The sequence below is a fragment of the Rhipicephalus microplus genome, chromosome X (genome assembly GCF_043290135.1).
Source record: "Rhipicephalus microplus isolate Deutch F79 chromosome X, USDA_Rmic, whole genome shotgun sequence".
In the NCBI taxonomy this organism is placed as follows: domain Eukaryota; kingdom Metazoa; phylum Arthropoda; class Arachnida; order Ixodida; family Ixodidae; genus Rhipicephalus; species Rhipicephalus microplus.
The window spans coordinates 308168116-308240204 of record NC_134710.1 but is presented as its reverse complement, the minus strand read 5'-3'; the positions used below and the strand labels follow the sequence as shown (position 1 = coordinate 308240204).

At 45.6% G+C, this 72089-nt stretch overlaps 1 pseudogene; it reads left to right on the top strand.

Annotated features, from left to right (window-relative positions):
• Positions 1-30851: 30851 nt before the first annotated feature.
• Positions 30852-30984, top strand: LOC142777732 (U4 spliceosomal RNA; annotated as a pseudogene).
• Positions 30985-72089: the final 41105 nt, after the last annotated feature.

Here is a 72089-nt window from a genome sequence, read left to right as displayed (position 1 = left end):
GACCATGCCGCTTTTTCGGACGTCATGTTCACGCCGTCAGAAGACTTCACTTCTCGAAAAAACGTTCTTCTGCCTTTTGCTCTTCTGACGGTTGAAGCCACTTGCGCAAACATTTATGCCACGAATCTCCTTTCTGTACCAGTCACCCTATTCCGTGGCGAATGCATCGGCCGCCTTGAGGACATCGATTGTGTTTGCACCAGTCAACTGCCCTATCAAGCAAAAAGCCTTGAGATCGCCAGTGTTACTTCCGCTCTCACATCCGCCACCTCTTCCCTCGACGTCTTCCTTCCATCGATTGACCCTGACCTTCCTGTTGACCAACGAACTCAACTCTTGACACTTCTCGACCACTTCCGCTCATCGTTCGACTTCAAACAAACCAGTCTGGGCCGAACATCTGCAATTGTCCATCGTATTGACACTGGCACCCACGCACCATTGCGTCAGCGTCCATACCGGGTCTCCCACGCCGAACGCCAAGTTATAGACGATCAAGTGTCTGATATGCTCAATCGTGGCGTTATACAGCCGTCTAACAGTCCGTGGGCCTCCCCGGTGGTACTGGTCAAAAAGAAGGACGGGGGCATCCGATTCTGTGTGGATTACAGGCGCCTTAACAAGATCACGCGCAAAGATGTTTATCCGCTCCCCAGAATTGACGACGCTCTCGACTGTTTGCAAGGTGCAGAATTCTTTTCTTCGCTGGATCTTCGATCGGGATACTGGCAGGTACCCATGGATGAAGCTGACCGCGCCAAGACTGCGTTTGTAACTCCGGACGGCTTGTACGAGTTTAACGTGATGCCGTTCGGCCTTTGTAACGCCCCAGCCACCTTCGAGCGTCTGATGGACAACATACTTCGAGGCCTTAAATGGCAGACGTGTCTTTGCTATTTGGACGACGTCGTCGTTTTTTCAAAAGACTTCGATACCCATCTTCTGCGCCTCGCAAGTGTCCTGCATTGCCTTACACATGCTGGGCTCCAACTAAATTTGAAAAAGTGCCATTTTGCCGCCCGGAAGCTCACCATCTTAGGGCATGTTGTCAGCAAGGACGGCGTTCTACCTGATCCTGGAAAACTCCGTGCTGTCGCCCAGTTTCCGAAGCCATCGACACTTAAGGAACTCCGGAGCTTTATCGGCTTATGTTCATACTTTCGCCGATTTGTCCGTAATTTTGCATCTGTCATGGCCCCTTTAACACGGCTACTTTCTGACACCGAGGGCATTTCGGCGTGGTCTTCCAATTGCGATAAGGCATTCGCGAAACTACGTCAATTGCTGACATCTCCACCGATTCTCCGTCACTTTGATCCTGATGCCCCTACAGAAATACACACCGACGCAAGTGGAGTCGGACTTGGCGCTATTCTTGCTCAACGCAAGTCTGGATACGACGAGTACGTCGTTTCTTATGCCAGTCGCACTCTTACTAGGGCTGAACAGAATTATTCAGTCACAGAAAAAGAATGTCTAGCCATCGTCTGGGCAATCACAAAATTTCGACCCTACGTCTATGGCCGTCCATTTGACGTCGTGACTGATCACCACGCCCTCTGCTGGTTATCGTCACTAAAAGACCCATCTGGCCGTCTCGCTCGTTGGGCGTTACGCCTCCAAGACTATGATATCCGTGTCGTCTACAGGTCAGGCCGCAAACATTCAGATGCCGACGCTCTCTCCCGCTCTCCACTTCCCCATGAACACGGAAATACTTCTGTATCCAGCCTCGATGCTGTGGCACTTTCGTACGCGGACATGCCCTATGAACAGCGCCAAGACGCTTGGATAGCCTCTATGATACAGTTACTGTCTCAGCCGTCCCAAGTTACGCCCAATCGTTCACTGCAGCGCACAGCTCGACACTTTACCATCCGCGATGGACTCCTGTACCGTCGCAACTACCTTTCTGACGGCCGCAAGTGGTTGCTTGTGATTCCTCGCCACCTACGTGCCGACATTTGCGACTCTTTTCACGCGGATCCTCAATGCGGCCACGCCGGTGTGATAAAAACGTATGCACGTCTCCGGCTGCGGTACTATTGGCGCGGAATGTACCGCTTTGTCCGACAGTACGTGCGTTCGTGCTCCAAATGTCAACGCCGAAAAAGCCCACCACACATAGCCAATGGACAACTGCAGCCGTTGCCTTGCCCCTCCCGCCCTTTCGACCGCATCGGAATTGACTTGTACGGTCCCCTTCCCTATACGCCTAACGGGAACCGCTGGGTGATTGTCGCCATTGATCACTTGACACGCTATGCTGAAACTGCTGCGCTGCCAGAGGCCACATCACGTGAAGTTGGCTTATTTATCCTTCACAATCTCATTCTACGCCATGGCGCGCCTCGTGAGCTACTCAGTGACCGCGGCCGTACGTTCCTCTCCGAAGCGGTACAAGCCCTTCTTCGCGAATGCAACGTTGTGCATCGGACAACCAGCGCATACCATCCGCAAACGAATGGAATGACCGAACGGTTTAACCGCTCACTGGGCGACATGCTATCCATGTACGTGTCCGCTGATCACACCAACTGGGACCGCATACTGCCCTTTGTAACTTACGCTTACAACAGCGCCACTCAGTCTACGACAGGATTCTCTCCGTTCTTCCTCCTTTACGGGCGCGAACCTTCCTCATTCATGGACACCATTCTCTTGTATCATCCAGACGCTTCGGAATCCACAACTCTATCTGAAGTCGCCACCTATGCAGAAGAATGCAGGCAACTCGCGCGTTCCTTAACCGCCCAAGATCAAGCGTACCAGAAGAACCGTCACGACGAAAACCTGTCTCCGCAGTCATACTCGCCTGGCGCCTTGGTATGGCTTCGGGTTCCCTCATCTGTTCCTGGTCTTTCCACCAAGCTACTGCCGAAGTACGAAGGCCCCTACCGAGTCCTACGTCAGGCCTCACCGGTTAACTATATTGTTGAGCCGGTTCAACCATCAACAGACCGACGGCATCGAGGCCGCGAGACTGTTCACGTAGATCGATTGAAGCCGCACTACGACCCACCCGTCGTACCCGTTCCATAGGTCGCCAGGATGGCTCCTTTTCTGAGGGGGGAGTGATTTGTAGCATTGATATTTGGCACAGGCCGGAACGCCAGCTGAAGAAGAGAAGGAAGAGTGTTGTTGCTGCTCGCGCTCGCTCCGCTTGACAGCTGGTCGGTTCTACCGCTACGTTTTCCACAAAGTAAACGTCTCTTCTGCTCACCACTAAAGGTGTACTATCAATATATATATATATATATATATATATATATATATATATATATATATATATATATATATATATATATATATATATATATGTTAACTCATCCCCTGATGAAGGGGAGGACCCCTTCCGAAGCTTTTGGGAAATAAATATATTCATCTTTGTTCTTGATGTATATATATATATATATATATATATATATATATATATATATATATATATATATATATATATATATATATATATATATATATATAAGAGAAAGACGTGTATACCTAAGGGCTCGTTTTTCCGTGTTTTGACACAATAAAGATCGAACAGACAGTAATGCCAAGCAATGGAGAGGGGAAGTTATTAGAACCAATGTAATGTAAATAAGAAAAAAGAAAAGTGGGTGAAATAACTTGCCGTGAGCATATATATATATATATATATATATATATATATATATATATATATATATATATATATATATATATATGTGTGTGTGTGTGTGTGTGTGTGTGTGTGTGTGTGTGTGTCATGTCGGTACAATAAGAGCGTGCGTCTTAGCAGCAGCTTTTGTCTTATAAGCCAGAAGCGACTATCATATATTATAGTCGACGGTCACTGCGACGGCATCCTTTCCTTAGGGGCCTCAGCGGAGTTGCCCATACGTTAGCGCAAAGGCTAGCGGACCTAATAGTGGGTGCAAAGATAAATGAAACCGGGTTAATGGAATCGCCGCATGTGATCGGTCATGTATCTTCGAGGCCTAGGCGTGCACGCGGCAAGGGCGGGAACCTTTGCCCTTCTCAAGCATGCATTTCCGCTAGCTAGCGGAGAAAAGTAAAATGAAATAAACAAAATGATCTTACATAAATGTTGGGCGTGCGCACGTTACGGACAAAAATTGATCGCTCACAAATAAAATTACTTTGTTTCAATTTGACGAGGAATCGTTGGACGAGGAATGTCACTGGCGGCAACTTATCGACAAGGGGATACGTGTCTTCGTGAGGGCGGGGCTGACGAAGACAAATGCTGTTGTCGCAACGTTTGCTCCAGCGCCATTCACTCGTTCAACAATTTTTCATCACTTCGAACCTCCGTCTTTTCTTGAACAACTTTCTTGTTTTCTTTGGAATTCTTCAGAGTTGTTATTGACCTCACTGACGAAGTTGTTCACTAAGAAACTATGTAAGGAACTACAAAAACGCAAGTAATTGTTGGTATGTCTTCATTCGCTCCTCAGAAAGAGAAAGATCATTGTCACCTGTTCTTGCTGTCGCAGCACGACGCTGCATTGTGGTTATTATCATTATTATTAATATTATTATTGTGAATTCACCTAGAAAAGGGCCTTGAGGTTGTTCGTGGGAGCATTGGATAAATTATTGATTGTTTACAATTACTGTACTCTAGTCCGTATGTATTTTATTTTTATTTGTTTTTTATACCTCTTGTGTTGTGCTACTGTACTTTTCTCTTATTGTTATGAAATTTTACTTTTTTTGCTGGTGTTCATTGTATTGCCACAACGTCTCCTTTCTTTTAATTTTTCTGTTACGGCATCACTGCACGTGTAACTGTTTCCTTGCGCCAGCACTTCCTCTATTTTTTGCAATGCCAGCCAGATGCGCCCGATCCAGACGTTCACCAACTATTCTCCTAGCCCTTTCCTGCCCTCGCTCATCGCCTAGCCTACGCGTGTGCGTCGCTGCCTTAGGGTAGAGAACCCATCTTGTAGTGCCTCATGATGGAAATAGTGTGAAGTAATTTTTTAACACGAAAGTGTTTTATGCCCGCGTCCTCCACGGCTCCACTGGCGTACTTACGCCACGGAAGTGACGTTGAAATAAAACTATTGACCATCTCCCTGAGGGGAGCCCTGACAGGATACCAAGCAGCAGCGGTGCGCACGGCGTTGACCCCGTTGAAACGGGGGTTGACGCGGGTGCTTGAAGAATGGTTTGAAGCAGAACTCGGTTTACCATTTACTCGAGTAAACGTTAGTTTGAAATGCAGAGACACGGGAGGCGGGACGTGTTCAAGACGCTTGCGCTGGGCTTCCTTGGCTCGCGTCTCGTTAGTGTTACCCGCGCGCCGTCTGTATGCTCGAAAAAAGTTGGTGTTCTTAACTCGCACTTCGTCGGTGTCGCTGGTCTTTTTTCACTGCGGACGTTTGCGTTCCGCTTCACTGGCTCGCGCGTCGTCGGTTTCGACGTTGCCATTCGTGAACGCCATCGGCTTCGCTAACCCTCGCAACGCCGGCGACAGCCGGGAGAGGTACGCGCACACTAGCGGGAAGCATGCCACGACGGCGTCCCGCCCTTCAGCGCGATCGCGCGGGAAACAGCGGCGCGCTGTCCACATTGTTGGCGCTGTGAGATTCTAGAGGCGCGCGCAGCGCTCGCACTCGCTGGCTCGCGGCTTCTTCACGCCGACAGATGAAGAGAGGTGGCGCGGGTGAGACGATGCCCACGTGAGGAGTGGGCTCGAGCGTTGCGAGTTGCGGAGAGGGTGAAGTGAGAGAGCTGACACGCGGCGAGCGCGCGGCCGGCAAGGGAGAGGTCACCGTGCACTGATAGGAGGGCGTGAGCTACTTGGCACCGCTCCAAAACCTGTGGCGAGGGGAGTGGTGTGGATGGAGGGACTCAAGCCAGTCAAAGAGCAGCTTCGCATATAATAAGCACTAAGAAATTGCAAAGAAAAAACTGACAGATCTCATGTACAGTGGCAATCGATGATATGCAAAGCACGATTGAGGAAGGTTGATGTCACATTAAAATCAGCACTACTTTACGAGGCGGACATAACTTATGCCGTACATGACTAACATGTCATTATTATTCTGTTTGGACGTGTCGTTTACTTTTGTCGTCTTTTCACGTCACGTATTGCCAAATTTGGTATATGTGAAGCTAGCGAAATGGCCGCGAGCATGCTATGAGCGTAGCATGTAGTCATGTGTGATGGATTTTTTGGAAACATAACGGTATATGAACAAGTTGCGTCAGGGACAGCAATGTTCTAAAAGAACTAGTGAGGTTGGTCTAATTTTTTTTAACCTTATGAAGACACATACAAAAGATGCACAACAAGGACGCACAACAAGAAATTACAAAACGCGTTACAACACGGAAGCAAACAACTACAGAAGCAACACACAAGCCCAAGCTGAGTCTCAACGCGAGAACGTCTCACCGGCGAGTGGTTTAAACGTTTGTGGGGCACGTATGCGTAGGCGCGATGTAGCTCTGGGATGCCGGCACCAAAGGAATTCCGCCAAGAGCAGGGCTACGCTGAACTAGATGCGCTGACGGCACAGGTCGGTGCCGAAGACCGCGGTCGACGGACCCACGCAGACTTCTCCTCGGACGCGTGGACAAGGGACCGTCGAGGCTTGAGGCCCAGCGAAGCCAGGCGCTCCGACCCTTGAGCCCTGCGTGGCACGCGGGACAAAACTACGACCGTTATCCTGGCGAGCCGTCTTGCTCGCTGCCGCCCGAACCACGCGCACCTTGCCCAGTGCGTGGCACTCCTCGGGTAGATACCATGCGCTTGCCTCGTGTCACCGCCAGTCGTCGTCTTTCTCTTCGCACCAGTCTTGCAATAGCACTTCTGCCGCATGACTTCATTCGCTATGTCCATGCCGGCGTTCTCACAACACCAAACACGACAATAGCGCGCACTACTTCCATCACACGAGTACCCATTTCAGTAGTTTTGTTCTCAGAAATAAAATTTCAGGGAAGTGCGCAATAAACTTCACTATCACACAGAGCAAAGTGATAACACGACTGAACATTACATACAATCGTGAATACTTTGACATCACTTCTGACACGTGCTCTAAAAGATAAAACAAAAGTATGAATTTTACACACTACCATCTTGGTTTTCCCTTCCTATAGGTTTTCTAGCTTAAAACATCAAAGAACACCGGTATAATGGTCTAGGTTGTGCACAATGCTCATCTCACTTTAGCCAGCGAACTCAAGAAACGTTCTTTCCGACAATTTGAGGGAACGAACAACAGGCACAAGAAGTGGCTTATCTCCAGCTTCCAACTCACACGTCAAGGGTTGCTTCTGTCCACGTCGGCCTGTTTTTCCTTTGTGCACAGTTGCCTGGCAGATGTCACAAGACCGTAGAAACTGCTTCGTGTCTACCTGTATCCCTGGCCAGTAAAATACTTCCTGCACGCGGGCCCTCACGCGCTTCATTCGTTGGTGACCACCAAAAGGTCTCTCATGGGTGATCCTTAAGACATATCTTCGCAAGCACTGGGACAGAACAACTTGTTTGAACTTCTTTCCATTGCGAAGCCAGCAGTCTCTGAAAAGTAATCCATTTTCATAACGAACACTTCGCGGGTACCCCACTTATTATAGCGTACCACATCAACTTGTTTAAAACATGAACTTAGTGATGGGTCGTCATTTCGAGCAGTATAAAGGCTTTCTGTTTTGATGGCAGAGTACCTTGTCCCTTCTCCATACCGACAATTCGATTACCTGCATCTCATGGTTGCTAGACTCGCTGAACTTAGCGTCGCGCGTTGTTCGGGTCCTTTCGGAGCGTGTCCCTCCTGATCTCCCCTATGCGACCAATCCAGGTCAGTATCGTTAAGTGGTCGTGCCCCTGATATATTTCCTATAATCACTTCATATAAAAGTCGAGGCATACATGTCACCTGTAGACGTGCCGTGAAATACAGTGAGGAGAGGTCTATCCAAGCTTAGGGAAGTTCTTGGGATGTTCCGTCTGCAAGGGTGATGTGACCTCTTCTTCATTTTAAAGCAACGTCGGGGACCAAGTTTCGCTGTACAATGACCGTGTTGCCGCTTGAGTCGCGCAGTTTTTTCACTGGTCTCCCGAAAACCCTTCGAACTGATACCGGAATAAGCCTATCATTCGCAGCTCCGTAGTCCTTAATTTTCTTGTCTCTCTTACATAAACTCACGACCTCCTTTACGGCGCAGCTCGCAACCTTTCCGGTGCCTTCCGTTTCTTTCCGTTCAGCTGAAAGCACTGCGCACGTAGCTCGTCCCTCTCCGCTGTTCTTCTAACAGTCATTGTTCATTTGATGGCCCGCTTCCTGAAAAACCTCACAGAAGGGCTGTTTGTTTCTCGCTCGGCATGAAGAAGCCTCGTGCCCGACACGGTCACACAGGTAGCGTATCTGAGAAAACTTAGAGGACTAAAATTAGTATGGCATAGCATGACTGTATGACGAGCACAAATGACTTGCCATAACATGAAAGTCATGACATATATTTCATGAATGTCGTGATTTTACTCTTCATGGCCTTGCTGCTCTTGCGGTGGTTTCGTTCATAAGGCATGTTGCAAAACTGGTACGGTATGACATATGACTGCATGACGAACGCAAGTGACAGACCCTAACGTGAAAATAATGACATGCATGTTATGTAAGTCATGACTACATGACATGCTCATGGTGCACTCGCCGTCATTTCGCTAGATTCGCATATACCAAATTTGGTATTACGTGACATGAACGAATCATAAAGGTATATGACTGGTGGAAACATAATAATTATGACATGCGTGTAATGTAAGAACATGACTACATGCCACGCCCATGATGCGCTCGTAGTCGTTTTGCTAGCTTCAGATATACTAAGTTTGGTATTACGTGACGGGATGGATGAGGAAGGCATATGACTGGTGCAAACATGATAATCATGGCATGCGTGTCATGTAAAAAATGCTTACATGCTACGCTCATAGTGCGCTCGCGGCCATGTTACTAGCTTCAATATATACCAAATTTGGTAATACGTGACGCGAACGGACGATGAAGATAAATAACACGTTCAAATATGATAATCATGACATGCGCGTGATGTAATAACATGACTACATGATACGCTCCTATAGTGCGCTCCCGGTCGTTTCGCTAGCTTCACATATACCAAATTTGGTATTACGTGACGCGAATGAATGACGAAGACGTGTGACTGGTGTAAGCATGAAAATCATAGAATGCGTGTCACGTAAGAACATGACAACGTACCACGCTCGTGATGCGCTCGCTACTGTTTTGCTCGTTTCACATATACCAAATTTGGTATCCCTATTGAAAAAACGTCCACCATAAGAATTAAGAATGGTTGATCTTACTATCCACCATTGTGGTGAATTATGGTGCTGTAAATATTGGTGGCACATGATTTATGGTGGTGTATTGTGCCATGGATGCGGAAGTGCCCACAATGTTAGAACGCGAAAGGCGTCAGAACCATCGTTACGAGATCTGCCACTAAAACAACAAAAAACAAATAAAAATTATTGTGTGGAAAGCGGTGTAGAAATCACTCCGCCCCCCCCCCCCCCACACAAAAAAACTCCTGACCACGTAGATTAGAAAGCACAACCTTCAGATTTCCAACTGAACACAATAACAACTGCGCCATGCCGATATATGAGAAATGTTGGTTGTTAAATAACCAGTCAACCTACGAACTGACGGTTCAACTTTGGTTTTGTTTATCGCGTACTGTAGATAGACGGGATCTGTACCTGCAACTAAAGTTTTCACATATTTTAAGCACGAACAATAGCTGCCTGTAACGATCGCCACTGTAATGGCAAGAGCGCTATGTTCATGTGACAATTCACAACCGCAAAAAAAAAAAAAACATGTGGTCTGAGGTTTATCGGCAGTTACTGTCAAGTTTACTATTCGTTTCTCGCTCGTTCCAAAGGGTGACATCTGCTGTGGCTTTGTGAAGCTTCTAGGCTCTTTCGATAGATACACCCACACAATTGATTCAGTATTGTGATGTTTTCCCGCCGCGTACAGCGCAGGTGTGCCAGCGCACTGCTGTAGCTCCATTATTAGCAACAATTACATAACCGCTTAGCCAAAACAAATGCAGTGCGACGGAAACATTATGCTACAATATTGGTTCAGTAAGCATACGAATTTACAAGTCTGTGTTCTCTCGCATAAGAGCCAGAGAGGTGCCGGCGAGTGCGACCGGCGGTGGTCGGTGAGGGGAGACGTTTACCTTTGCTGGAAGTGCTGGAACCGCGTCGCATCGATGTTTGTCGCTTCTTGCGCGGACACCGGACACAACAACAAATGCTTCATTTAGGTTAAACAATGCCACGGGTGTGCTGTATTGTCATTCTTACTCGTCAAAATTGTCTATTCTGAAACCCAGGAGTGCCGATAACACTCCTATGGGCTCGGTCCGTAGGCCTAACCTTTGGCGGAAATCATGTTGGTAGAACAGAAATGTGAAAGTCAAACTCGCTGAGGGCATGTCTCGACGCATGTCGTAGGTAAAAGTTTATGCATTTTAGCGTCGTACGCACTTGTCAACATAAAAGTACGGCTCAAGTAATTGAGTGTGCAATAATTGCCAGAGATGCGTTTCTAGCGTGGTGACGTCAAGTGACCGTGGTATTTTGGTATAGCGTTGAAAGGGGCAATTGCGAACTAGAGCTCATTTATTTCTCGATAACTCCGCGGCGATGGAACACATTCACTGTCGCTGTTCACAGAGACACCTCTAGTCTTTTAAATGTCACAACAAAGCAAGACATTGCGCATGTCAAACTGATCTAAGAACGTGCACGAAATGTAAACATTCACGGCCGTGTACGCTCCATAAAAATGGAAGCGTTGTTAACACTGAAGAAATAAAGAAAAAATGTGCTAGCGAGCGTATTGACCCTCGTTGGTTTCGGTCGACCGTAAACATGTTTCTTTGCGCATTCCAGAGTGAAACACTACGAATAGATGATTTGACATAGTGTCATCTGCTTTTTCAGCATGCCACCACCATCCACCAAGCTTCCATCACGTGATCGTCAGCCAGCTTGTTCATCAAGCCAATTACCAAATACGTTTTGCATCACCATCATTAGCCGGCATTTTTCACTTTCACCATCATTGTCTCGCCACCAACACCACCATCTGCCAACATTTTTTCCACTCTCGCCGTCATCAGCCATCATGACCACTACAGCTTCCACTATAACCACTATTATTGCCACCTTATCTACTATTCTTCCAACCATATCCAGCAACAGTTATAGCATTCACCAACCCAGGATTTTCAATACGGATTACGTGACGTCAATGAACGACGAAGGTCAATGACATGTCCAGACGTGACAATCAGGGCATGCGTGTCACGTAACAATATGACTACATACCGCTCTCATAATGCGCTCGTGGCCGTTTCGCCAGCTCGACATGTACCAAATTTGGTATCATGTGACGTGAATAGGCGACGAAGATAAGTGACACGTCCAACCTTGATAGTCATGGCTCGCGTGTAATGTAAAACAGGACTACATGCTATAGGCTCATAGTGCGCTCACGGCCGTTTCGCTGGCTCAATATATATCAAATTTGGTAGCACGTGACGTGAATAGACGACAAAGGTAAATGACACGTCCAAACTTGATATTCATGGCATGCGTGTCATGTAAAACATGACTACATGCTACGCTCATAGCATGCTCGCGGCCGTTTCGCTAGCTCCACATATACCAAATTTGGTATCGCATGACGTGATTACACGACGAAGGTAAATCACACGTCCAAACATAATAATCATAACATGGACGAGACGTCATGTACGCCAAAATTTATGTCCGCCTCGTAACTTTGTGCTGATTTTTTAAGTGGCATATCAACCTTCTTCGTTCGTGCTTCGCTTATCATTGACTCCCAATGTACATACGTAGTATCTGCCAAATATTTCTCACCGGAAGACTCTCCAAACAACAGCGTTCACCTATTATGATTGTACCTAACGCAGGACCTTGCTATCATGTGTTGCCCGGGACTCGATGTCAACGAAAAAGCGGACGGCGCAGCTTGTGCATACAGCAGCCGAGTGGCCGACCACTCCGACTAGCGCGAGACATTCTTGAGCACGAACGGCTTGTGCGACGGAAGCACAGTGCACCACACACTGTTCTTGGGGAGTGGTTCTTAAGGTTGGAAAAAAAGTGAACCCCGCAACTGTCTTCAGTTAAGTGCAACCAGAGTATTGAAGGACTCTGGTGCAATATTTTAGCAGTGGTTCACAGGAGAAGGAAAATTGAGGAGCGGGGGTAATAGACTAGAGTAGAGAGAGGAGAGAGGAAAGAAAGAGAGAGCGAAAGAAGAGACCGAAAAAAAAAAACAGAGGAGGGGGACGCACAGATTGTCAACCAAAATCACGCGGCGCGAATTCTTTATATTAGCTGGCGCAGTCCGCTTCCGTCAACCAAGTCCAGCAGCGCAGAGAGGGCACGCTTGATGTGCTCGCGGCAGCTGTTCGGGAACAGTAGGTGCTCAGATATTGTCCGAGGCAAGCCGAGAGCTGCATACGCGGTGAGCATCACTTGTATGTTCACGTCACCAGCGGGCCCCGCGGCGGTGGTCTAGTGGCTAAGGTACTCGGCTGCTGACCCGCAGGTCGCGGGATTGAACCCCGGCTGCGGCGGCTGCATTTCCGATGGAGGTGGAAATGTTGTAGGCCAGTGTGCTCAGATTTGGGTGCACGTTAATGGTGCATTCAGACGACGGACCGAATCCGGATGTGGCGGGACGGACGGCGCGTCACGTGACCTCACATCAGCGATTTTTCTCGTCCGCGACTCGTCCGCGCGGCTCGCGGACGGATGAATCGAACTTGTTTCTCACATCGGGATTCTGGCGGGAGAAAGCCGTTACTTCAGCGGATTAGCTTGGGGTTTCTGGCAACCAGTACACTTTTCGTCTACTCGTGGCATGGAGGACTCGTGGCATGTCCTCCATGGCTCGCGGGCATGACTGGTCGGCATCATCTACGCTTGAGCATGGTTTACTTAGTTTCCGGGGGCTTTGTTCTCAGGTGAATAAATACGCAGAAATCACTTTTGGTGGTTCGGAAAATGTCGCCGCCGTCGTTTGACACGCGAGATTCTTAGCCGTCATGATGGTGAAATATTCTAACTTCTGCAACCGGCGACGTGCCGCTTCTAAAAAAGGATGGTAGACGTGTTCAGAAGTTCTACAAGTGGGAAACAGTGTAGTTGAAAGAACATTCTGCCAGCAACTTCCTTTTCTCCTGAAAGTATAACACTCCTCGTTCATTTGTCTCAACGCGACAGACATCGCAGTCAAGCGTCGCTTCTTGCGGGCATCCATGTTGAATATTCTCAAACCGGTCTACTTTCAGCGGGTGCAGGTGAGCAGCGAACCTGCTGTCGAGGGTAATCCGGCTGTTTTCTCCTAGGACACCGTCCGTCGTGTGGAGGCGTCTGCAGGCGGATCATCCGCGGATTAGCCATCCACGTCCACGGCAAATCCGGATTTGGTCCGTCGTCTGAATGCACCATAAAAAACCCCAGGTGGTCGAAATCTCCGGAGCCCTTCACAACGGCGTCTCTCATAATCATATGGTTGTTTTGGGGCGTTAAACCCCGGATATCAATCAAACAAACTTGGCAGACATCAATGTAGGTGAATGGAACCTGCAGGTTGGTAAATATTGTTGGAGTTGCGTATACACAAATATCTGTATACACCATATGATTTGTGCATACACAAATCATATGGTGGTTTTGGGACGTTAAACCCCACATATCAATCAACCATCAATCAAATCACCAGCCGGGCAATGAAGCAACTTGTTATCCAGGGTCTCCAGGTTGCCGCAGTCCGTGCAGTATGGACTGCCAAGCCCGGAGTGTCGATGTTTTCGCTCGGCGGCGTAGTTGTCTCCGGTGCGGAGACGAAGAGATATATGGTCCCTTCTAGGTAGTCGCTTGTGGCGGAGCAGCCGCGGTGGCTTTCCGGCTACGACGCGAGGATCAGGATGACGCTGGCGCACGTTGCGGGCGGTCAGGAGACAGCCGGCGTCCGCGGAGCATACGAAGTTGCTGACGCTGGTGTCGGGGTCGGGCGAATCCTTCGTGGAACAGTAGGCCGCCTCAATGACGGGCATCCCGAAGTCTGAAGGCACCCAGTGCAGCTAAAGGTGACATCCCTTTTCTTGCACGGTGCGTAGTTTCCAAGTTCCGGGCGACCCTCTGCACGAGGAGGCTGGCGTCCTCTTCGCGCGACATCGCGGCCAAGGCCACCCGAGAGTCGCAGATGGCGGCTGCAGCGCTGACGGGTGCCTGCTCGCTCAGAAAATTGGCTGCCAAGTCTCACCGGGCAGAACTCTTAAGACTGGCGTCGTATACAAACACACGCACATATCCCAATAATTCGTTGAAACACGTCATTAACCCCGCAATGTACAGCGATAGCTGTCCCTGGTGCGGAGGAAGGCTCACTCTCGCCATAATCAAGTGATATTGTCAGAATAGGCCAAGCGAAATCAGCTCGCTGCAAACAGCTGGCAAAATTTCCGAAAGGAAGCAGTGCAAGACTTTGCTGGCCAGCGAGGTTCTGGGTGGGCAACTAGCACTCCTTTACTGGACCAGGCGCAGCGGACCGATCAAGCCACTGGAGCCCTAAAATAGGGGACCCCACCCACACGGTCCCCGTGCTTCTTTTTCTTTCAATAATTATATATATATATATATATATATATATATATATATATATATATATATATATATATATATATATATATATATAACCACTTCTCTTTCTTTCTTCACATTTACATCAACATTCGGTCTAATAACTTCCCCTGTACTTTCCTTGGCATTCTTGTCTCTTAGATCTCATTAATATTGTGTAAAAAAGACGGAAAAATGAGCCCTTAAGTATACACTTGTTTCCTTAATTCATTAACAAGGGTCTCGTACTGGCAGACTTGGAGCCTTAAGGTTGTATACGAGGGACTATTGGTAAGCTGCCAGCTCGTAATAAGTTTACGTGCTACGTGACGCCAAACAGGCACAGAAGAGTGTGCCACACTCGCCGCAATGACTACTGGTGGCGCTGACTGTGACACTTCCACGTTTAAATTCACATATAAATCCAATAAAGTGGCTGGGGAATAGCTGCCGTGTTAACTCAGTGGTAGAGCATCGAACGCGTTATTCGAAGGTCGCAGGTTCGGTTCCTGCCCACGGGAAGTTATATTTTCACCCACTTCTCTTTTTTCACATTTACATTAGCATTAGGTCTAATAAATTCCCCTATACCTTCCTTGGCATTTTTGTATGTTAGATCTTATATATATATATATATATATATATATATATATATATATATATATATATATATATATATATATATATATATATATATATATATATATATACTCGATGATGTCAACCGCCGCAGTTTTCTTCGCGGCCGGCGAGAAATGCTTTCTTTATTCCTCGTTTTTTGTTCATTATACTGCATAATTTCTGCCACTAACCTGTAACATTGTAGGCTGTTTCTTTTTTCTTCTTTTGGATTCACTTGAACGAAAAAAAAACGTCTCTAGTAATTACAAAGCCTGTTATATTCATAGAATTCACCGCTAACCTCTCCTTTCGCTCTGCTGATCTTGTTATCTCTCCAGTCAAATTCAATTTACGAGGCCACGTGTTCTCTTCTCTGGTGTATATACCTAATGCTGCGTTGTTGTTGCTTCATTTTTTTTGTAAATTGCTACCGTTAAGACGGTGCGAAGCATTCCAAATATCTGCTTACAAAAAAACGAAAACCCATCCTCAAAGCTGCTTGGTCTCTGTCGTCGGCGAAGTTCCGAAAATTGCGCTCGCCTTTGGTACCTTCTGTCGTTGTGGCAGTTGCGAATCGATCGCGCACGCGAATTACCCTTAGAGATGTCAAGCGTGTTGACTAATTTGTCTTATCGGGTGAATTGTTATACATCACGGTATTTTATTGTATAGCGCGCACGCTTTGTGTTACAGTTCACTGAGCCACAATTTTCGCATTACGCAAGCGAGATAGATATGCGGCATTGTCGTACGGACTTGAACACTCTATACTTTTGCGTCGGGAAATATTTATTACATGGATGCATGTTGTATAACAGAGCGCATAGCCACATATTCGATTATTTTTGCTATCTGTATCTGGGTTATTGCTCCAGATGGCCATTGCTTTCCGGGCTCGCTCTTGACTCTGTATAGTACTTCCGCAATAATGTACTATCGTTAGCAATATCAGTTTGAACACGTGAGCGCGTGGCGTATAATCTCGCACCCTACATTGGCTGATTTGCAGCTGCCGTTCTCGGAAGAAAAGTGGAAAGGGCGGCGCGCTTTGGTATCTGTCGCACTCATGCGGCGGTATCGTTGATGCAAACCGGCAGCTTAGAGCGCATTATAGTAGCGGTCAGCGGTGATATGAACTGACACAACGCACACAGCCACACCTAATGACCCATCTGGCTATGTAGCTGCTGAGATATTGGCTGTGACGTACCTGCCGTGATGCAATGCCTGTATTAAATGAAGGCGGGGTTGGGTGCGCATTTTGATACCCATCTTTCGCTCACCTTTTTTTTCGTTTATTTTTCTTCGTGTTATAATAGTTAGCGGAGGATTGCACGCAATCATCTGCCGTTTGCCCGCAAGGCTAGCGAAGGGGGTGTAGGAAATTACGCGAAGAGACGAAGACGAACAGGTAGTGGGGCAGATGCTGTTTGGACACTTGGTTTGGAATGGACGCCATGTTTGGACGGCATTGCGCGTAGCGCCAATAAAGACTAAAGAGAGATTTTCCACTTTGTTTTTGGTGCCAAAGATTCGGCAAGCTAGCCTTTATCTTCTCGAGTTGTTGCTTCTGATCTGGGACGTCTTTCTGCTGCATGGACGTAACAGAGCGTACTGTTGGGACTCCGGGTCCTGCCGGTCTCGTTTTCGGTAGCTGGCCCCGTAGCAGGATCCATCGTCCAACAATTCAGTGAGAAGAAGCGCCCGAACGAACGACAGAGATTTATTTACATGTGGAGAAGTGATCAACTGATCCAAAGAGAGAAGAGAGAGAGAGAGATACAAAACGTCTTCGGCATTTTATAGCGCCGCGTAGCCAACACTGGGCGCATTGTCCGTATCGTCAGCCAATACGGTGGCCCCGGCACCTCGGCCACGAGGGAGGGGGAAACACACCTCACAACACATGGAGTGGCACAACCTAACACGATGTCCATATATGGTCTCGGCGCCCTAAAAAATGCCCAAACATGGTCACGAACGCACAGCAGATTCCGGAATCGGAGACGCTCCCTGGATTTCGTGCCGAACGGTTGTGCGCCCGCGCGCTCGCGACCTTCGGCGTCATCGTAGCTCTGGCCGACTGGGCTCGCCCTACGTCATCTCCTGTCGCCGACGGCCTTCGACGACAGCGCAGCTCTGATTTACTGGTCTTGCTCTACGCCATCTACAGACGCGGACAACATCTCTCGCAAGTGTACCCCGTCCTCAGCCTCCAGTGACCGTTCTTCCATCTTTCCTGTCTCTCCTATCCCCTCAGTTTGTTGTTGCTTCTTCCTCCTCTTTTCTATACCTTTACTTCTACCCTTTTATCCCTCCTCACCCTCATCCCTTGTGAGCTCTGTGGCGGTGTCGTTCACTGAAGCAGACAATAACGGGGCTCACTTTTCTCTTCCTTTCTCTTAAGAACCAATCCAGATTCCGGAATTCTCCCAGCGAGAGGGGGAAGCCTGAATGGGGAGGTGGGGGTCGACGACACAGTCGGTCAAGAACCGGTTCTCCCCGCAACTCCTCTTGCTTGGGTAAAGATCTCGATGGGCTGAGGTTTGCAGCCACTGTCCGGAGAGATCAGCGCCGGCAGTCGGTTTGGTGACTACCGTCTTTGATGAAGTAGAGGGCACCACCTGCTTCATTGTGGGCTCAACAGACATCACATACGCACATGAAAACACAACTACTCAGCCGGTGAGCGCCGGACAATTCCGCCAAACTCCACCAGGCAATTTTCCCCTTTAACTGATAATAAAGGAAATACACAATTTATTCAAAATGTTACTCATACGTTAAGGTGACACAAAACAACAACACTGGAAGCACACGGAACCCGAAACCCTGGCTAGCCGTGTCTTCAACGTTTTCAAACAAGTACACCTAAAAGAGTAAAACAAAAACAATCACTAGCCCTTGTCTAGGTCAGGAAAAAAAATGCCAGAGTTCTCGAGACATCCTCTCGCGTCAGGGACATCGACTTAAGCCATCAGCGTTGCCATGGAGTACACCCTTTTTGTAGCGTATTTCAAACGTATATTGTTGCGAAACGAGGCTCCAACGCAGCAGGCGGCCGTTCTTAGAGGACATGGTCTGTAGCCAGGTGAGAGGACAATGGTCCACTTCCACAATGAACTTGCTTCTGGCAATATAACAAGCCAGTTTCTGGACTGCTCAAACCAAGCACGCACATTCCTTTTCGCTAGCGCTGGAAGCCTGCTCGCGAAGGGTGAGTTTCCGGCTAACTTAGAGGACGGGATGCTCTTCATCCCCCTCATCCCTTTGACTAAGAACTGCCCCCATGCCTTTATCACTAGCGTCGCATTGGACTATGAAAGTCCTCGAGTAGTCCGGTGAACTAAGCAAAGGTTGGCTCAACAAGGCCGCTTTCAAAACGTGGGAAGCCTTTTCTTTCTCCTCATCCCAGTCGACCATTTGGGGCTCGGTCTTGCGCAATGCGTCAGTAAGAGTGCTGGCAATGTCGGAATATCTAGGGATGTACTTACGATAGTAACCAGCTATTCCAAGAAAAGCCCGAATATCGGTTTTCGTTGGGGCTGGGGAAAGTCTCGGATAGCTGCCACTTTCATTTCAGAGGGACGGTGATGCCCTCGACTGATAACATGCCCGAGATAGGGTACCTCTGCTTGTGCTAGCTGACACTTGGGCGCCTTGACCGTTAAACCTGCTTCGCGTAGGCGTGTCAGTACTGCTCTCAAATGCGCCAAGTGTTCTGGCCAGGACGAGGAAAACACGGCGACGTCGTCCAAGTAAGGCAATGTGAAGTCCTCTTGACCCCGCAAAACCTTATCCATTAAGTTTGAAAAGCAGTAAGGCGCGTTCTTTAGGCCGAAACTCAACACTTTAGGGCGTAATGTCCCCAATGGTGAAATAAATGCAGCATACCGGCTCGCCCTCTCAGTGAGCGGCACCTGCCAGTAACCTCTCACTATAGGTCTAGCGTTGAGATAAATTCCGCGCTGCTTACCCTCTCGACGCGTTCCTCAATGTGGGGAATTGGGTATGTGTGATCCTTGGTGATGAGGTTTAACTTACGATGATCTTCGCAAGGACGCGGATCTTTGCCGGGTACCTCCACAAGAATTAACGGGGAAGTGTAATCACTTTCACACGGCTCAATCACGCCGAAATTCAGCATCCTGTTAACCTCTGCTTTTATTAGCCCAAGCCGGCGAGGTGACACCCGATACGTCTTAGATCTTACCGGTTCCGACGAGGTAAGCTCTATGTCATGAGTGAGGACGGATGTCCGGCCTGGCTCGCTTACAAATCTGTCCTGAAACTCGGTCAAAAGACCACGCAATTCCTGCTTCTGCTTCATTGTCAGTTGTGACTTTGATACTAAATCCTCAACTCTTTTCTCGATCGGGACTTCGTCCGATTCGGGAGCTAATTCAGGGATTTCTGCCGGAACCTCTTCCGGAACATTTAAAGTCATGTTCACGATGGCTTCCTTCTCTTTATAGGGTTTGAGTAAGTTGCTATGATACACCTGGTGTACCTTACGACTTCCTGGTAATTTTACCACATAGTTGGTGTCAGACAATTTTCGAGTAATTTCGGCCGGGCCGACCCATTGCACTTCAAGCTTATTCTTTTGGGAGGGCCTCAACAACATGACCCTGTCTCCTACAGCAAAGTGTCGCGCTTTAGCAGTCCGATCGTAGTAAAGCTTAGCCTTCTGCTGTGCTTTGGTCATCGCACTCTCGGTCAGTTCTTGGGCTTTTGTTAGACGATCCAATAAGGTGAGGACATATTCCACTACTACAGGATCATCACCCTGACCTTCCCACGACTCTCTCAGCATACGAAGAGGAGACCGCAGTCTGCGGCCGTAAACAAGTTCCGCTGGCGTAAACCCTGTTGTCTCATGTGGTGCAGTTCTTAGTGCAAACATCGTTGCAGGTATGCACATTTCCCAGTCAGTTTTTCGTTCAAAACATAAGGCTCTTAACACTCGCTTCATCACGGAGTGAAGCTTTTCTATCGAGTTCGACTGTGGATGGTAGACTGAACAATGCAATAATTTCACGCCACACCGCTCTAGAAAGGTTGTCGTTAAGGCACTCGTGAAAATGGTGCCCTGGTCTGATTGTATCTCGGCAGGAAAGCCTACCCGGGCAAACACGGGCAGAAGTGCGTTCACTACTTCCACGGAACTTACCTCTTTTAGCGGGACCCCCTCTGGAAATTTAGTAGCTGGGCAGATTAAGGTCAGGATGTGACGGTAGCTTGAAGTTGTCGTGGGCAAAGGACCTACTGTGTCAATTACCAACCGACGAAAGGGCTCCCCTATTACGGGTACCAGCTTCATTGGAAATTTCACCTTATCTCCCGGCTTACCCACTCGCTGACACACATCGCAAGATTTTACAAACCTCTCTACATCTTTGAAGCATCCAGGCCAGTAGTATTCCTGTAAAAGACGATTTTTCGCCTTCTTTACGCCTAAGTGGCCTGACCATGATCCTCCAAGCACCAAACTAAGCAAATCCTGACGATACGCCTGAGGTACGACTACCTGGTCAAACTCTACTCCTCGCCTATCTAGATATTTTCGATAGAGTATGCCGCTCCTCTCTTGGAATCTCACATTTCGTTTGGCGATTCCCTCTTTCGAACTGTCCTGGAATTGCTTAAGCGTCGGGTCCCCCTTTTGTTCGGTTATTAATGAAGCGGGGCTCACCTGCAGCAGCCGACTGAAATTATCCGAAGTTGGCATGACACACAACTCTTTTGTATTTCGTAGTACCTGGAATGTGTCACCCTCTGTTCCATCCTCTGTACTACCAGGAATCGGCTTGGGAGCAACGGCATTTTCTATTTGCTCGGTCAACGAGGCGTAATTGACCCCTTCCAATTCGGGAGGAGGTTCATCGTCACCTTTAGGAATGGTTGCCTCCGCGACTACGGCTTCTGCAGCCTGTTCTCGCACAAGTCGATTTGTTACCGTGGTGTCCAACTCGCAACCAGGCCCGTTGTCGATTTGCGGCTTGTTTGCCTCAGTGAATGTTGCTCTCGCAGCCAGCGCACGTGCCTTCGATCTAGTCAGTGCCTGCACTATGCCTTCTCCCAGCGTTAGACCTTTCTCCTTCAGCATTTGATCTGACTTGTTTGAAAATAAGTAAGGATACTGAGGGGGTAGATATGGCGATACCGCGGCTTCCGTTTCCAACGTACCAAATGCGCCTTTAAGGAAACTTTAGCTACGGGAAGGCACTGACTGTTTGCTTCTACGGCTTGTCTAATCCAGGCACAGTCTCCTGAATACTGTCCGGACTGAACAAAGGACGGATGAACTACGTCCATAGTGGCTGCGGAGTCTCTAAGAACCCGACACTGCTTGCCGTTCACGGTAAGGTCGTACATATAGGGCTCTAGCAACTTCATGTTCTCGTCGGCTTCATTTATAGATAAAAAGGCCACCTTTTCTTTCGCGCAATGTTTCGCGAAGTGCCCTGTTTCGTGGCAATTTAAACAAGCCGCCGGTTTTTTCGTCTCAAATTTCCTTTTGCTTGCCTCTGCCGACGCCCCATGGTTAGATGCCTTGTTTTCCTCACCCTTTTGTGCGAGACTTGTCGGTTGTTTTCTAAACGGCGCCTTATTCGGTAGTAGGAATTTTTACCTTTTAGGCTCGCTGTTTGCCCCGAGGGCACGGCGCGTAACGAATTCTTCAGCGAGCTCTGCGGCTTTTGTTACGGTGTTCACGTCCGGTCTATCCTGCACCCAGAACCTCACCTTTTCTGGTAACCTTTTATAGAATTGTTCCAGACCGATACACTCGAGCACCTTGTCATGATTCCCATACGCCTTTGCCTCTTTGAGCCACTCCCCCATGTTGGCCATTAACTTGTAAGCAAACTCCGGGTATGAATCATTGTTCTCTTTTACGGCGTTGCGAAATTTTTGTCTGAAACCTTCCGCTGACAACCTGTATTTCTTGAGAAGGCTCGACTTTACCTCACTGTACTCGTCAGCCTCCTCTTTCGTGAGGCGCGCGATTACTTCTGAGGCCTCCCCCGGAAGTACGGACAACAAGCGTTGAGGCCATGTATCCTGGCTGAAACCTTGCCTTTCACAAGTTCTCTCAAAGTTGACGAGGAACAGCCCAATGTCCTCCCCTAGCTTGTACGATCTCATTAGGTCCGTCATTTTGAACCTGATCCGCTCTGCGGTACCGGATGCCTCGCTGCCTCCTGCTCTACTATTATGGCTAATCTCTAGCTCGAGGCGCTTCATTTCAAGCTCATGCTTTCGCATCTTATCTGCCTCGGCTTCTGCCGCTTTCCTTTCGGCCTCCGCCGCCTTTCCTTCGGCCTCGGCCGTGGCCGCCTTTCTTTCGGCCTCTGCCGCTTGCCTCTCCTGAATCTCCTCGACACATTCTGACAGCTCGTCATCCTCCGCCCCCAATGCGAGAATCGCCTCTATCAGCTCTGGCTTTCTTTGAGAGTCCGACACCTCCAGATTCAACTCCCTTGCAAGTAGCAACAACATGGACTTTCGCAGGGGTTTCAGATTCATGGCTGCCTCTAGTACCGCTGTCTCTGTTCCACAAAGATTCCTGTCCTGCAACTAATTAACCTTGACGGCAACGACAGCTCTAGGTTCCTGCCTTGCCTCAAGTTTTCCGTTAACTTAGTCTACAAATAAAGCTTCAAAAAGCTCTTATACGGAATCCTGCCCTGCCACTGTTAACCTTGACACCACTGGCAGAAAGAGCTTAACTAAGCTATCATACAATTTCTGCCTGACGCAAGTTACCTGTTAACTCAATGACCAAGACAGCCCCTCTCTACCAGCTTTTACTTAACACATAGAGTAAATGCCTGGTAAAATTTAACAGAGAAAGCCGGCACTCACCCAGTTCGCAGTCATGTCTCCGGTGTCGTGCCTCTCAGAAGTGCCGTTCGATTCCCTCTGGATGTCGATGAGCTCGTGTCATCCTTCTCCTGTCGTCCCGTTGTTGGACTTCGGGCTCACTCCGTCCAGTGGTCGCTTTCGGGGTTATCGGCATCCTGCCGCTGCCATCCAGTTGTTGGGACTCCGGGTCCTGCCGGTCTCGTTTTCGGTAGCTGGCCCCGTAGCAGGATCCATCGTCCAACAATTCAGTGAGAAGAAGCGCCCGAACAAACGACAGAGATTTATTTACATGTGGAGAAGTGATCAACTGATCCAAAGAGAGAAGAGAGAGAGAGATACAAAACGTCTTCGGCATTTTATAGCGCCGCGTTGCCAACACTGGGCGCATTGTCCGCATCGTCAGCCAATACGGTGGCCCCGGCACCTCGACCACGAGGGAGGGGGAAACACACCTCACAACACACGGAGTGGCACAACCTAACACGATGTCCATATATGGTCTCGGCGCCCTAAAAAATGCCCAAACATGGTCACGAACGCACAGCAGATTCCGGAATTCTCCCGGCGAGAGGGGGGAGCCTGAATGGGGAGGTGGGGGTCGACGACACAGTCGGTCAAGAACCGGTTCTCCCCGCAACTCCTCTTGCTTGGTTCCCTAGGGCCGGTCGTAATAGTACCAAGGCCAAGCGGACATCTCGTTGTGCACAAAGTATGAGGATTCTGAATGATGTCACCCAGCTCATCCAGTCCGCTCAGTTTGCCCTCTCGATGCTTCACATCCCCCACAGCTGGTTGAAGGCGGTCCAGACGGAGTTAGCCGCACTGAACGCCCAGCTGGAAACCTTCCTTGCAGACGAGCAAGTGGCAGAAAGCTACGACTCCGTCATGGAGTATGAAGAAGCTGCTACCAGCGCATTGGCCCTGCTCGAGCATCACATGGACAGGCTTAAAGTTTCCGCACTTCCTTCGACGGCGCATTCACCTACAACCACTGATGGGGATCCGCCAACCACCTCGGCAACAGACATGAATGGCATGACCTAAACGTGAGTGTAGCACACGATTGCCCAAACTAGGGCTCTTGCGTTTCGGTGGCAGCTTAACTCGATGGCAGCCGTTTTGGGACATGTTCCGCCACGCAGTTCACCAGGTTTGTCCAACACCGATAGTTCCACTATCTGGTCTCACTACTAAGCCGCTACCGGCATACAAGCCACAGATTCATCATCATGAGATTGTAACAAGGAATAAAGAGGAGGTCCATGGTGGGCTTCGCCATATGGGGATGGTGGCTTGTCCTTTTCTCCACTGGGGGAGGGCTGACAGACAGGAAAACAATGCCCCTCTTTTCTCCTCTGGTTTCGGCAGCGCTATTCACGTATCACGTTATCTCGGTTTAGAGGCCATTTTTTCACGTGCTCGCGTGTTTGAGCTATATTTCTCACGAAATACAACCTCTTCCAGCTACATACAAGCGACGGTGGTGGCCACATAATCGTCAGTAATGCAGTGTCGACGGTGGGTGCCCCTGCGTGTATGGCGCAGACGGCTAATTAGAGTATTCGCTGTTTCCACGGTTCTTGACACTGAAAAATCGCTTTATTCCTTCGAGGTGTACGTCCACATCTGTGGATGCAGCTTGTTTTGCGAGTTCATTGGACCAGTTGGAAAGAAAGGACAGGATGCAATGCGCAAGTATAAATTAGCTTTTGTATAGTCAACGTTTCGTGACTTAACCATATTATGCTGCGTGTGACTGCAGCCGCCTACTTTGGTGAAGGCACGATGTCCAACGGGTCGCTTGACGTGCCATGTTTCAGAACCAACGTCATATTTTTAAAAATTTCTCTTTGCTCAAAATGAACGTTGCCGGAAACGACCTACGCGCGCATTTTGAGCTTAAGAACTTCTGTTTTGTGTGTGTAGAGATTCAACATGACTGACTGTGAATTCACCGAATATTTAAATATCGGATAATTAAAAGGAATTAGCAAAGTTTGCCTAAAATAAATTGCCTAATTTGTTTTATTAATGTGTAATATTGAGTGCATTGAACGTATGTTGGGCGAAATTTAGACATTTGCAGAAAGTGCCTCATAATTCATGTCTTAAGGTAATAATGCGAAAACACCATGCCTTAGAGGCTGTATGCATATTCGGAAGCTGCGGACGGGGCACCCTGCATTTATGCAGAAGAAATGTAAAGATTTTGTAATAGAGGCTGAGGCTGGACCCACAAATGACCTCACGGGTATACATCGATGACATACAGTAATCTGAGTGAACGTAGCGGAAAAGCAACCTCCACAGCGGGTTTCAGCCATGAACATTCCGTATCTCGACATATTAACGCAATAGTGCTCAAAAGCTCGTTTCGAAGAGATTTCGGCGTCAGCGTCGGCGTCGTTAATTTTGAGTGAAAAATCATCTTGTGCGTGACAGAAAAATCTAGAAAGATGTAATAAAATAAATAATAAAAATTTCCTGCTCCGAGTAAGGACTGGTTTTATACCACGCAGTGACGATGTCTGCTAGGAAATGCAGTGGAAATAACTTCGTCTGCTTGGAAATGCAGTAAAAATAACAATCGTGCTTTACAAACACAAGCGTCCTGTATACAGGCTTCCCAATGCAACATTTCACATCGCAGTAATATTGCCGGCACAAGCGGGCCTTCCCATTGAGCGTCAGAACATGTGATTATGAAAACGACTTCGTGATTTAAAGCCTGCCACCCATTACAAAAGGCCCACACGTTACATCGCCCATTCCCACTTAGTGGGTGCATGAAAAGTTCGATAGCATTTCATGCGCGTAATTGAAGCGAAAGCTTCGCCGATATCAGCCACTTTAGGCTGGATAGATTACATTGTAGTAGTACACTGTTTAAGCTTCTCGAGTATCATCATAGAAGAAAAAGTATGCACTAAGTGGTTGAAGTGCGCTCTAGGCATGGGAGTATCCGGGGGGGGGGGGGGGGACGTTTCAACGCCTTTCCCCGAAACTTTTCAATTTTGCTTGCGTATACACTTACGCACACGAGTATGCGTAAAATATGATTGAACCCCTTACCCCCCCCCCCCCCACCCACCTAAAAAAGATTCCAGGCACTGATTGCGCCGAATCGGCGACCTTATGACCCCGTGTGCCGAAGAAAATTTACTGTTGCTTCCGCGGCTACTTTTATTTAAGGCTACTTTCAATATATACTTAAGCGCGTTCAGTCGGAAATATTGTTATCATTGGGAGATAAATTAACAAGCAAGACGGAGACTGTCAGCGTTACTGAGCTTTGCTGTCGTGTCAGCCGATGGGCGTGCATGTCCTACCTCCACTATTAAGCTTGGGGCGCATTGGATGTACCCCAACGTAACGCGCCTAGCGCCTGCAACGTCGGAGTGAGAAAGTTGCGTGCTTGTTGGCTAACGCGAGGCTAAGCGTGCTGTTCACGCGGCTCGCAATCGATGCTGATGTCAACACCAAATGTCGATAGCACAGCGTGCGTTTTGGTGTGAACTTGGAAAAGAAACGACCGCAATAAAATGAACCTGTACTCGTAAACATTTACTGTATTCATGAATTTCGGCTTGCAGTTTGAAGGGGGTATCGCTTCAACGTTTAACGTTCCTGCAGACTTGTTGGCTGAAATGTTCCAATGTTACTCACTCTCTCTGGCAGGGACTCTATGTTGCGTAAACTATATGCATGCGCACTGAATTTATAGCATTCAGACCTACGTAGTTACAGTGTTCAGGTGGTGCAATATATGGCTTATGAAAATAAATGCCATAAAAAATCCCGCCACCTCCAAGACGTGAATGATCATCAGTGGGGCGAAGCTGCAGTGCTTATCTGTAAAACCGCGAACACATCATGTAAGGACTGGTCACGTTGTTATAGGGGTGATTATATATACCCGTATATACACGATGTTTATTATTTACATAACTATGCATTTATATACACGCATAATCAATTACATATCGATGAAATTGTACACAAGTGTTACATCACTGATTACAAAGCTGTGGATTCCCGTTTTTCTTAGATTACAATCTTACGGGGCCTGAAGCACGTGGTGAGGGGGTCTTGGATGAGAGGTTGTAGTTGAAACTGGAGAAATCAATGTCGATACAGGCCCCTCTGCTGGCGGTGGGACGCTTGTTGTTGTACGAGCTGCACCAGAGATCGTAAAGGGACATCGTGTGCGAGACTAGCCAGCAGTCAGGTCGCGGGTTCGAATCCCGGCTGCGGCGGCTGCATTTCCGATGGAGGCGGAAATGTTGTAGGCCCGTGTGCTCAGATTTGGGTGCACGTTAAAGAACCCCAGGTGGTCGAAATTCCCGGAGCCCTCCGCTACGGCGTCTCTCATAATCATACAGTGGTTTTGGGACGTTAAACCCCACAAATCAATCAATCAACTAGCCAGCAGTCGTCAACTGCAATTGACGACTGCTGGCTGCAACTGACGTTGCTGGCTGCAGTTGACGACATCATGATGTCCACGTTGAAGCCTCCGACAAACACGAATGGCCCGACCGTGTTTGATATCGGTTCTATACCGATGCATTGCCTTCACGATTGAAGTGATGACGTCTCCCTTGAATAGGTTGCTAATTATTTAAACTTGTGACTCATTTTCTCAACAGACAACCTGAGAACTGTTGTTTACATAAGAAAGAGGCAGGGCGTCCCTCTGCAGTAAAACCTACAGCAAGATCACTTCTCGCACAAATTTAGGGTGATTTTTCTTAACGCTATAGCGTTAAAGAAGTCGTTTGGTAGAAATTCCGGCGTCGGTGTCATTGATTGTGACGGAAAATTTATCATCTTGTGCGCAACTAAAAAATCTAGGAAAATTGCAAAAAAAATCATAAAAAGCTTTGGGTCTGATCGAGGATCGAACTCAGACCCTTTGCGTGGCAAGCAGGTGATCTACCACCCAGTCAAATGTTTTCGAACGCCTTGTACATCTACAACGTGGTCTTAGGGGAATACACGCCGTAAAGCCTGAGCATTTTGTAATGAGTGGGCAGCTTTAAGAAATAAAATCGTAATGATAACCACATGTCCTGACACACGTTGACAATATACGCTTGCATCACGCAATATTACTGTGATGTATATGTATATAGCTCGCACTAAGTACACGTGCTACGTGACGCCAAACAGGCTCATTGAGTGTGCCGCACTCACCTCCGTGGCTATAGCGGGCGCTGCCTGACACTCCCACGTCTAAATTCACATATAAACCCAATAAAGTGGCTGGGGGGATAGCCGCCGTGGTAGCTCAGTGGTATAGCATCGAATGCGTTATTCGAAGGTCACAGGTTCAGTTTCTGCCCACGGCAAGTTATCTTTTCACCCACTTTTCTTTCTTCACATTTACATTACAATTGGTCTAATAACTTCCCCTATACTTTCCTTGGGGTTATTGTCTGTTAGATTTCATCGATATTGTGCCAGAACACGGAAAAACGAGCCCTTAGGTATACACTTCTTTCCCTTATATATATACAGGACGAGTGTGTTTATAAAGCATGAAACTTATTTTCACTGTATTTCCACGTATTTCTACGTAGACACGTGGATGTGTGGTATACAACACTTGCTTGCCACGCAAACGACCTTGATTTGATCCTCACTCTCATGTGGATTTCTTTATTATTTATTTTATCTTCATCTTTCTCGATTTTCCGGCGCCGAAATAGACAATTTTTCGCTTACAACCGACGACACCGACGCTGAACTTAAGCGTGCAAAAACTATTCAACGCTCTCGCGTCAATGGAGAAGACGCTATAATGCATTTTGCTAGTACTTTTTTTCCTGTTAAAATGCCATGAGGTATGTTGAAGTTTCAAAAGGAGTTAATTTGGTCCTTCATAATGGTAGCACAGAGCGTTCTCCGAAAGATTCCTTACATTTCTTTTGATTGTTTTTTAGTTTGATGGAAATGCACCAAAAGGGCTGTGCAGGCCATACGTGGAATCTTCAACAATGTTCAACCATATCAGCACAGACTCTTCTCTATTTTGGTCACTTTGGGGGAGCTTTACTGCGCTGGGACACAACCGACACTTAGTGCACTTTTCTGCACCAGGGCGTCATGTAGCGCTGGCGGTCTTCAGAAAATCACGGGCCTTTGACCCAGCTATACATGCAGAAAAATCAGTACCGATTTATCTTGTGATATCACCAATGTGAATGGCCCAGCGCATCCAGACGCGGATCCAGAGGTTGGGTGGTAGGGGTGATCGCTCTCCCCCACCCAAAAAGTCTGTGGTCACCCCCAACCCCTCCCCTCACTTCAGTGCTTGTAGTCAACCTCCTATAACCAATTAGGACAAATGAGTGCAAGGAGTCTGAGCACAGAGCAGCTGTATTTATCCCTTGAAGGGGCTTTTTGCTAGTAAAAAAATCATGACCACGCCCCCCTCTCCAATGGTACTTTAGGCCATCGGCCCCTTTAAATGAATGGCTATATCCTCCCCTGAGCAGGTCTCGTTGTGCCAACAACATTCCTTGGGAAGAGGTTTATGACTCGTCCTTCAATGAATTGTGCAGTCGATGTTCAATGATACACGACTGTCGATGCTTTCAAAGGACGGCTACTTCGGCCAAGAATGGATGATAATGCACTGCGCCTACATTGTGGTCGAACTGAATAGCCATTCACGCATTATTCCTAATGATCGACGTTCGTGTCTGCCTTTCAGTTATTTTTATTCTTTTCTTTTTTGAGCAGGCGAGTTGATTCCGCTCGAGGTATGCGAGGCCATTATGAACGGCCTCTGCCTTACATGGCGTATATTGCATCGCCGAGCTAGCACCTGGTACAGCTGCATGGCAGCGCGTGCAACGCCTTGACTCGCGCTCTCTCTTTCACGGCGCGCGCTCTTTCTTTGCGTCAACATGGCTTCCGAGATTGCGGGCGCGCCGCGTGCCAACCCGCCGTGCGGCCGCTGTCTCAGAGGCCATGGCGTAAATTTTCCCGGCATGGGATGACTAACGCCCTGTCACATAGCACATGTAATGTCATTCGCTTCGAATGACATTAGGTGTTAATGTCATGAACAAGTATAGAGAGAGCGTGAGAGTGAAAGAGTGATAGAGAAACAAAATAAAGACAGAAACGAGGAAGAAGTGCGAGAGAGGGAAAGGAAGGGAAAATAGAAAGGACGTGAAAGTAATACATAAAGCAATGAAAAAAAAACAGAAAAAAGAAGAGACACAAAAAACAGGCGGCAAAACCTCCGACAGTCATCTGTCCTCTCACTCAGCGTTGGTCGCTAGAAACTTACGGCACTATTAAAACTATTTTTTCCCAGAATAACCATTATTACCTAACTTTATATATAAAGATAGTCTGTAAATGAAAAGAGATATGAGATATTTGCAAAAAACGTGACTTTCTTTCAGTTTGTAGAAAGTTAGCTTGAAAATCATTTGCTGTATCCCTTGGGTCTTAAGGTAGGCTATGTTTGAATGATACATTTCTAGTAACCATTGCTCCGTGAGCTTTGCGTAGCCAGGTAGGTGCTTTTCTTCAATGCGACCTCATAAAGTGTGAGGCACACGGGACGGCTTTAAGCTCTCCCATAGTAGAGTACCAAGTACTCTAAATCGTTAACCACTTTTTCTCAACACAGTCAAAACTGAGGGGCGAGTATCGCTTGTTGAAAACTTTTTCCGATACCACGCCTGGACGATGTGAACACCGTCGGCTATGGCAATTTTTGGCTGGCCCTACGGCGCTTCGTGAGAATTCTAAAATTAGAAGTAAATATTTGATTCACCACGTGTAGCGTACAGCTATTTGCGTACGTTAGATAATTTGTCACGTTTTCATTTGTCGTGACTGTTTTCCGCGAGAAAGGGGAATTTATACAGCATACTGATGTGGTTGTGCCCTAGTTCGTTGCCTCCAAAACTTGTGTGCCGATCTCGGAGGTCATGCGAGGTATATGTAAAGTGGAACCGTAACTTCCATTAAAGCCCACGTATCCAGTATTTGACGGCTCGTTGCTACCGCCGCCATCTACGTATGGAGGGGACAACTAACAGCTAACAAAAAATAAAAAATAAAGTATAAAATCACAACCGGAAGTGATAGCGAGGTCCTGTATTTGCCCTACATGGCGCAAAATAGAAATAATTTCTCACGTTTTTTGTGCCGTTAGAAATAAGTGACTTTATTGTGCCTTTATAGCTGCTCAATCGCGTGCGCGAGAAAAGACCAACAAGCAATATTGACGAACCAAAATTGTTTTGTTAGCCAAAGGGTCTACTTGCAATGCACACCGAAAATTTTGCAGATGAAGTTCTAGCACAAATGTTCACGAGCACAAGGCATAACTGTCCGAAAGCTCACGTCCCGATCGCGGAAAACCACCGCAGTGAGACACCAGCCTTGAGAATATCGCTTTGGCAACCGTAAGGTACAGCGTCTTGTTGCTTATCGTGTACAGTATGGTCCACTCTTGGAGGGAACACGGCAACGCGTGGCTGTCGGCCCGCGTGGCGCAAACTGGCGGCGAGATTTGTAAACACAGCGCATGCGCAAAGACGTGAAAGGGTGGGGCTTGCCGCGTTTCGTCTGCTACTTTCCACTGCGGCGCTTGCAGTGCGCTGGATATCGCGTTCGCTTTTCCGCGGAGCGATTCATGTCCCCGCCACTCTCGCTGCTCCTCCCCGGGTAATCAGCGCGGAGGAAAAAAATGCCGTTTGTTTGTTGTTGTGCTTTCTCGGCAGCTTTGTTGCGATTCCATTCATGGCCACAGCAGCCGATTTCAGAATACAGGTTAAATGTGAAAAAAAAAAAAAAACATGTGCCGATAGTAATCAGAAAAAAGGTTAACAAAACACGTGTTTGAAAATACTTCAATGCATCCCAATACGGCGGGACACAAAATTATGTAGTTATTGTGGATTGCAATATCCAGCAAGTGTTAATTATAACTCCGTTACGTTTCGTTTTTTTTTTTCGTTGAAGCGAAAACGCTAGAAGCTGCTTACTAGGAATATGCGATAGCGTTCACTTTCCCGAAAATATTACGTTTGACCAACACGCACGCGGAGAAACGGTGTACATAAAACACTACGAAGTAAAGAAAAAATTATTGCTAAATCCTTTGTGACAGACAGGTCGATTGAGGTCAGATCTGTAGCCCCGAAACATTTGAATAGTGCAAAGGTAGTGAAACACATCTCTGCTCTGCGAGACACAAAATAAAACGCAGATTTGTGTAAGCAAAATATGACTACGCGTGACAGAACTAGGGACTGCAAAAAATTACATTCGTAGTGGTGATGATTACGTTGGCAATGAGAAAGTGGCCTATTCGCGATGGCAGTGACAGCACGCAGGCTCTATTCTTTGGTGTACACCTCGACTAATCGAAGCCTTTCGTCCTCAGGTACTCTTAGACATGCGGCTTCTAAGAACTAGCCATGCCGAAAATGCCACCAGTGAGTAAATACGCCCCCAGCTGTGGCATTCTGTAAAAATGATAACAAAGCCTATCACTCGCGAAGCCTGCGTGGTGTTTGTGCCCACCAAAAATGTAATTGTAAGCTTTCCAAACGCAGTTCGAACCAGACAGCCGCTTTTGATAACAGACATGGGAATCGATGGTTGATGAAGCGAGCACAGCAAGCTTGTCCCTAGCGTGCGCCAAGCGTAGGGCGGGAAAGTAGCAGACGACGCGGGCAAGTACCGCCCTTGCGATTCTGCGCGCATGCTCCGCATTTCCGAATCTCGCCAGCAGTTGGCGCCCCGCGGACCACCGGCCACGCGCTCGCGTGTTATCCCTAACAGTGGATCGTACTGTACATTCATCGTCACCAAAGACGAGAGCACTCCTGCCATGCACCAGTGAAGGCTGTCGGCAGTCACAAAGGCGGCTATGCACACATTCTCTGAGCTAGTTCTCTGAAATGTCACGCCAGTAAACAGCACATAAGCAAATTGATAAACTTCGGAAGATACGCAATAAACCACCACGCAAAAGGGGGCGATGCTTCGTTGATACGGCATTGCGCCAAACTAAACACAAGGGCTGATAGAAGTTTGCTTGGACACGCTTCCCCCTTCCCCCCCCCCCCCCAATAATGGCACCCGACCGAAAAATGAGGCATTCATTCATTTACCCAGGTGTAAGATAAACCGTCAAGTAAATTTACAGTTAACTATGACATACGTAAAATTACGACTATATGAAAAATAAATTATATTGAGTTCTTTGTTTCCGGTATTTTCCCCTCCTGACGTAGTCGCGCTTTAATCGTCAACAGGCGTTGATGCCTGTGACAATGGCTTTCCGACATTTTTCGTTCCAAGTTTCGCGTCTCGTGCAGGGCCGGATCAACAGTGCGGAGGGACCGGTTCAAGGATATAAGGGGGGGGGGGGGGGGCTTCTCCTTCCTTTTTCTTTACCGCTTTGTTATCTGGTCATGCTTGAGATTTGTCGCTTTTTAGATTTAGCTGCAAAGGACACAAGCCATATGTATTCTAAGTCTCTCCGAAGTGTTGAATATGACCTGTACGTTTTCTTTCTTGCGGAGCACGTGGAGGGCTTCTCATCGTAATACTTATATCAGGAGACGAAGACACATGGACAGCATTAACATTTGTCTGGTTCGTTGGATCACACTAAAAGAAGACTAATCTGAGCGTGAAGTTGAGATGAAAAGAAAGAATGCATACCACACTTACCCCCGTATTCAGAAACGCTACTTGACTTGAAGTTGACTTTCCACCGACTTCAATGCAGCACAAAGGGGTTTCGAACGCGCTCTCTTTAGGCGGTGCAGAGGCAACGCAAACGCACGGACGCGTTTTAAACGTGATGCACTGACGGCGGTTTCAAGTCAGGTTCAAGTCACGGAGCGTTTATGAATACGGGGGTTAGAAGTGCAATCCAAGCAACCGTGTGAGTTTCTTCCATTCGTCTTGACCTATAGTGTTATTTACCCCTATTTCAATGGAGGACATCTTCCCTGGAAAACCACTGAGCGCCTTAGTGAAATAGATTCCTCTATTTGCTTCAGCTTCACATATTCGGTACCGCAAGCTTCGTTTCCTGCGCGCGAGCGCTGCCAAAGTTGACAGGTGGGTCATTTTCAGAAACCGTTCGCCCGTACTTGTAGTAAATACGCTGTCAATCGTTTAGGTAATTTTGATTTTTGTACAACGCACACCTAAAGGGGTATTGTAGGGTAATTCCCCCCCCCCCCCCCCCAAAAAAAAAATTGAATTTTCAATTTTGACGCTAAAAGAACCACTGAACCCTGAGAAACTAACTTGTGGGAGCCCGACGTCAAGCGGCCGCTTCAAGTGGTTCAAACGCCGGCCCGAACAGAGTTCTTGTCGCTCTGTTTTTGTCGCTCTGACCATCTTGCCGCTGAGACGTCCACGTCATGCAGAAAAGCCACCTCTTCTGTCAGCAGCCCTAGCGTTCGCACGGCTCAGTTCACCGGCAGCATCTCGGCGTCGGTACGAGAAACGCCACACGTGCCCAGAGTGCGTCCGCTCGCTTTGTTGCCATGCGGCGTTGATTCGACGAGCAATAAAAAACAACAAAAGTGAGTTCGTGAGCCGGCAACGCGTGGCGGCGGTTGCCAGAACCCGCATGGCCGTAAAGCTGGCTTTCCCTTAAATGGACGCTTTTTTTTGCGCACGTGAACACGCTGGGCGAATGGGGGCGCGAGCGGTGAGCTGTATCAGTGGCTCAACTCTGCTACCTAAAGGTACCATATAGAGCAACTCTAGGCGAACTGTTGGCTCGTGCAGAGCGAATAGAAAACTATCATCACCATGAACCGACACGCGCCGTCTTCGTCCTCTTCTGCCTCTTTGTCCTTTTCTGTATCTTCTGCTTCTATCCCAGAACACGTGCTCGCGCCGACTTGTGTGGCGTGGGATGCATAACATCGATGGGGCGGAGAACGAGGACACCAAGAAATGCAAGAGTGAGAAAGGAGAAAGAGAACAATTTCGGCAGCTCCCGCGTAACATGGGAATTGATATGTGTGTCATGCGGAGGGGAGGTAATGGTGTAGGTAGGTAGGTAGGTAGGTAGGTAGGTAGGTAGGTAGGTAGGTAGGTAGGTAGGTAGGTAGGTAGGTAGGTAGGTAGATGATAGATAGACAGATGATAGATAGATAGATAGATAGATAGATAGATAGATAGATAATAGATAGATAGATAGATAGATCGAAAGATAGAAAGATAGATAGAAAGATACATAGAAAGAAAGATAGATAGAAAGATACATAGAAAGATAGATAGATAGATAGAAAGAAAGAAAGATAGATAAATAGAAAAAAAGAAATAAATAAATAAATGCGTGCTCACAGTTCGCTAAGAAATGCTTCGCATTTAAAAAGGGAAGACACGCAGAGAAAGATGGAGTGACAGAGAAATCAATAGGCAGAAAGAAATACAGAAACAAAGAGACAGAAAAAAGGCATATAAAAGAGAGAACAGGACAGAAAGGAAAAAGAAGAGAAAAATAGAGAATCAAAGAGAAAGAGACGAAGAAATAGAGCGACAAACGAAAAAAAGAGAAAGAACAATCAATCGAGGAAGACAAAGGTAGAGAGAGAAGAATATAGAAATACTAGTAGATTACACAAGGAAGGAAGAGAAAGAAAAGCAGAAACAGCACTGGCTCCTCAGGCAGCTCTGCATTTGCTTCATGCTTGGCACTAGTATAGTGCGAAGCTGTCTTGCTTTTAATTTTTTTTCTTAAATTCTGCCAATAAGCGTAGTAACTGTTTTATTGATTTATTTATTTATTTACTTATTTATTTATGTTTGCTGTACCTGCATCTTGTTTATGAAATTGACAAGTAGAGGCAATGTTGGTATTTCTTTTCAGATATAGCGTTTACCCGTACTTCTGTACGTATGCTTTTCATTTAGCTGAAAATTAACTGCCATACGTTTTATTGAGAAAGTTCTCGCAATCACGAAGGCTGTGTGACAGCCACTGTTTGACCCGCTTTGTCCCGCATGCTATACGTAGCGCGTTTGATGTTCGCTGTTTATGTGCAGTATAAGCGTCGACAGAAATGTTTTTGTGAGGCGGGAGGGGGGAGGCTGCAACAATACTTCTTGTCTGTTCGTGTGCGTTCTTTTATATATGCGTGTAAACAGAGTATGCGCTAGCAAAACTGGACATCGTAGGGAGGGGGGAGTTTGAATACGCCTCCCATTTGTTTGCACCCATAATTTGTAGTTTTAACAATACATCAGACTTGAACAGTCGTGGTTCCAGAGCGCAAGGCGTGTTTATACACGTCTTGTGCTGCCGTTATTATGAATTTCCAGTGACATGCGGCGCATTAATATTCGGCCCTCTTGTTAACCCAAATGTTGTCTAACACACTTATTAAAATGTTCGATAAGTGTTTCAGCATTGCTTTAAACTAATGTGAGATAAGGCGTCGCAAAAACATAAACTACTACGAATCAGTGCTCTTCTCATCGATTCTATGGTTCCGAAATTTTTTTTCTCGTGGTTTGCATGGGTTGCTGTGCAAAAGGAATGAGTGCTCGCATTTTTGTGTCGCTGTTTCTATATGTTTCAGTTTTTACAGGTACAATGGAAAGAAGTTTGCAGATCTGCATTCAAATATTGTTTACCAGCCAAGGTGGCTTAGTACCTGGGTATACCGGGTCGAGCTCGCTTCGCTACGTCGATTTCTCGCCACCTAAGCCGCGTATCCACAAGGGCAAAATATACGTGCACTTCTTGTGAGTAAAAAAGGATAAGAGATAGTCAAAATTAATCCAGAGTGCTCGCCTTGCCTCATGGTCATATTGTGATTCTGGCGTGTAAATCCCCAGAACCTTTTTTTGGCTTATCGTTTTAGTTTTTTTCCTTGGTATTTTTTCTCTTGACTTTTTTCTTTGTCTTGCTTTAATTATTTCCAGACTTTTATTTTTCTTCCCCTTTGCTTATTACAATGGAGGTTCGCATCGCTGATTCAACTATTACTGGGTTCAGCAATGACCGTTTTTTAAGTGAGATGTGTAGCCAAAACTTTTTCCCTGAATCTCAATGATTTCAACGAACAGTTGAGTGACATAATGCCGACAGGAACAGATCGTTATTGTTGATTGAAGTGTGAAAATGAAATGTTTAAAATTATAAGTGAGATTGAAATAAGGTTAAAAAAGTTCAAATGAGGAAGTACGCAAAAAAAAAACAAACATGATAAGCTGCTTAACTTCGTTATGCATGAACGAGAAGCATAAAGACTGTGAGGCGAAGGGTGAGGCAGACTAAGACGGGAGCTAATTTAGCGCCTGTTTTTGTACACCCGGTAATTCACCTGAAATTATTCGCGCTTGGCGTTCGCGGATTATGCCGAACCAACCATAGCTCGACGCACGCCCGTAACCGGAGAAGGTGCCGAATTTTGAAATTCTGATTCTTCAACAAAAATAAGTTATGAAAATAGCTTCTCTTCCGAAATTGCGAACGGCTATATTTTCTAAAAAAGTTGAGGTCTACGCTAGAGCTTGAAACTTCTTTGCGAAAGTACCTTGCACAGGCGTCTTATCGGGCAAGAAATTGTGTTAACAAATGAAATATAGTGCCGTAGAAGCGTGAAACAGCAATCAGGCATCACAATGGGAATCGCGCAACGAAACGGATGTTTCTAGCCCATAGTACGGAGGGCTCAGCCGATACTAATCGCCATCAGCCACTGCATAAATAAAGTGCACATGATGAATTACAGATGTCTAGCGGATACCATGGTTCTCTTCAGACTGGCGAAAAGTGTCATGGTGAATGCTTCCCTACTTCATGAAAATAATCATTTTTTCAGCTAGCCTGTGGAGGTACAATTATTTTTGACGAAATGAGTATACCTTACATGTGCACCTTTATAGTTCCAGGAAGGTCTACAACCGGCTCTAGAAATACTGCTGTTTCAGTTTTCGCTTTGTTCTGCGGGTTCCCGCAAGCCTGGCGGTCTCTTTATTGAACTTGAAATTGCCACGAAGCTTAGAAGGCATAATTGTTTAGTCGTCTCAGAGCCCTGGAATGAACGTTCCAGAAAAGAATGTTCCGGGTATAATATTCAGCGCGAAAAATGATAAACTAAGGTGATAAATATGATAAATACCCTGAATAGTAATAAATAATAAATAACAATAATGGTGTAATAACTAGCATAATTTGCGAATGTTGCGCTCTATCTGGCAATTGTACGTTGTATAGAATGGCTTATTGATGGTATGTTGTCACAAACTCACTAACGAGTGACATGCATATTTCTACTCGTACAGATTTTTTTTACGAAAATTGATTCCAAATGGTGGTAGAAGGTGGAGGAGGAAGGGGGAGGGGAAGAGCCTATCAGCGCATTTCTTGCAAAAGGAACGACTGCAGTCTATAGTGCTAACATGAAAGGACTGGAGGAAGTGACTGCACCGAATGCCATCGACGTCGGTCGGATGGGGCGCTATTTGGCCGTGTTGAAACTTCAGTTCTACTCGCGTGCTCCTTAGGCGATGTTGAATGCCCTTGCTTTGTACGCTCCAGGTGTCTGCTTATGATCGCTTTCTGTGCTTTTACAATGCGGTTCAAGTGATAGTTTACGGCTCTAACTTGTTGTAGGCTTCGCCCAATGCTTTGTAAACAGCAACGAAGAGGAAACGACGGATGCAGAACGAAACTCGTATATATTGGGCAGACGCGTGCTGCTGGAAGGCGCCGTACGAGACTTTCCACGAACAGTGCACGCATAGTAAATACGCGAATTCACCGCGCACCCTTATCTCCATAGAATTGTATATTACGAAAAGGAAAGATAGGCTGAATGCAGAACGCTCGTTCAATAGGTGCACTGAAATAGTCCCTTGCTACACTGAAGTTCGTGTGGTTCGCCGTCATGTAGTTCAATGGGGTGCTGAGCCAGCCTCCCGCTGTAGGATTGCTGACAAAAGTGCCATATCTTTTCTGTCTTCTTCGGAAACACAGTGTGCGCTCTGTAGTACAAGCCGTTTTCCCGCCTCCTATTTTAGGATTAAGAAAAACAATGCTGTATAACACTGAATACGTTGGGCTATACTGCTCTGTATCTGCTTTACTCTATCAGAAAAGTTTGCGCGTGCACCTGCAGTGTAGTACAGTGTTGTGTTGCGGCGTGTCTTGAATGTAGCAGGCATGAACAGCTCAAAGTTAAAACATGTTGAACTGTTTTGGCGACGCTGTTTCGTTATTATTATTATTATTATTATTATTATTATTATTATTATTATTATTATTATTATTATTATTATTATTATTTAGTTTAACTACTGCGTGTTTTTTTTTTTGGGCGAACCGTGTATGGCTGTTAGCCTCATTCGTGGGTCAGTATACCACAGGTAGGGCACTATGTAAAAACCTTTGAAACTGCCCGAAGGTATGAGGTACCAGTGTTTCCCGTGTTATCGGTACCGCGGGATATATTGATGTAGCAGGTAGCACGAGTAGTTGGGAAGTACTTCATTTTTTTTATTTAAATGGTGGTAATGATGTCTTTCTCCCCTTGCTCTGGCATTTTCTACCCGGGTCAGCCAGCACTTTGATTCTGTGTCGTGGAAGCTCTCTGGACCTGAGAGTGAATGCGGTTTAATTGTTGTGTGATAGCGTGGAAACAATGAATGACGAGAAGGCACGCGGGCGAGCGCTATTCGTCAACTAGCTTTATTGTGGAGGAGGGCAAGAACAGCAAGAGAGAAGGCAGGGAGGTTGATCAGGCACATGCTCGGTTTGCTACCCTACGCTGGGGGAATGGGGTGTATAGAGACGAGAGAGAGAGAGAGAGAGGAAAGAGAAGAGAAAGATACAAAAGTGCCGCCATATCCACGAAGTGAATGATGATGAGTGGGCGAAGCTCCGGAGGTAAACCTGGTAAACCAAGAATCGTCCGTACATTTCGCCCACTCGATTTTATTACAACGCTCCCCCTAGCGTACGTCGCCGAACTAAATCGAACGATTGCCTTCCACCAATGACACGCACCATATGTTACATCATTCCTATTTTATAACATCTCGCATCTCTTCATCATCGGCTGCAAGTACCGCCATCTAGTGAACACTGAAGGAACCAAACGAGAGGTGGCTACATACAAGGGACGCACAGCTCACGCCTTAAAGGGCTTCGCCTCTAAAAAATTGTCAGTCACTGGGCTGACGCGTATGCAGTGGTGACACTACACAGAAGTTAAAGGCGTTCACATAGGCCTGTAGTCCTCAAAAAGCGCAAGACGGCTTTGACTGCCTTTTGACCGGACTACGGACGAGGACGATGCTCCAGCAGCACCTGCACAGAGAGTGGCCGATTGTCCAATTGTCGCAATGCGTCAGAAAGCTTCTGTCTCTCAGAGGAAAATCGAGGGCAATGGCATAGCGGATGGTCCATGTCTTCTTACGTCGCATTCTGCACTGCTTTATTGTGGAATGGAGCGCTATATATATATATATATATATATATATATATATATATATATATATATATATATATATATATATATATATATATATATATATATATACGCAGGCAGTGTTTACAGTAAGTAAACACTGCCTGTAAGTACCTAAAATTCCCCTGGAAGTTAGCTATAGCGCAGGCGGGAAGTGCACACGTTAATATTAATATTATGTTATTATTAATATTATGCGCGTGCACTTGCAGTGTAGTACAGTGTTGTGTTGTGGTGTGTCTTGAATGTATAGCAGACATGAACAGATCATGGTTAAAACATTGTGAATTGTTTTGGCGACGCCGTTCCGTTATTATTATTATTATTATTATTATTATTATTATTATTAGTAGTAGTAGTAGTAGTAGTAGTAGTAGTAGTAGTAGTAGTAATATTATCACAACGCGTGTCCATAGTGGTGATGGTCGTGGACCCTTCAGATCGGATAGTAGACAGAAGCTTATGTACTAGTGAATAGAGGTCTCGATTGGTGTGCCGAGGAAAGCACTTAGCGGTTGGGGATGTCGCGTCACTATAAATGGTGAGTGAAGGGAATCGAAATGCCACGACCCCACGAGCGGAAGAAGGTGGGCATTTTTTCGCAAATTAATGGCTAAATGAAGGCGTAAAAATTCAATCAAGACAGAAGTTTGGAGGCTTGAACAACGTTTCGAAAGCGCACCTGTCTTTGTCAAGCTGTCAGCCATTTGTCGAAACGTTAGCTCCAGGACATTCCCAATTGAAGAACTAACTCTTCTTCTTTTTTTTTTGAAATCTTTAAAACAACGCGTGTCCTTATGGTCGTGGACCCTTGATTCTGAGAAAAGAAGGAGGGAAAGCAGCGGCAGGCTGTCTTTACGAGTGGGTGGTTTGTGCGCACCAGTGTCACACTCTCCTTGCTTGGGAAAGTATCGTTATATTTATTCATGTGAGCCGTCCAGTGGGCCGAGGAAGCCGTCAGGATTCAAGGACTCCTGGCCGTTGTCTAGTAGAGAGCATCGGCCCACCCAACCAACTCGCCGTACTTTGAATAAAGTTCTTTCCTCCTCCTCGATGGCAACTCTAGATGTGGAACAGCCTTCTGACGTTTTTTTTTTCTTTTTGCGATTTTCTAGTGGTGCGAATGGTGCACCTTATAGCTTTCGTGAGTAGATAAGTTACACCGTGTTTATTCACTTTTGTTGGTGCTCAGGTGACTGAAAAAAAAAATAAAATGTGAGACCTAGCTAGGCTAGCGTACATTTATTTGGCACCATCAGCGATGATAATGTGATAGCAAAGAAACACAGTTTTGACGCAATGGCGAAGCAATGAGTGTGATAGCAACAACTTGGAATGTAGCGCTAAGAACGGCAAGCAGATCGAAACGTGCAGCGCGTTACTCACCCACAAATGACGCACGAAAACGATACACACAGGACGAGAGCGAACTAACAACGTCTACCGCTTGACACTTAACGCGCTGTTTAAACAAAAACGACGCATGAAACATAATCACAGCTACAGATGAGTGCAAACTAACAAGTGTCCCAGTTGTTACACCTCGCTGTGTATAAGAAGCGCACTCTTTTCGCAAACGGGGTCTGTCCAGAGACCGAAGTGACCTTTGTGGGCCCAAAAACTAACGAAATAGTTCCGGTGAAAGCCGAAGGCACACAATTCTTCCCACCAAAATATAAGCGAGTGTGCACAAGCTAGGCAAACTTGTTCCTATGCACAAGTCTGCCTTCGTAGCTTTTAAACTTCTGCCGCTTTTTACAGCCTGCTCAACCCACTCCATCTTGTACCATCTGATGTCGGCTACTTTACGTCTATTGATTAATTTAGAAAGCTCCACTAGCTGTATTTTGTCGGTTTCATTTGAGATTTTCATGGTTTGTCACCTCTTAATAAGAGTTTTAGTCTCCTGAGATAGTATGCCAGTGTCCTGTCTATAGTGACTGTACCTCCGACTTGCATTCCGAATTCTTATATGATAGTTGTAAGATTATTGTAGATTGTGTGAACGCTAATGTCAGTTACCTCTATTAGTGCCTCAGATCTATTCTGAAGAGAAACTCTGAATTCCTGTACTTTACCTCTCACCGCTTGTTCATTAATTGCAACAGAATCGAAAGTTGGGCTAGTTGGATATGCATGGTATAACTATCATTTAAAGCGCACGAAAAACAGACAAAAAGAGAGGACAAGCGCTTGTCCTCTCTTTTTGTCTGTTTTTCGTGCGCTTTAAATGATAGTTATACCATTCATTAATTGGCTTTTTGTGTATCAGTTTTCTCTTTGCTTTTTCACATCTAGGTGAATACGAGCTCTTACCATTCTATGGTCTCTGTATCGAATCTTGCCAACTATTTCTACATCCTGTACAATGCCTGGGTGTGCACACAGATTGTAGTGTTTTTCATTATTAGTTTTGCCATTAGGACTTCGCCACGTCCACTTACGGTTAGCTCGTTTGTTGAAGAAGGTATTATACTACGTCAGCTTAATAAATGAGTGTTTGTAGCGTAATCAGACTTTAGCTGAATTCTACTAATTCATTTTCTTCCATGCCAGAAATGACTACGCTTTTTCGGAATACATTTCGGAGGGCCACCAGAATGGCTTGGGCGTTTGGCATAGAATTACTCTAATAAAACATGTGGTTGCCTCTGATTACGTTTTGAAGAACCGTGAACGATTGAGGACAATCAGGCACCTGCAAAATTATCGGCACCATAGAACACTAATTACCTTAGGCCCTAAAGCCTGCATAACTTTGTTACATTGTTACATAAGTGAGCAAACATTGCTAAACAGGGCGTATTTTCATGATGTTGCAGAGAGCTCTTTAGGACACATCCTTGTCTTGTGGTCACGGTTCAGAATAGATACTATAGTCGTAACATTTGTAAGACAAAAATAAGTTTTACAGTAGGCTATTTATAAGGTAAAATATTTCTATTCCCGGCGAAAATAGCCTGTCGAGAAGAGTACATGGTGAGTGTATCGCTACTAAATTGTACATAGATGTTGAGGCTCTTAAAGAAAACCTGAAACAAAACACAAACACAAAGACCGAAGTCGAGCACTATAGGTCTTAATATATTACCCATATTAGAGTGGTATCCTGGCACCGGTAAGATGGTGGATTCTTGGATTCACTTTCGAGGCATATCATCCACTCCAGAGATTTTCTAAATCCCCCTTGAATTACCTGAGACGACCGTAAGGTGAAGTAAATTTACATTTATATATACACTTTATGTCATTCAAATGATATGGGGCAATGCTCGGGTAACGCATAGTTACTCATCTATACGATACCCAGAGCTTCACCCATTTGTCATGATTCACTTAGAGGGGATGCGGGGACTTTCAACTTGTGCGCATTATCGCAGCATGTTTTACTATATAGAGAAGATAATCAACCTATTATTCAGTGACCCTGTCTAACTACTATCATATTCGACTTGTTACGCTATATCCGTCTCATCAAGTATTCCGTAGTTTATATTATTATGACAGGCCTCTATGCAGAGTCGACATTAAAAAAAATAGATGGAGGTAAGAGTGGCGGCGAGGGGCTCAATAAAAACAGCGCATGACGTATTTCGTCGCTTGTGGAGAGCAGCAGAGTCGAGCCGAGCGTGAGAAATGCGAATGACAAGCAGCGGAAGTGGAGCGTGCGGGAAGAACGCGTCCTCTTGCTAGTGGGTTCGTGGAGTGATCAATGGTGAACGAGAATGTCACCTGAGTAAAGGAAGAGACGGACTGCTGGCGCATCGTTACGGAAAGTGGATTTTCGAAGCCATGATTGAAAAAAAATTTCAATTTTAGTAATTATTACTGCCATTGGTCTTCGAAGCTGGAAGACTGCAAGCGTACAAAATAAGAGCGGCAAGATGACGGGTGAAGGTATACATACGGAGAGGGAGGTGTATCTTGAGGGTTAAAAACGCGGGTGCGTGGAGTTGACGGTGAGAACGATGGTGAATATCACTGTCTGAGAGGCGTAAAGAGAGCTGGCGGGAAAAGGAAAAAGGGAAGCCGTGATACGGAAGGTGTGGAGAAGTGTTTCGTGATGATGTGGTACTATACGTTGCTGAAAAGCGAGCAATCACGTTTCGCAAACCGACAGCTTGCGCTCGGTTTGTCGCTTTCGAGATCGGCTGGTTGAAGTGCGTGACGTCTGAAACTAAGGCGAGTGTAAGCGTTTACGCGTGCTTTTAGGCAGTATTTCTTTATTTACTTATGTGTTGTCTCTGGAAGAAATAACGTGTGTCACTCTATGATTTGTTTTCTCTTGTAACGCATGCGGACGTATACGGCTCGGTTGTTCAACTGCGTTACTTTTCCTTTACGAATGCGTTGAAAGATCGTTGAAGGGGCAGCTGTGTGTTGTTTGTTGCCAATATTCATTTTCACTTCTTGAACAGTTGTCAGCTCGACTGCTCGCTGGCACAAGGCACGCTAGTTATACGAGAGAAGGTGGTTTTATTTTGGTGTGGTTGTCAGAAGTAAGTTGGCATATGCGGGGTCTCGCCACATTGCTGCTTCCTTCGCTATCGCATAGGAGCGCTACAAGAACATTATGTCTGCCATGTCTCTTTTGTTTGTTTCTTTCTTTCTTTCTTTCTTTCTTTCTTTCTTTCCTTCTTTCTTTCTTTCTTTCACTTCCTCGGTTTCATCTCGCTATGCGAATGTTCCCCTACTTGAGTATACGAAACTGGTATCTCACCGACAAATCCGCATAATGAAGTCGTCCACATGTGAAATTATAAATGGGCACGTGCTTAGCAATTGCCAGATTTGTCATTGAAAACGGACGTATTAACTTCGAAGTGGAGAGACTCAAGATATTGTAATAATTACAATAAAACGATGGCTACGGCACACATTTGGGAGGTACAATAGAGATATTCGACGTTTTGTCATTTTCATTTTTTGTTGCCCCTTTCTTATCATGGAAGTATTTGATGCAGACGGGTGGTGGTGGTATCTTTATTTCTCTCAGGAGAACAAATAATAAAAAATGGAGGGGACCAGTACAGAGACTGGTTGCGCTATTTCAGAGGAGGTCGGCGGGGATCCCTTGGGGTACCGCAGCCTCCACCGCGCGCTGGATCAGCCGGCGTTGATGTTCTGGCTTGGAGACACGCAAAAAGGACTCACAGACTGTGGGGTGTTTGTGTTGCCTTTGTTGTAATGCGTGCACGTCCACACCATATGTATGAGTGACTGTAAACAAGCGATCCGCAACTACGATGCCGGCTGCATCTGTCACAAGACATTGATGTGGGGGGTTTACCGATACATCACTGACGTCACTTTCGTCACGGAAGTTGCGCCGGTAAAATGCACACGAACAAGTAACAAAGAAAAAACAAAATAAAAGGGGCGTTAATTAGAGTGATCTGGTAGTCGAACCCATGATCTGTCGATGCGCAGTGATATGTTCCCGGCAGTCTATCCCTCCATCCTACCGCCGCACATGCACGAGTCTTCACAAGCGCGTCCTATATACAGTGCTCATGGTTGGCAGGCGCTATTTCGCCGTCTGGGAGCAAAGTAGGGCATCATGACATTAACAAGTTCCACGAGGAAGTGCGGCGATTGTTTTAGCTAAATGGAGGCTTTGAACATCGCAAAGGCTCATTCCAACTTTCATTTGGTGTAAATAGTGTTTAGAAAAATAAAATAAAAGGTTTGTAATTATAGCTAACATAGTTTACAAAACACATTTGCTACAATAAGCGCCTAAGAAAGGTAACGATGTTAACGGCCAAATTACACGTACCATATGCTTTGCTGCGACAAAAGACGCCACCGGTAAGCGTAACACCATGCCGCATTTCCTGCTTAGGCTATGTGAGTTGTGCATTTCGCGCTCTGGCAGTGCTGTATGCTATGGGCACGAAGAAAGGCATAGGTTAGCCTGTTATGGGGATAACACGCCTTGGCGTTTCTCTCCCTGAATTTATTGAGCAGCAGTTTTATCGTACATATATGTTTGTTGATTGCGTCTTAGCACGTGATTGACCATATGCGGCGTCTAGGTGTATGTTAACTACTTCTGATACCACAAAGGTTCAATCATACTCACGAGCTTGGTCATCAGGATAGAGATCATAGGTTTCAACGTGGCTACGTCCACGTCAAACGGTGGTATATAGCTGCCAAACACGAATAGACATGTGCAGAAAGAGGGAGAAAAGTTGAGGCAAAAGCAGGTAGGTTAGACAGACAAAAATTATTTGGTTTGCTACCCTGCACTGGGGAAGAGGTAAGGAGAAAGAAAGGTGTGGGTGTTGGTGCACGATAAGGTTCTAGGAGCTTCACGCTAAATATATCCACGGTGGCATGCGGTTCAAACGCGAGTCTCATCCGTGGTGGCAGCCCAGTATTCCACCACTGAACTATGCCACTTCTCGAAACTCCCTTGCAAAGATGATCCTATTCAGGCTGAAGTGCATACTTGGGCCGGTTGGTATACATGATCGAAAACGTGAAAAACAACGCGAAACATGGACATTGAAAGAAAAGAACGAAGCGCCGCGTTTCGTGCGTCGCTTTCATTGCACGTGTTTAGCGCTGCCTTTCGATTCGTTCATCCTATTCAGGGGTTATGCCGGAAAGGAACCGCGTTAAGTATATGTTATAGCATGGTAAAAGAGTAATATAATACGAGCCGTTACACAATACGAATCGCGTAACTACAGTGGGTCGTTGAATGCTTGCAGCCCATTACAAAAGTCTCAGCCAAAATTCTTCAGCTTCGTCAGCCACCGCATCAACAGAGTCCACATACCGTCGAACCTTTTTATAAGACACTGACGTAACAGACAGATGGCAAGTCATAACAGTATGCCTGAATTCAAATTTCAAATATGGGTTGATAAGAAAACGCATACATTGTACCCAGCTTGTAAAAGACACTTGAAAAAAAAAAAGAGAATTGTTTTCCGGTACATGTATCTTATAAAGGAGTTCAACTCTAATGTTTTTCTTTAAGGCGCAGCGGGTACGTCGCTTCTCCGCAGAATGATGAATAATGACGTCGCAGGTGCTTGCCAACTTGACAAATAAATAGATACGCTCAAAGCAGCAGAAGTTCGCCGAGGAATGCTTCGCATAAAAAAATTGTGCTGTATGATTGTACCCTGAAAACGTACTTGTATTAGTAGCTTTGAGTGAGCTTGCAACGGATTCTAGAAATGTTGCTCTTCTAGCTTTCACTCTGATTCTGCTGCACTTTCCGCTCAGGCCGGCGTTTTTATACGCACTCTGTATTGTCCAAAAAATAAAAAAAGAATTGATAGATTGATTGATATGCGGAGTTTAACTTCCCAAAACCACCATATGATTATGAGAGACGCCGTAGTGGAGGGCTCCGGAAATTTCGACCACCTGGGGTTCTTTAACGTGCACCTAAATCTGAAAAAAAATTAATAAAGAAACTCTTTGTAAACAGTGAACAGGCAGCTCTGTCGTGTAGGCTTGCTCCTTCTTTTTTAATATACCCGCGTAATTTATTCATCCAATTCTCGCTGCTTAGCCGAGTTCTCTTGGGCAGCAATTAAAAAAAAAACGTCGCGCACATTTACTTCAGATTACCACCGTGCGCAATTTTTCACGATGACAGCCGCGATTGAGCTATGACTGCACTGTTTTACTTTGTACAAGTGTGTTTGCAACGACATTGGTGTGGGTTCCTGTGCTGAACTTTCTCTAATATCATGCAGCTAACGTGGAGTGACGTTTGCAGCCCGCAACCGTCTCATTACTGTGAGTATAGCTGCGTACATTCCCAAGTTTTTCCCTGCGGCTATAGCTCGTGTATCCGTGTATATTATATCCGGGAACTAATATTGCGGACGAGCAATTAACGCTGTCACGGTGTAGGGCTGATTGCCGCTGCATTGCCCTTTTATGGCTCTGTATGCGTGTTTTCTTGTTTCTTTTCTTGTTGTGAATCGCTGGCTGCATGCCGTTAGGGGTGTAACGGAATGCGAAACGAGGGGGTGGTGGATATTGAAATTAGCGCGTGACATTTTAGTAGATAAATATGTGTTTCTTTCGCGGAGCACTAGGGAAAATAATATGTCGCTGGACTCACGTGTCAGGTTGCACGTGATTTTAATTACGCCTCTAGTGTTTGTGGACATAACAGCCGGGGCGGGAGCATACACCCGGCCAGTCATTACAAAATCATGACAGTCTGCTGATCTTCATTAAATGAGAAATATACACAAACATACGCGACAGAAGCGTGGAACAGAAAACTAGTATGTGCATCATTAAGACATCGGAAGGTGGTATGATGGGTCACTGAAGAAACGGATGTAGCTGATGTACTAGTTGATGTTAAGCAGAAGGAATGGACCTGGGTCGGCCACATAATGCGTAAGATAGCCAGGCAGTGGTCAGTTCGAACAACAGAATAGATGCCAAGCGGAGGTAAAAAGAAGCCAAGAATGGCAGGGATTTCGATGGAGCGACGGAATGGAGAAGCTCGATGGGATGAAATACGATGAGCTCGCACAAGATACAGGGTGAATTTCAGATACTTGGTGGTAACCTTCATTTTGTATAGTGCGCAGTGAAAAGTACGCTTAGCCTAATGATTATTATGATGATGATGATAGCTTGTTCTTCAGGTGGGACTCGACGGCCATTACCAAAGCCTTTGCTGGCTGCTCTCGATGCCAGTCACCATGCGCAGCGGTCGTGAAGTTGTGCTTTATTATCGACTACATCGCGAGGAGAATGCTGACCGTATACAGAGGAAACTAAGAAAGCCAGGCACAGGACTGCATTTGCTTGCCAAACGTTACAACTTGGTAGTGTGTGTACGTAGTAATGTAGTGCGAGAAGCACCGCGGAGAGTATGAATTGATCTCGTTAACAGTTGAGCCTTGAACTTTTCAATGTCAAACAGAATTTCGTTTACAATAATTCATCGAGAGTTTCACTCGCTTCGTCAATTAAGAATTGACTCATTCTCTGTAATGTAATGGGAATGTTTTTTGCCGGGTATAAACATATGTCCCAGCTTTTGTGAATGACCACTTCATCATTTCTTTCAAGCAGAACACGGAAGCAGTTTTGAGTTACACGCTCACGTTTGCTTAGTTCGATGTCATGGAACGCTGTACATGTAGAATGCATATGGTGAAATCTACTTATGCTATTGCATGCAGCCTTCGGTAAGAGTACACAGCGTAGAGATTTGCGTGTGCAAGCACTGCTGTGCCAGATAACTTAAAGAAAAAAAAGTTTTGTATGAGTAACTATGTTTTTGTGAGCCTGCAGCTGTCCGCTCTGTAGATAAGTACCGGCAAGATGCAGCTGTTGTATACCTTCCTCTTGAGGGATAGTGACAATCTACCAGTAATGATTTGAGAGTGCTTGCCTAATGTTCTCAACCCCATTCTTATTCTTCTACGGAGCAGAAACCTGGAGGCTTACAAAGAGGGTTCAGCTTAAATTGAAGACGACGCAGCGAGCAATGGAAAGGAAAATGATAGGTGTAACCTTAGGAGACAAGAAGAGAGCAGAGTGGATGAGGAAGTGGACTGGGGTTAAGAATATCATCGTTGAAATCAAGAAGAAATGGACAAAAGCCGAGCATGTAGCGCAAAGGCAGGATAACTGCTGATCATTAAAGGTAACTGACTGGATTTTCAGAGACGGCAAGCGGGTTAGGGGGAGACAGAAAGTTTGGTGGGAAGATGAGATTAGGAAGCTTGCGGGTATAAAATGGCAGCAACAAGCACAGGGCCGAGTCGACTGGTGGATCATGGAAGAGGCTTTTGTCCTGCAGTGGACGTAGTCAGGCTGTGGATGATTATAATGAATTATGTTTTCAACAACGGCACTTTAGAAAAGCCAAATTATGAGAAGATGTAGCATGCATAACAGTGCGTTTCCATATTGTATGCATCGCCGAGTGCCCTCTCAAAATTTATGATCTAGTTCTTGCTCAGGCTGGATAGCATGGTCGCTTCCTGCGTTAACTGTATACTGTATAACCGTTTATTTAGGCACCTACTGTGTTATACTTCTATGTTGCGCAGACCTCATGTCTTTTTATTGTTACTTGTTATGGCAACTGTACTGTCCTGCTTTCGTTTTGCACAAACTGCATGATACCATAGCATTACTCCTCACGTGTACAAACAAACCTGCCAATTGTTTGTCTGATCCCATTTAGAGTACGCGTCATTCGTCAGGTCACTCACCCCGTCAAAACACTCAAAATACATGTTTGAAGTAATCTTTAACAGAGCTTGTCCTTTTATCTCGCGGAATTATAGTAAGTGTAGTGTAACCCAGTTAAAGGGCTACTGACATACTTTTTCGGGGGTGTGTTTTGCCTTACAAATATCCTGTACACAGATGTGGGTCTGAGTGAATTTGATGCTTAGAAAATGCTGATAAAATAATGTATTTTGATATTAAAGCCAATTTTGTCGTTGCGCCTCTACCGACATCTATGCTAGCTTTACGTGAAGATAAATTACTAATGCTAGCGACTTCACGAAGCAGTTTGCTGGTTGTGATCACGTAAGGCAGCGAATACTTCAAAATTGCCGCTTATGCATCACCAATGAAGCCACTGGGCTATAGTGATCTAGGAAAAAAATGTAGTGGCACGAACAGCTTCTCACAGGTGAGCCGTTTTCGCATGGCTGTCACGAGATAGCGCCACTGCAACTTTTCATACTACTATGGCGCGCCAACGTATACGGTTGCCGCGGATTTTCGTCACACAATAATGCAGATTTTGATATTATCGGTGCTTCTATCTACACACTAATCTCACACATGCAATTATTCATTATTTGCCCATTTATGGTAGGGAATTTGCTGGTAAATCAATAACACCCAATCTTTGTGTTACGTAATATTCCTTTTTCAGGGACCCAATTTGCGAAACTTGCACTTGCGCCCTTTTTGATGGCGGGTTTCGCACCCTTCCCCCGCCAGTGAAGACCCACTGACGCTTACCTTCACTCTCGAGATAAATTATTGATCGTTGAGTTATTTCATATGTAGTTCAAGTTATGTGCAGCGCTCTACACGTGATATGGAGCTGCTTGCTGACTTATTCAAAGACAAGAAGGCAGGTCGGAAATCTCATTTATTTAGGATGCTGTGAATCATGCCTTGCATCTTCTTTTTAAAGGGACTTAATACATAAAGTTCACTGTCAGAATCGATTCTGAAAGACTAAAACATTTTGTAGAAGGATTTTACAAATTTATGACAAACGTGTACTGCACACTTGGCGGGAGCACGGAAACTTGACGGGAACAACCAGAGAACACGTTGGGCGCACGCATCCGCTCCATGCCGCCGAAACACACACCGACACACTATAAAAATAGGGAGCCCTCATGGGTACATTATAATCCATAACAGTTCAGATCGCACTCAGAGACACAAACGAAGGGATACACGAAGACAAGCGCTGACTGACAACCGAATTTTTTTGAAGGAACATGCAAATATAAATATGCGGAGTAGCCCATGCGCAAGTACATGCTGTTTAAAGCGTCCTTTGACCATGATAACACGTAATAATTTGCCGTAAGTCAAGAAAAATGTGCAAGCTAGGGAGTTCGCTCCCCGCAAGAATGATAACTCCTTTGTGGACAGCATGCATTATAGCAGGTTTGCTAATCTCCTTTTTTTTTTTTCATTTGCCGCAGCTTCAATGTTCGACTTTTTGTTTCACACTGCATTTTAGCGATTTCAGTAGTGTCATTAAAGACAGGAGTGCAATCGCCACACTCAGAACAATGTTGGTCCAAAAAACCAGCTCTGTATCCTTTTTTTTGTTTTTACACGATCCTCTAGCAGACGCGCGTTGAGTCATCTTCCCGCTTGTCTCACATATGCCGCTCCACAGGAAAGGGGATGTTATACACCACATGTTTAACACACTCTGTATTGGGTTCCTATGCCTAATATTGCAGCCTTCATTTTTATTCTCAGGACATGTTCGCAATTCCATAGCTTCGACTGTTTATCGGGAGCCGAAAAAAGAACCGTAAGCTCTAATTTCTCGCCGATGTTCTTTAAGTGGTGCAATATCTGATGCACGATGTCTGATGCGCGATATCCGAAGCTCGTGGGAAATTCTGCACATTTATACCTGCATGTTCCTTTGAAATATAATTCCGTTGTTAGCCAGCGCTTTTGTTTGTTTGTCATTTCTTGGTCCATGTTTCTGAGTGCGCTGTGATCTATTATAGATCTTTACCAACTAGCCCGGTGAAAACTTTGTTACACTTCATGAAGGCTTCCTGTAGGAAAGGGAGCAGCAGTGCCACCACGTATATACCCCAGAGGCCGTTCATAATATATAGGGACACCGGGAAACCGGGCATGCCCCGCCGATCATGCCAGATCTCTTCTAGTTCACTATTCACGGAGCCAAGCGGCCATGGAAACATCTCTATATATTACGTGAGCACGTGATTAGAAGCCGTGTTGTGACGTCAAGGTGCAGTAAGAACCAAAAATATAGCATTAAAACACTACGTAATTACTTTTTCAGGGTGCACTGACGCTTAGAAGCACATTTTGTAGGCTCTCGGGGCCTTGGCCTTTCAATTGACGCAAAAAAAAATGGCAAAAGAAAATGTTTAGTCAGTGCCCCTTATATATATTTTTTAAAGCTTGAAATTTCACTCCATCTGTTCAGAAGCCGTTGAGGCTGTGTGTGCCCGTTTATTTTCCGTACATAATTATCGCTATGCCACTCCATCACCACTAGCGCAGTTACATTCTATTCCTCTTTCTTATCGCATAAATTACGCAATAACACCAGTTAAACAAGCATCTACGGCACCACTATAGATTTAAACTTTTCGTCACCTCCGCCTGTGCCAAAACATGACATGATGATTGGTAACGCTGTAGTGAAGTTCTCCGTTAATTTCGACCACCTGGAGTTCTTAAGGCGCACTGACATCGCACCGTACTCGGCCCTCAGTCATTTCGATTCCATCGAACAGTGACCTTTGTTTCGGTCAGCAGACGAGCGACCACTGCTCCCCCGCAGCGGTCGTGCCATGGACGTTTAGTTTTTGTTGTTTTCATTAGTAGCTTTTGTTCCGTCAGTGTAATACTAATAGCAGCACAGCAATGAATGTCTCACTAGCTTGGTTCATTATTTTTGCTAAAATATTCTGAGAAAATGTTTTGCAACAGTCCCGTTGTACAAAATAAAAGCTATAACGTTGTAACAACCACACACCGCTGGCTGCATCACGTGCAAAACTCCTGTTAGTTGCGACGGCCTCGGTTTTATTGCCACGCACGTCGCCCCGCTTCCACTTGCAGACTTGGGTATCGGAGTCAATTCGAGGATTGAAAGTGGAGGCACTTCCGTTTATTTTTATCCTTTGTCGATGCAGCATTCACGGTATAAGGACGGGGCACACAAAAGCAGAGGACCGGCGCATCCTAAAACTTCGTCCTCGTCCCGTGATCGTTACATCAACCAAAGATTGACGCGTACCAACTAGCTAAAACTTATATTTTTTGTATTCTGTTCCTTTGCCGGCTTTTATGTTGATACAAGAGTGCAACTCCCCCTGTATTATCACCCACGCATACACGAACTCTTCCAATATTGATTGTCTTGACCGTACGCAAACTTAATAAATTAGCTGTATCTCTTTTTGTGTCACATGCTAAGGGCGAGATGAAGCGAAGACGAAACAGTAGACTATAGTCTATTGTTTCGTCATCCTTTAGCCCATATAGGTGAAATTTTCCCATATGTTTGTCTGAGACGAGCGGGAGTATGTACCTGACTTTTATTACTCCTAAGATGACCGAGCATGGCCTTGCACCGCGCTTTTGACCGGCTACTTCGGGAACTGCAAAATTAAACGGCCTGTCTTCTTTCTGCCTTCCCGTTCTTTTAGTGGAAGGTGGCTCGTTTCAGACGGGCCATGCGCTTCCCTATTGCCAAGTCCACGCGAAGGAGACAGCCTGCAAAGCTAGGCGATAATTAAAAGAATGTTGCGCAGTGTGTGGAACTGAACCGCTCTCTCTCTCTCTTTCTCTTTCTCTCTTTGACTGGGTACAGGTTCTTACGCGCTCACTTGATTGGCTTCGCTACGCTGCAATTTGTTGCAATCTCCCGAAGAGGGCTTGCAACCGTGGTTGCCACTCATGACATGTTTCGAAATTGCACACACTGCAGTTCGCTTTTATGCGCATTAGCCTCCTTGGAGGCTGCATACAAAATACTCGATTTGAAGTGAGAACATGCTATAGTTCATTCTTATTCTCTTGGTGGGGCCTGTGTAATTAAAACTTGTATACTTCGCAGCGAATGGGTTCGCAAGTGGAAGCCTATGAGGACGCAGTTTACTAAATTAAAAACAACGTTCTGGATTGTGATAGCAAGATGTAGTTGCTGCGCTGATTCTATGGTTATGGGTTTGTGGTTAATAATGCATTACTTACCTGAACTATTAATTCACCGTTGTTCGTGGTGGTTGATGCGGCCATTTGAAAGGAAATTATGTTTACGGCAAACTTATAACCACTTTTCGCAAAAGCGCAGATTCTTCATCAGAATATATTTCAAGCGTAATACGCTTATATACAGAGTGTCAAAGCATGATTTTAAAGGCTCCCTGCAACACTTTTTCTAGTTGCCATGAAATGGATTCACTAAAAAGCTTACTGCCTCATGCATTCACCGCCGCAAATTTTTTTTACTCCGTCCAGTAATAGTGGAGTTACAAAGATTTGTCGCATGCTTCAATTGCATTCTCTCTTTTCTCGTTCCGACGAAAGTGCTGGAAGATAAGCAGGGAGAGATGGCAGGGGCAAATAAAAACACGTCACGTACACCCCGTGTCCTTGAGCACTTTTTTTTATTTCATCGAATGCGTGGCTTTTTCAGTGCGATCGCGCGCGCCCATGTGCACAAGCTGCGGCCTCCCGTGGTGGCCCCTGTAACGACCGAACGCGCCGAGCTCAAATCAGCCAGTGGCTGATACAATATCTGTGACGAGTGATTTCGAAGCTTGTAGCCTCATTTTTAAAAGTAAGAGAAAGCAATCAATATTTGATTTTCAGAATTTATTGTTACTTCTAGGACGCGTGCTGCGCTATATTATTTGGCTCCCGTGCTCTCGGGTGCTTTTGACTATCAATCGGCACCGTATCAATCGAATCATACTCAAAAAGTATTGCAGGGCTCCTTGATTTTAAACGAGACGAACGGCGCTACGCGATGCAAACCCAGTACCTATTGTTCTAAGTAGACTGGTAAATCACCAATAATTTTTGTTAAAAAGATTTAAATAATTTGTTGTAAAGAAGGAAAGGCAAATAGCAGGAAAAGAACGGCAGGGAGGTTAACCAGCCTATAGGCAGCTAGTTTGCTACCCTGCGCATGGGAGGGGGATGGGTCAAATGAAAGATAAAGAGCAGAGAGGGAAGAGAGATAAACATAACACATTCGTCAGCACACGCACACTCAGTCATAGTCCAGTCTTGTCTTTTGTGGTGTGTGATATTGCTGTTACAGCCGCTTGTTCAAGTCCGTGTCGCGTAGGGATTTCAACAGAGCTTTTGTCGCTTTTTGTTGCAATGTCTTCTCTCGGGCACTTGGACAGAATAGTGTTCACAGACATTTGGCTGTTGTGGATGCGCGCAAGAATGGACGCCAGTGACTGTCTCTGGATGTCATACAATGGACAGCCGCACAAGATGTGTTGTAGCGTCTCTTCGCAATGACAGGTATCGCAGAGAGCGTTGTCGGCCGTTCCTATGACAAAGGAATAAGATTTTGTAAATGCCACTTCTAGCCATAAGCGATGAAGAAGGGTGCTTTCTCTTTGGTCGAGCGCAGTGGGCATGCGGCGAGCCATCAGAGAGGACAGGTGGTGTTGACGATTCGTCTCGTTGCTGGGTGGGCACCATAGTGAAAACGTGATTTCACGCGCAAGTCGTCGAAGATTACTGGCAGCATCAATCCTCGAAAGTAGTATGGCTTCGTGTCGTGTTCCTTCAAGAGCTGCCCGCGCGGCAGTATCGGCATGTTCGTTCCCTATGACGCCGCAGTGACTTGACAGCCACTGAAACGTGACATGATGCCCTTTCTCGTCTGAAGTGTGGAGAAGGCAGCGAATTTCGAAAACGAGCTGTTCGTATGGCCCGCGACGCAGTGCTGAGAGCACAGATTGTAGGGAAGCCCTTGAGTCGCTGAAAATTGACCATTGTTGCGGTGGTTCCCGATTGACCACACAAAGTGCAGCACGCAAAGCAGCTAGGTCCGCTGCTGTAGATGCCGTGGAGTGGTCAGTCCTAAAGTTGATGTTAACTATACTAGTCATCCTTAGCATACTAACTTTTCAAATGTCAGTGAAGCATATCTAAACATGATGATGATGATGATGATGATGATATATGGTGTTTTTTGGCGCAAGGGCCATTTGATGGCCAAAGAGCGCCAGTTCATCTATCTAAACATGATCAACTGACATTTATATTTGGTATTATATACAACGTACTAACTATAAACAGAGGACTTGGGTAAATCCAGTGAATTCAAAATGTAGTTTGAAAGATATGACACACAAAATGGAAACACTTTTTAACACGAAAGTGGTTTATGCTGGGATCCATCACGGCTGCGTGACGCACATCCGTCGCGGATATGACGTTGTAAAATATTCACTAACAGATTGTAAAGAAACAAAAAACCGAGAAGCAAAAGTTTCGTAGCGGGGCGTCGAACCGGCGACCTCGCACTCCTAAGCGCACGACGCTAACCACTACGCCGCCGGGCGACCCTCAGCATGGCGTGGTCAAAGTGAATATAGATGTTCTCTAGCGTGGTGACTCACTCGTGCGTGCGCTTATCACGGGATTCGGGCGCTTTGTACCTGTTGTGGTTCCACCGTGAGATTGCTCTGAAGTTACAGTAGTTTACTTATTTTTAAGGGTGAAGCTCCTTATGTCGTGGCTTTTGCGTCCCCCGTTGTCGTAGTGCGTAACCTGTGGCGAATACCCGCATATCAGTTGCACGTACCCGCCCTCGGGCACATATCGTCATGTCCATATGTTACGAAAAACGCAGCACGGCGTCTTTATTACGTTTTCCGGTGGTAACAAAGCGCTGGCAGCAGAAATCTGGTACATACCCTCGTTTAGTCCTTGGATTGTCCGCTGCATGGCGGTACTTGTATATGATGATTGATGAAGTAATTCACGATGTACCTTCAAGGATTATAGGCCAAATTAGAGGGAAATGGACTGGGCTTAACCTCTCTTTCGTCAAACAAGGAAAACTCATTGAACAGGCACTACCAGCATTGATGTACGCAGATGATATAGTGCTAATGGCCGACAACAAGGAAGATTTGCAGAGATTGATGGACATCTGCGGTAATGATGCAGATAGGTTAGATTTCAGATTCAGTAAGGAAAAATCAGCAGTCATGATTTTTAATGATAATGAAGGTAGTGAGCTTAGAATACAGGAAGTCACTCTAGAAATAACAGATAAATACAAATATCTGGGCGTATAAATAAGCGATGACGCCGAGTACTTAAGGCAAACACGAAATATACGTGACGACTAAAGGTAATAGGAATGCAGCGGTGATGAAAAACAGGGCACTGTGGAATTACAATAGGTATGAGGTTGATAGAGGAATATGGAAAGGGGTCATGGTTCCTGGTCTGACGTTCGGCAATGCGGTCTTGTGCATGAGATCAGAAGTTCAAGCAATATTAGAAATTAAGCAACGTGGAATAGGTAGGCTTGCCTTAGGAGCTCACTGGAATACACCAAATCAGGGAGTACAAGGTGATATGGGATGGACATCATTTGAAGGCAGGGAAGCTAGCAGCAAGATAATATTTGAGAAGCGATTGAAAAAAAGGGGGAGGAGCGTTGGGCTAGGAAGGTATTCAGCTACTTATACATGGACAATGTCAATACAAAATGAAGGAAGTGAACCAGAAAATTTACTTGTAAATACTTAGAAAACAGCAGGGGGCCAAACCAAAAAAAATTATCGGTTAAGAAGAAAGTGAAGGAAACGGAGACTGACATGTGGAGAATCGGCATGATTAAGAAGTCCGCACTAGAGATCTATCGAACTTTTAAGCAGGAAATTGCCAAGAAAAAGATGTATGATAATACTTGGGGTAGTTCTCTACTGTTTGAGGCCAGGACGGGAGTATTGCGAACGAAGACATATCGGGCCAAATACGAAGGGGTAGACACAGTATGCAGTGCATGTGGAGAGGAAGAAGAAACTGCCGAATACACGATTATGTTCTGTAAAGGGCTTCACCCTATAATTAAGGATGATGGCGCAGAGTTTTTCAAAGCATGGAGTTTAAAGACAGGGAGGGCAAAATATATACTTTAAGCAGGTAGACTTAACTAGAAGGAGGTTATCTGATTGGTGGCTAAAGTCAAGGCACGAGTGAAAATTAAACCATTCATTGCAAAGTACAAGTCCTCAACCTCACTATTTAAGGGGGGAAAAATGAATCTAGTTTTTGGTTCACTAAGTATTACGGCTTGGGGGCGTTAGCCACCGCCCGATCTAAAGGGTACAGCCATATCAATCCATCTATCCATCGAATATATCATAAAAAGCGAGATGGCGGTACTTGAAGTGTTCACTAGATGAATTGACGGACACACGGATGGACAGACAGACAGACGGACGGACGGGTGGACGGACGGACAGACAGACAGACAGACAGACGCATGCACGCACGCACAAAAGGCCGCACGAACGGACGCACGAACGGGTGCTCGTACGGACGGATGGACGAACGGATCGACTGATGCTTCGCCCCACTCATCATCATTCATTCCGTCGACATGCTGTCATTTTTATTTATTATTTTCCCTCAAGGCCTTTCGGCATCACAGAGGGGAGTTGGTGAGAGGGGGGGGATGAAATGAACAGCAGCAATAACAAAGGTAACACAATTCATAATTAGTACAATGTTTACTAATCATACAATTTTAGCTGAGTATGACGAATATCGCGCAGAACGAGAACATAAATAATTATAAAATGCGTCCATTTTTAATTTATTCAGTATTAGTTTTGTGTGTGAAATACAGAGATGGATCAAAATTGCAGGTTAGTTTAAATTGGGATGATGAGATGGACAGGTGCACCATTCACAGTGTGCCATAAAAATTGATCAGGTGACATTAGTTTGTTTACAGTGTTTTGTAATGCTTTATGACAGTTCTCGTTGTCAATGATACTCACAATATCAGCCGGGAGGTCATTCAAATAATGTGATGTGTAAGGTATAAATTATTTTGAAGAACATGTGTTGAACGCACAAATTTTAACTTTTTGTTGATGATAAATACGGTGAGATAAGTAATATGGTCGTGACATGAATCCCGGATGTAATGTGAGATGGTTATACAGTTTATGAAAGAATCATAAGCGAAAAACCTTATGTCGTTAAGCTAGAGATTCGAGATGCAGACGTTACTTCAATAAAGATGCGCTGGATGTTTGGTTACAGTCCCATAGAATAAATTGACAAGAGTTATTCTGAAATGTTTCAATGGATTGAATGAGGTTGGGGTGATAGCGGACTGATGTAGTTGAAACGCTCTCTTGTTTTGGCCTTATAAAGTAGTAACTTTAATGATGATGGAGCGCGAGAAAAGTTACGGTGCAAATAACCCAACAAACGGTTGGCTTCGTTAGGTATGTATTCGAAGTGTGTATTCCATGTTAGGTTAGTTCGTATTCAGGCAGATGTTCTCATAAACTTACACTTGTTAACGTTAAGCCCCATTCGCCACAGATGACACCAGTTGCGAACGTTATTTAGATCGGACAGAAGAGTAGATATATCATGCGGTGAAGTTATTTTTCTAAAACTAACACAATTGTAGGCAGAAAAGTGTATATTAGAGGTAACTACTGAAGTAAGGTCAATAATGTTGATAAGAAATAAAAGGGAGCACGGACGTCATTTCGCTAGCTATTGCAGCTGTGTCGCAGGAATAATTCTGACCGTTGTTCGCGCTTGTCTCGTGTGTACCTGTGCGTTCATTTCGTGCATCTTTATTTCAGTTTGAACAGCGTGCTTTATTTGTCGAGCTGCGACCGTTGTTGGTCTGCGCTCGCTCGCCCGTTGATTCCGTGCGTGCTTTATGCTTGAGGTGTACACTCTTCGGAAAGCTTAACACAAACCCCCCGACCCGTGACCTGGACCACTTTGATGCCAGCCGCGAAGCGCTGGGCACTGTTGCTGAGATAATACCTCTATATGTTTGGGTAGCACGCCGGCACGCATGAGTAAGATCTCGGCTATGGAACCCAAGGCTACATGGTGCAGCGCCAGTCAAACTGTTTTCGGACACACTGCAGAGCATTCGTGTTAAGCTTGCTGACGACTGTACGCTGGAAGTTTCAAGCTCCTTGCGGTTTTTCGCGTAACACGGCAATTTCTTACTGCAGAATTTATTTATTCGTCCTTGTGGTGAAACAATCCACAATGAATACTCAACTACCTATGTGCGGACACGTTTCACCTTCGTGTTGTAATCATATCGATTCTTAAAAAGAGATTAACCTTATTCTTTTTTCAAATTTTCCTGCGTTTCGAAAAACCATGAACGTTGCTGCTAATAATAAGCGAGGTCGAGAAAATGTGTTGCGCGTGAGTAACTTGTACGGCTGCTATAGAATGATGGCAAATCTTTAAACCGATGGTTTTTCCTTACGAACAGGATCGCGATAAAAAATGGCTTTCCATGCAGTTTGCATAACGACTGACCTTGTTAATGCTGAATACAACTCTACGAGCACGATGTTCTATAATGTGCAACTCGCACACGGCGTTGGTAAGCTTCCGAAGCTCCATTCACTGAGCGCTGTTTCCGCAGCCAGCGTCTTTCACTATATTCAGCGACCTCGTACAACGTAGACTCACAAAGGTTTCATTTTGGTGTGTCTTGTTTAGCAATATAATGCAGCACTGCACATTATATTCGCCCAGTTTTACTCGTCTTGTTGTGTTGATACATGAAATTTACTATATGTTGCGCTGACGCTCCTCGAACAGACGTACGATCGGCATCAAGTGAACTCCGAACAACGGCAAGGATTCGCAATGACACAGTGCGGGCCGTTCAGTATCACCATAGTCAGGTGCGCACTTGCGCAGTGCTGATGAACCGGATGCTCAGCATGTCAGTGGTGGTGATGGAGGTTGCGCAATGCTTGCCGCTGTTCGGGTTTCATTTGACGCCGATCATACCTCCTTCCCGCACCATGCAGAATATCTTTTTTTCTCTTGAAATCTGATGGGTTCCATCTCGGCCAAGGCGGTCGCATTTTGATGGAACCGGATGGCGAGAGGTCCGTGTATTTCTATTTATGTGCTCGTTAAAAAACGCCCGGGGCTCGTAATTGGCTACGACGTGCATGCGTCATGATCATATCGTGGGTTGGTCTCGTAAAATCTTAGCAATTATTATTTATTACATTATCACATACGTACATGGTGTGGAAGAGAAAGAGAATAAATTCAGAAATAGGCAGGGAGATCAAACAGAATTGTAGCACCCGCTTTGCAACCCTGCACTACGGTTAGAGGGAATGGGAAAGGAAAATGAGAAAGAAAGCAAGGAGACGCGTGAAAAAAAAAAAAAAACTACGAAAGCGGGATGGCTATAGCCTATTGAACAGGCCACTACAACGCAAAAAGTTCAATGGGGCCTTGACTGACTTTCTGCGTGAAGAAAGATTTCAAGTGTGAATGACGTGTTTTTAAAAGGTATAACAATCAAAGCTAAAATGGTTGCTTAGACGAGCTGGTATCTACCACATACTACACATAAAAACAATGCAGAAAGACAGAGCACTAGAGAAAGAAGGGCACAGGCAGCAGCGCTATCGCCCGTGTCTCTCTTTGTCTGGTGTACTCTGTCTTTCTGCATTGTGTTTATGTGAAGATAACAATGAAAATAGCGTAAAAACGACAGCGCACCTCACATGCGTACAAAACCAGAGAGGGGTGGGAGGGGGCCGACACCCTATCCCCGTGAGAGTTTCTTAGTTTGTATATGCATATATGCACGCGTGGTATAGATGAGAGTGAGTGTAGGGTACGAAACTCCCCTTCCCTTTCTCCCCTTGAATTATTAGCCTGGCTATATGCGTCCGTGGCGCACCGAGCAGATAACTGAGGCTCGGTGCTACCAATGGGCGTATTCGAAGCTGAAGTGCCGGTTTCACACAAGGATAACACTACGGTAGCGCCCCCATATTTTCAGCGTTTTTTCTTCATTTCGAGACGCTTGCCACGGCGTCCGGGGATAACTGCCGCATTTTAGTGCCTTCTATTATGACTATACCATTCGCAAATTTATTCACCCATTCATTGCAGTGTTGTATGGAACGGCGTTCCAAGTAACGATGTTCAGAGAACTAGTTCTTTTTTGCTGGAGCGGAGGAACGCCGCCGTTACATCTAAGATCGGTGGAACTGCAATGGGAGCTCGTTGTGATTACGAGAGAATGGCAAGGGGAATGGCGCTCTATCTGTAAATGTTCCACGGCGCTGCACGTGCGCAGCACACCAGGCAGGGCAGGGCAGATGGGCAACCGTGTAAGGTGAAAAAGTGGGGCGCTCGTTGTACCGAGACTATGAGGCATCTTGATTTTCACTGGTAGGCGCACGCCGGGAGTCTGATTGTGAGACTGACTGCGTGCGAGGGAAACAGATGTCGATTTACAGCAGTTCTGTTGTGCCGAATGTTATAGAAAGTTATCATCATCATGAATCAGCATGCACTCTCCTCGTATTCCTCTCTTGTTTCGCACCCAGAACATGCCTGTTGATTTGTCTGGCGTAGTATGCAGTAACTCAAATAGACGGCAGAACGGGCACAGAGAAAAATACAGAAGGAAAGCCAGAGAACAACTCACACTGACGAACACTAAACCGTTCGCATTCAACCATGGAGCGAACACATAAAGTAACGGCCGTCTCCAAATTTTACACTAGAATGGCGGTAAGTGTAAACACCTCTCCAATGCCATATACTATTCTGACTGACTTTCCATTTGCTCGTAGGCATCTCTTAGCTTAGTAACAAACCTATGAAGTGGACTGGTGAAGAAATTGTTGGCTGCGGCGGTTGCATTTTCGATGAAGGCGAAAATGCTGTAGGCCCGTGTGTTCAGATATGGGTGCACGTTAAGGTGGTCAAAACTTCGGGAGCCCTTCGCTACAACGTCTCTCATAATCATATGGTGGTTTTGGGACGTTAAACCCCACAAATCAATCCATAAGAAATTCATTGGTTCCGCATTTCTCTGCAACATGCGCGCACACTATCGTAGCGTAGCGTAGCATTGTGTGGCAGAGTACAGCAAATGGTTGGAAAATGAGTGTGGCGGTGAGGGGTAGTGAAAAACCAGCATAATAAAGAGAGACAGAGAGAGAAAGAAATAGAGAAACAGGAAGAGAGAAAAAGATAGAAAGTGAGAGATCGATCACACAGAACGAGAAAGTGAGATGTAAAAGAGAAAAAAAAATATGAATGCAGGAAAGGATGAAACATAGAAAAAGGTAGAAAGACGGAGAAGGAAATTTGAAGAAATATGTTCAGTGACTGCGAGCAGAGAAGTTCACGAGCGTTGAAGATCAGGCGAGTTCATTTGTCGTACTTGAACGGGTCCAGCGCATAACGCAAACAAAGAAACAGCTGAGCCAGCCAACACAAAATGGCCGAGTGCTTACTTTCAACAAATTTTTATTGACAGGTTACATCATGTATATAATATGCGATAAGTATACAAAAAACACCCGAGCATAACGTCAACATCAGACAGCACCATCGTAATAAAAAACAGTTGGAAGTATGTGCTCTGTCCTTTTGTGCTGGCCGGCTTGGCCGTTTCTTTCTGCGCGAGACCAGTTCAAGTGCGAACAGGGGAGGTTACGAAGTTGAAAATGTGTATCCTGAGCAATATTTTCCACTCATACTGCTGATACGCTCATACTTATTCAGCGGTGCTGTTTTAATATCAGTATATCAGCAGTATAAACAAAAAATAACGTCCGGAACAGTACTTAGTCGTTTATCGAATGCTGACTCAGCACTCTAGGAACGCCATGTATTGTTCCTTATGATTCGGTTTCCTGAGAAAGAAATTGATTTATACAGGTACATGTGTGGGTATTTCTATTTGAATACCTGAAACGCAGTATCCTGACTGCGTATTTGAAGACCGACGTGGAAAGTTTCACGTCGGTTGGACTTGTAATAGACGAGCACAAAAGTTTCAGTAAAACATGTCTGTAGTGTGGCTGCCATTCAGTATACTAAATTCGCCTTCGAACATTTTTTATATTCTTTTTTTATCTGTATATAGCCTGCTGCCGGCGCTGTCAAATTCGCACAATATATGTGGCTAGATGTGAGCTTTACCCGTCGTGGTGGTCTAGTAGCTAAGGCACTCGGCTGCTGACCCGCAGGTCATGGTCGTGGGATCAAATGCCGGCTGCTGCGGCTGCATTTCCAATGGAGGCGAAAATACTGTAAGCCCGTGTGCTCAGATTTGGGTACACGTTAAACACCCCCCCCCCCCCCCCCCCTAGGTGGTCGAAATTCCTGGAGTCCCCCACTACGGGGTCTATCGTAATCATATGGTGGTTTCGGGGTGTTAAACCCTACATATCAATGAGATGTGAGCTCTAAATTGCTCACTTTATTTAGCCTTAGAATTGTTGGTCACGATATTTTGATTGAAAAGTCAAGTGTAATGGTAATGTAACGATACTTTCGAATTTTCGAAATGTAGCTGCAACGATTTCTGTTCGAATTACGAGAAATTTTAATGGAAATTCGTTCCGAAATCTGGATGGAACGAGGAACGCGTTACCGTTTTAGAGAAACTTGTAGAACACTGATTCATGGTAAATATAGTCGTTGTGTATGTCGAAAGCATAGGTGGTCATTGCTGCTTATTACTACGATTTGTGCGCAAATGCCGGTGCCTTTTGTGTTTAGCCCCTTCCCTTGCTGGCGATGCTCCAGTGTTGAGTTGATTATCTGACCACGCGTGTAGACTTGATGAGTCTATGCCTGCGAAGTTTGAAAGTGCGTAGTCTGTTTTAAAGTAACACTTTAAAATCGTATCTATACGGTTTGGACTAGACACTGCTGCAAATAGTTGTAACGTTCTAACTTCATAACTTAGCGGTCATCTTGTCAAAAGGAGGTACTGTTATAAATCTCATTTACTCGTGTTTCGCGCGTTATTTGTTAACCTGATTGTTTCGTGACTGATGGAATTATTTTTTTCTTTCTTGCAGGTAAGTCTGTGGCCCGTGAACAGGTCTTAGCAGATTCCGAGTGCGTGCTCAACGTTCCAGGCGCAACCGTGAGCCTCGTTTCGTCTTACCGTGTCGGCCTTACCGTTCATAGCTAAACAGTTCGGTTGGTATAGATTTCCAACGTTAACACTTTGACGTTCAAAATGACATATCGGTAAAGTAGCGAGTTGCTTAAGCAAAGTTGATGTATGTAATTTCGTGCTTTAGGTGTCAAAATTTCAATTGGCAACTTTTTTGACAGTGAACGATATGAATGCACCAACAGAAAATTTTCAGTGAAGGATGAAATCGCAGAAGCTGTATTAAGGAAGAGTGGCGCGTATATTTGATCAATAAGGTCTAGGTCTGAGCTGGTCATTATACCGAGCAGTGAAGTAGGAAACAAGCGGGACAAGTTGCGTGTGCCGTGTTCTTCTTGTCTCCTTTGTCCCCGTTAAAAGTGCACTACTTCACCATACGGTATAAAGATACCTGCTGCGACAGGTGTTATTATAACATCTTTTAGAGAGCCAGCTATCCGAATCAACATCTGTAAAAAGAAAAAAAAAAAGCGGTGCATAGCCTGTGTATGTGGCGCAAGGCTATAGAAGGAAATCGAAGCTGATCGGTTTCCATCGCTGGTCTCGGTCAAATTAAGTGATGTCATACGGTGCAAAGCTATACTAAGTAACACCAAGTGATGCCAATTTCCAGTCTTCTGGAGCACAGTCGTTTTTCGCTGCTTTGGCCGTGCTACGTAGTGGGCTACTTGAAACTACTCGAGTCAGACAGTCTCGCTCGGCAGCGCCCCGCGATTCCATGTGAGCGCCCTCTTCATCGGTTGGCACTGCGAACATTCTTCGGTGTGAGCTTTACATGCTTAACAGCTCTATCCTGCCCTTTGTGTCAAAAAAGGCGCTGGCTTAAGTAATGTATTACGCTTGGAAGCGTTTGGAGAACCTCATCTGTGGGCCACAGTCAAAGCCTGTGCGCTATCGAACGTGTGGTCGATGTATAGGAGCGAAATTTGATGGGCCAACAAAGTGACGAAATAAATAAGGTAAATTTTATTCTTTATTTACACACGCGCACGCACACACACAATTTCTTGAACATGCATAAAAACTGTTCAGACTCATTCGCAAAGTTTCTGCAAATTTATTTGTACTCTTTCGAACATCTGTCTTCATAGACACGAAGTTATGGGGGAGAGTGTGTGCTTATTCCGTTGAATAGTATAGTTCAGTGTCTTATATCGCGTTAGACCTCAGTGTCTTATACGAAAATAGGTGAGAATAGAGCACATTTAAGCGGAGAAAGTTGGCGTAGTGCTGTACGTAGAACAGAACATTTTGCGATGTAGTCTACAAAGGTACTTTAGACGGCACAAATATTGCAGCCTCAGGAGAAACGAAATAACAGCATGCTAAGAAGCGTGTAGCTATATTCCGTAACTCCATGCAATCGCTTTTATTTAAATCGTTCAACGAGGCATGTTGATCGCAGCAACTTTGTATTTGTGTGTGTTTCTGCTTCTCTCTCCTTCATTGCCCTTTGCTTTACTTTGCTGTCTCCGCTTGCCCCCCCCCCTTTTTTTTTGGTGTAGGGTAGCAAACCGGATATTTGTCTTCCGGTTAAACTTCCTGTCTTTCTGCATCCTCTCCCGTTCTCTCTCGCTAGTCAAATAATGGAGAAGCGCTGAATTTCTTTGATAAACTCTACATTACTAATATAAGATAATGAGGGCACGCTGACGTAGTTCGGGTGCATGCAACTATAATTTATCTTGAATTTTTGCTTAAACGACCGTGGGATAAGTCACGTGGTTTCGTGTTTGAGAATTTCTACGTGAGGTGTTGTGGTGCACACTGCAAGAAGAGCTTGCGCCTTTCATTTTTTTTCTTTTCGCTTTGGTAACCACGGCTTCTAAGCGAACTTCAGAGGCACCTCTAAACTCTGCGTAAAGCGTCGCTGTCTGGTTCGCGTTTGCGTTTCCCTCTTCATCCATCTTCAAGGGTCAGCTTTACTGAGGGACTCTGGCAAGAATGCGAACTGGGTCTTTTGGAATTTTCTCCTTTTGCTTCAATGGTGGTTGGAACGCCATTAAAAGTTTCTGAGTGTGTATTGCGCGGAGCTTCGAGCCTTCCTTTTCTTACGAGCATCTTTTGTTCAACCCCGCTTTAACGTATCGGCCTTGGCTCACCCTTATATACATAAGGCGCCTGTGCCTCGCCTTATCATGCCGGGAACACCGTACCCAGCCGTCGCCCCTTTTGTGCGAGGAGCTGCAAGTCGACGGCTTTGGTTCCAGCTTAGTTTTGGTGCATCACGCGCCCTTTGTTCCCGGCGCGTTTTTAAAGCCGGCAGAGGGCTCTGCAGGGTGGGAAAGAAATATCGTGTTGCTTTGCTCGAAGCATATGTATACTAAGAAGTGACTTGCTTGGTTCTCGCGGTATTGCTGTGTGGATCAATTGATGTGTGCTTGCGAGTGCAACCTCAAGTGATAAACACTGCATCTTGACGGTATATCGACTGAAGAAGGAGTCTTTCGTATTTTTTTCTCCATGAAGCTCGGCATAGCAATCTCGTATTCTAGCTTCTCCTTGGCTCAAGATGATTCGGAGCAGAGCTTAGCAATCAACGCAGTCTATGGTCAGACCACCGTATATATAAACGCGAGAAAGGTGTTTCCGGTCGTAGATGGCGCACGAATAACCCGGCAAGAGGCTATATAGGTAGTCATGTTTGATAACATCAACATCAATGTTCAGAAGTGGCAGCATATTGTCATAGCTGGGCACTGAGGCATCGCGGGGAGTCGTTAACTGAGAGGGCGTTTTACTGTTTTTGGTAATAAAATATGTCATATTTTGTCTGATCAGCGAAGAATTTGCAATGATAGCGAAGTATTACACTGCTACCTGCAGTAACGTTTGTACTTCCGTATGCCTCGTAAAATGTGGAATGCACACCTGCCAACTGTTCCGGTTCACCCTGTAGCTTGCATGCCAATTTTCGTTCAGTCTTCCCCACTCTATGATCGCGGCGATAAATTTCTCAATAAAAAGCCTCAACCCAGTTTTTAAAAACAAAAAAGCTACTATCAAAACCGATTTATTAGAGCAACATAAACTCTTTTATATGACACACACAAAAAAAGGAATGTCCATGCAGCCCAAAGGGTTCGCTGGCGGCTCCTGTTTTCTGTCGTCCGTCGGTACATTTTGCGTTCACCAGTAGAACACAGGCATGAAGACACCTCAACCCCTACGCTATTGTGCGCACGCCTCCCGTTTTATGGCCAAGTTCGGAAAGGGTGCAGTAGTGGTAGAGAAACTGCAACGTTGACGATACGGATTTTTTTAATGAAGATTTCTTGCAATAAGACAACCGTCGTCTGTATACACGTACCTCACGTCAAGACGGAAGTACTTTGCAGTAGCAAAAGTGATGATGCGATTAGTTAAGAAAGATTCGTAAATAACTGTTTGAATATCTAGTTTAGGGCAGGTTTTTTATTAAAGTGTTTTAGTGAATGCCACTCTGTGGCATACCTTTTCTTGTATGAATCGCAAAAGTCGCACGAAATTGGAGATATTTATGATCGAACTTTAAGGTCTATGCCAAAACCAGCCGTGCCCGGTGCGCAAAAAACGCGAGTAATCATACGCAAGACCAGAACAACACGCACATTGAAGTAACAGAACTTGAATAAAAGTGTGTCGTTACCATGTACGTTTTTGTGAAATCTCTTCTCGAACCACTCGCTTAGCACCAGAAGCCGTGATTCTGGCGATACCCTGTGAAACACAGCGCGGTTATTCTTCAGGAACTAATCTACTGTTTCGGGTATGACATCCAGGCTGGTTAACAAGACAAAAATCTCTGGTTGGATACCGTGTTCTTGGCAATGAGGATGCAGAAGAATAAGCGAGAACGTTAAATAAAGTGGCCACCGCGTTGCTTAAATAATAATTCATTCGCCTGCAGTGCCTCGTGCACTGCAAGGGATTCCTTCTGCCGTGCGGGCAATAACAGCTTCTCATTTGATGTATACCAGCGGTGAGAAGCCTGTGGCCCGTCGCCAACATGTGGTCCGTGGGGAAGTATTATGCTGCTCCCCGCCCCTTTCCCGCACGACGTGAGAGTATTGTCTGTTAGATCTCATTAATATTGTGTCAAAACACGGAAAAACGAGCCCTTAGGTATACACTTCTTTCCCTTATATATATATATATATATATATATATATATATATATATATATATATATATATATATATATATATGTGTGTGTGTGTGTGTGTGTGTGTGTGTGTGTGTGTGTGTGTGTGTGTGTGCGTGCGGTGTTGCCAAGGTTGCCCGAGAAAGAGTCTATACTTCGTATGGTCTTCAAGGAACGGGTCGTTTATGGTTAAGACCGGCAGAGCCCGCTCGAGGTACATGCCTATCGAGTGCTGCCAATAGTCCCTTTCGCTCACAATGACTCTGGATTGGCATGATTCATTATGTGTCTTTGCAGAGAAGAAAGACTTCAGAGTCAGAGCCTCACCTTCTTTGATGGATCTGGCCGATTTCTCAAGTTCCACATTGTTGCACAGCTGCACTGCCTTCTGCTTGACCTTATTTGGCTTCATGTCTTCGACTGATGTGGCAGAACTCTCGTTATGAAGCGTTGTTTCATCGCCATGTAATTCTTAACTTGAGAATCTTGCTTTAGGCGTATTGAAGTAAGAGGAAGTGCTCGTGGTTCGAAGAGGGTGAGTTTCAAACTCTGTGCCGTTTGGATCTCTCATCGAAATACACTGTCTGCTACACAGATGTAATGAACAGTAATTCTTAACTGTCGCCTTGCCTGAAGACTTGTGCCTCCGTCTTTGTGCTGTTTAGCCACAGTTTAAATCGGCGTGACAAATGCCCCTGAGGTAGTCATTAGAACGAATGTACAGGCGCTTAATTTCTAATGTGGTACGTGCGTGTGGGTGTCTTCGTTAATTAATGTGTTGCGTAAATCGACCTTGCGGCGTAATTAAACACGTACTGCTAAGTCGAGCCGTCCCTACACTTCACCGCACTTGCTTGAAGGTAACAGACCTTCGCAGCTTAGCTATTTCGTGGAATCACTGGACTACATTCTGAACGAAGTACATTAATTACAAAGAAGGGTAATCAGATTGTTTGTGTGTTTGCAAATATTTGGAGTTGATGATTACGCTGCTAGGTTCAAGGAGTTTGCTCGAAGGCGCACACTGCACTAATTTATGGCGAGTGGCTTTGTCAGGAAGAAAACAAAACAAAACAAGGAAAGCACCGCGTCTGCAGCTACTGGTAGTCACAGAAGTAGGGAGAGGAAAGAATATACAGAAAGGTTAATGAGACACACTTCCTGTTTGCTCTCTTAGCCTGGGGATAAAGGGTGGTACGTGCGCTAGCGTTAGTATAGTATAGCGAGCTGCTCCCTGGAAGCATTGTCGGCGTTAACGCTTGCGGCGTGCTGGTTATTGAGAGGCAGTCTGTAGTATTACGAGGGTCTTCGTTATATTGCGAGCACCTGATAGCTGTACACTTTGGTATAGCGTGGTATTGGGTGAACACGCACAGCCGCGAGGCAATTCATACTAAAATCACCGTTGTTTGGTTCTTGTGGCGTTAAGATGTTTGGGCTGTGATACCGGAATTTTTTATGGGCAAGAAGTATCTTTCTAGATTATTGGGATGTTAATTATACGCTTAACGAAATAAACAATAAATGTAAAAAATAGCCCATCGTGCACGTCAGGAGCGCAACGCTTGGTCAGGCAGAGCTGCTAACCATGTTTCAGCTTCTCAGAATGGTTGGACGTTGATTAGGCGCGAGCTGATTCACGATGAAGGCATAATTTTCTATCTATACGCGACACAAGGCTGTAGAAATCTTATTATAGCTCGTTCGTGGAAACCCCACTAATCACCACACTTGTCCGCTAAAAATGAACAATGGTCTTCTGCGTGGTTGGCAAACGCTGATTAAGATATC